The sequence below is a fragment of the Ovis canadensis genome, chromosome 9 (assembly GCF_042477335.2).
Source record: "Ovis canadensis isolate MfBH-ARS-UI-01 breed Bighorn chromosome 9, ARS-UI_OviCan_v2, whole genome shotgun sequence".
In the NCBI taxonomy this organism is placed as follows: domain Eukaryota; kingdom Metazoa; phylum Chordata; class Mammalia; order Artiodactyla; family Bovidae; genus Ovis; species Ovis canadensis.
In genome coordinates, this window is record NC_091253.1 from 93,260,051 (window position 1) to 93,331,716 (window position 71,666).

The 71,666-nt window shown below is 43.9% G+C and overlaps 1 protein-coding gene and 2 long non-coding RNA genes across 11 annotated transcripts; 2 read left to right on the forward strand and 1 right to left on the reverse strand.

The window, feature by feature from the left end:
- Nucleotides 1–21,570: 21,570 nt before the first annotated feature.
- PDP1 (pyruvate dehydrogenase phosphatase catalytic subunit 1) lies at nt 21,571–30,116 on the reverse strand. 9 transcript variants are annotated; one of them, XM_069601177.1, is made up of 4 exons: nt 29,937–30,116; nt 29,431–29,614; nt 29,128–29,162; nt 21,571–25,666 (listed from the first exon to the last, which is right to left on the reverse strand). In XM_069601177.1, the coding sequence occupies exons 2-4, from the start codon at nt 29,511–29,513 to the stop codon at nt 24,006–24,008; spliced, it is 1,779 nt and encodes a 592-aa protein (XP_069457278.1). In that variant the 5' UTR covers nt 29,514–29,614; nt 29,937–30,116; the 3' UTR covers nt 21,571–24,005. The 9 variants fall into 9 exon arrangements, with proteins under 9 accessions (XP_069457278.1, XP_069457284.1, XP_069457279.1 ...); XM_069601183.1 differs by lacking the exon at nt 29,431–29,614 and adding an exon at nt 25,810–25,951 and having other exon boundaries at nt 29,937–30,098; XM_069601178.1 differs by having other exon boundaries at nt 29,431–29,581; nt 29,937–30,052.
- A 1,686-nt stretch (nt 30,117–31,802) lies between these two features.
- Nucleotides 31,803–34,129, forward strand: LOC138446313 (uncharacterized). Its single transcript, XR_011259268.1, has 2 exons — nt 31,803–31,870; nt 32,890–34,129. It is a non-coding gene; the product is annotated as an uncharacterized lncRNA (long non-coding RNA).
- Nucleotides 34,130–47,926: 13,797 nt separating this feature from the next.
- LOC138446314 (uncharacterized) lies at nt 47,927–54,727 on the forward strand. The gene is made up of 4 exons (XR_011259269.1): nt 47,927–51,435; nt 51,911–52,601; nt 52,907–53,000; nt 53,174–54,727. It is a non-coding gene; the product is annotated as an uncharacterized lncRNA (long non-coding RNA).
- Nucleotides 54,728–71,666: the final 16,939 nt, after the last annotated feature.

The window sequence follows — 71,666 nt, forward strand, 5'->3', positions numbered from 1 at the left end:
ATATGACTTTTGCGTTGAAGAATAGAAAACAACTCTGTACTGAGAAAGACCGACTAACACACTGAATAATTCAGTCATTGTTTATTACATATGGCTTTGTGCAAGAGGCAGTAGATCTGAGTCTGATGTTTGGAGGACCAGCAGAAGCCTGTGAGGGCAGGGCACATGCAGCGAGGGCAACAGTAGCCGATGCAAGTGGACGAAAGAGGATGGAGCAGTGAGAGAGGGAAGCCGCGCTGGGTTGTTCGTTCTCAGACCTGACTAGGGGCGAAGGAGAATGTCATCACGATAGCTGGAGAAGGATTCAGGACCAAGGGGTCAGAGCTCTCTGAGTATGCTTTTAGGCTGCTGAAAGGAAGCCAAGACAGAAAGGAAGCAAAGATACAGGTGAAAGGAGGTATAATCATTGGGTCTATATTTTTGTGACAAAGATTACTAGCTGTCTGGCTCTCTAATCTCTGCCTACCAAGTAAGAGAACCCTGATTGTATTCAGGGTACTGATGTACTTAGCTTAAGGCCACATTCTCCAGCCTCTCTTGCAGCTGGATGTAGCCTAGTGACTAAATTCTGGCCCAAGAGATACGAGTAGAGATTTTCAGTCGAACATTTAGGGAGACTGCTGACTTAGCTGGGAGAAAGCCCTTCTGTCCTTCCTGCTACTGAAACCTATAAATGTTAAAAATGTAATTCCCAAACATTATCTAAGCACATGCCACGGTGTAATTGATTCATTAATGAGAGGAGCCAGCAAAATGACATAGCTGGTTCAGTAAGGGAAAAAAAGAAATCCTCGAATAAGAATGCTAAGATAAAAAAGCAGCAAATGTTCTTCAAGGTAATAAAACTATACATCCTGAGAAAACTTCATTTACATCTTATTACTTTTTTTTTTAAACATATTAACACCTAACTGTAGAGTCTGAATGCTAATCAAGAGTAACTAAAGGGTCATTCTCCAAGTGAGATTTCCCTTGGGGGAAAGTGACAGTGCTCTCATAAGACACTCGTAGGACATACAGGCTTCCCTGGTCGCTCAGATGGTAAAGACTCTGTCTGCAATGCGGGAGACCTGGGTCAGATCCCTGGGTTGGGAAGATCCCCTGGAGGAGGGCATGACAACCCACTCCAGTATTCTCGCCTGGAGAATCCCCATGGACAGAGGAGCCTGGAGGGCTACAATCCATTTGGTCACAAACAGTAGGACATGACTGAGTGATTCAGTACAGCACAGTCAGCTTTATTTCTAAGTTTTGGATAACTTTCCTGAACACGGGCTACCTGGAATGTGGATGCAGGGGCTGGAGCTGCAGCAGCCCTGAGGAGGGAAGCTGCGAACTATTCATAGAAAGGCAGGGCAGAAAGGAAGCCTGGGTCCTTGACGAACCATCAAAATGCTCTGCACTGCTTCCTCTTGGGCTTCTTTTATGAGAGACATGGGACAGAAACTTCTCTATTAAGCCACTGTTATTTTAGATTTCTCTGATCTGCACTCAAGTTTAATCTTCTAATGGAGCAGGAGGCAGACAGAATGAGAAATCATTCTTAAAGCATGCTGGAAATCCAGTGGACCGATGCAGTCAGTGAAGGTGCCTAAAGGCAGGGATCCCGGCAGGGAAGACTCAGTGAAACCACCAGTGGAGATACGGAGGACACAGGACTTTCCAGAACGCATACAGAGAATGAAATGCCGTGTCATACTAGTGGGTAGCGGTGGCTTTACTACAATCTGGAAAAGGAAACTGAAGAACCACGGACTAGAGAGGAACTGATCAAGTTATTCATGAAATAGGATGAGGACAGCAAATGGGAAGGCAGAATATCACTAGTTTGTTCAAGGTTCCAAAAAAGCTTACTTAAGTAGTTTTCTCAACATAATCCCTCTTTGGAATTTCATGATATACATTACCATGCACTCTGTGTAGCCTTATACATTATACATGCCTTATACCTGTATATTGCTGTCTGCTTGATATACTCACACCTATATATTACTTTCCAGGACTATATTCTCAAAGCCACATTTGATCTGCTGTTGTGGGTAATGTAAGAAATCTACTAGGGTAATTTTGACTATATGTGACTTTTGTCTATGTGCAGACTTAAGAATCTAATCTTCATCTTAAGATGTGATTCCACCTAGAAAAGCTGAAGGCAAATCTGATTAACAAGACTGGTGGAGAGGTGAGACTTAAACAAAGAGAGGAGTGGGGTGTAGAAACAGATCAAGTCATTGGCTACGGAGTAGGAAATTTGGCAAGTTCTCACTTGATCACCTCAATGTCCTCGGTATGAGACACGCCATCTGTTGAGAGCCAATGGGGACAGAAAGAGGAGGACTTTCAGGAGACTGGGGAAGTGATGGAGTTTTGAAATAGCTGTTCTGGGGAATGGGCTTGGGAATCAACCAAGGACTTGCAAGAAGATTAGCAAAGGGAAACACTAGAGCCTCAGACGTGATTGGCTCCTGATGGGCGTGCTCTTCCTCTCTCTGTTTCCAGTCCCTGCTGGGGGAATTGGGGAATAGGGAGGAAAAAGATCAAGCAGTTATGTATTAAGCCTGTTCAGAGTAAATAGAGTCAAATTTGTAAATACGATAACATCTGGCAAGTTGTGCAATTTGATTGCATTTGGCTAAGAGCTGAGTTGCTTGTTTGATTAAACTTACTTTATTTTTTGATATTCTTTTTAAATGGAAATATAGTTAAGTTACAATATTATATTAGTTTCAAGTGTACAGTGGCATGATTCAATACTTTTACAGATTATACTCCATTTAAAATCACTATAAAATAATGACTATTTCCCTGTGCTGTATACTAGTGTCATTCTTAAAAATCTAAGGTTGCGTGGTGGTTGCCCCCCTCATATGTCCATTTAGTTCACTAGCTTGTCCCCTGTAAAGCCAATTGGAGTGAATTCCCACCAATTTAACTAAGCAGAAGCTCTAATTGCAGCTGTCCCTCTAGTGTCGTTACTAGCGTGTATCAATACGGTCAGGATGGCTTCTGGCTCATGGCACATGGCCACTGATTTGGCAAATCTGTTGTCTTCTATTCTCATCAGAAAAGAGTGGTAGAAGCAGTCTGCACTCATGGGAGGCTAAACGATAGTACACACTTACAGGTTCTCTCTAGCTTTTCAGTTAACTCATGTCATCTGTCGTAAGATAGTCCCAAGGGCTCCAGGCTATCTGGAAATTCTGTAAAATGTTTCATTGCTCTACCATACTGATGACATTATGTTCATTGAATCGAGGACCAAGAAGTGGCAAATATGTTGGAGGCCTTAGTAAATGTTTTAGACTTATTTTAGAATTAAATTCTGTTTCTGATCAACAGTAGGCATTTAATAACTGTTGAATGATTGACCATATACAAGCAACTGAGCAGCCTGTAGCTGTCTGCATGCTGCGGAAGCCATTGTTTAGAAGAAAGCTTTGTCATGAAAAGATCCCCACAAATAGCAAGGAATTCACCTATACCCCACCTGTGAAGATCAGAAGAGCTTACATAACTGTTGCTGCTGTTTCTGCTTTTGAAGGCAAAACTTTCTTCTTCTTAAAAAAAAAAAAAATCCTTTGAGGTTACCATCCTTGGAAGCTATAGTAATCCAAATGGTAAGGCACTGGCAAAAAATCATACATATAGACCAATGAAACAGAAATAAAAACATGCATATATGGTCAGCTGGTCTTCGGGAAGGGTGCCAAGAACAGCCTTGAAGGACAGTCTTTCAACAATGAATTGGTGCGTGGAAAATTAGATATCTACATGTAGAAGAATGAAGTTGGTCTCATACCCACCCCACTCCATTTTTGCCTTCTCTCTCTAGCCTACTTCTTCTCTGATCTCCGGTCAGAAGAGCAACCTGTCTATGACCTCACGTGCCTCACAGCTATCATATATCACAGCCCACAGCTTTGCTGGTGCTAGTTCAGCCAAGAAGGGTTCTAACTCCAGAATGAGCTGGACCATAAAATTCCCAGGAGGTAAGTAAGCATGAACAATGGGTTCATTTTGGCTTCCAAAGTTCTTGTTTCTTTTTCTCTGGCTCCCAACCTGACTTGAACTATGCTTTCCCTCTCTGCTAAAATCCCAGATTCAAATACCAAAGACCCAATTCTGGAATGGTGGCAGGAACAGCCTCTCAGACCTGTGCTCTTCAGTGAAACAGTCATAACTGGTGACAGTTACTTTTAAAAACTTAACCATTTCAAGTCTGTACAGATTGTCCTGAGGGCATATAGCCAATGAAGAAACGCATATTCAAGAAAACCTACTAAGTCTCAGTAAGAACTGTGAGAATCTATGGCATTTGAGCTATGAACTGCTCCCCGCCTCTCCCTGCCCCCAGAGAAAAGTAGGATGTATTCTTCTGCCGTAATTTTTAGGTTATGAAGAAGCTGGCACATAACTGGTCTTGGGTCACAGAGAAAGTACTTGAAACAGTCAAAGAGAATGACTCTATTTTCTGCATTTTCACATGCTCACACAAAAGGGCAAAAAGGGAGCCTCATGATCCTGCTTGGAGAATTCTTACACGGTCACAGCCCAAGCGGTCTAGTCTCAGAATGGACACTTATTTGAAGAAGCACAGCTCAAACAGGCATTTCAGCGTTACTCATCTCTCTAAAAATTTTAAAAAATCTAAGTCATAATTCGTGATTAATCGTCAAACCCTTTTTAACTCTCTGGTGTCTCAGCTGGTAAGGAATCCGCCTGCAATGCTGGAGACCTGGGTTCAATCCCTGGGTTGTAAAGATCCCCTGGAGAAGGGAAAGGCTACCCACTCCAGTATTTGGGCCTGGAGCGAAATCCAGGGACTATATAGTCCATGGGATCACAAAGAGTCGGACTTGACTGAGCGACTTTCACTTTCACCCACTTTCAGCTCTTCTCTAGAACTTAGTAAATCCTCAGGGCCTCACACTCTCCTCCATAACCCCCCTCTGCCCTCCTCTCCAGTGGGTCTGCTAGAGTCTTTCCACCTCTTTTGTCCCTTCCCCCGCCCCAATCTAGGGGCTTCCCTGGTGGCGCAGTGGTAAAGAATCTCCCTGAAATGTAGGAGATCCAGGTTGGATCTCTGGGTCAGGAAGATCCCCTGGAGAAGGAAATGGCAACCCACTCCAGCATTCTGGCCTGAGAATCCCACGGACAGAGAAGCCTGGCAGGCTACAGTCCATGAGGTCACAAAGAGTTGGATACAACTGAGCGATTAACACACACACCTCCCCCATCTATGCAGCTGGCAGAGGAGGCAAAGGAGGAGAATAACAGGACAGCCAACACCCAAGTGATTTTGCCCAGCTGCAGTTCAGTCACATTGAGCTTCTGCGGTTTTGGACTTTATTGTAGTGTTTTTGTGTATGTTGTTTAAATTTGTGTTTGTAAAAGAATTACCATGTGTTAGTGGATTTTTTTTTTTTTTTTTTTTTTTGGCAAGTTATCTTCTTTCTGTGGACAATGGCTTCTGTGTGCCTCACTGGTGCCCTTCGTCTGCGTGTGAGTTTGACTATCTTAGCGTTATGGGTTAATTTCCCTTTCTGGGAAAAAAGCCGGCCTCTCACCTCTCACAACTCGTCAACCCAGGTGGCTGGCAGAGCAGATAGACCGGCAGCCAAGCCCACGAGCGGGCAAGGGAACAGCTGCTTCTCGACTTTGTTGCAGCTGCCCCAGGGCTTGAGCCTGTTTAGAGTCTGAGCAAGGAGGCTTCCTTTGTATGCAAGCCTGTCTGGCACGCAGTGAGAGCTCAAGAAAGCTGCTCTGGTTCTGTTTGTAGCTCAGTGTGGCAAAACTGCTGGTCTCTTCTGTGTCGCACCAGTAACTCTCTTAAAAGGGCAGTGAGGGTAATTCAGGTTAACGTGGCTACCATCACAAAAGTTGGAGACAAAGTTCATGTTTGGTCACTGCGGGAGATCTTTCAAACTGTTTTCAACTCTGTCCTATATCCAGTGTCTTCTCCGATCAGGGTCACCATCGCCCATGCCCTGAAGAATTGTCTTGTTGAGGTCTGTCTTGGCTCAACTATATTTCTTTAGTTACCTAGGAAGTGGACTTTCTGCAGAGGGACATGGATTTCCTTCCTCGCAGGCCAATCTGACCTTTCCCTCCCTTAGCCACCAAGAAATTGAGCCCATGTTCATGAGCAAAGGCTGCTAAGGCTAGGAGGCTCCTGCCAGATGCTGCCCCCTGCCTTCACTTTGACTTGATCCTTGTCTAAAAGCCCAGGGGAGATGAAAGGCGCTGCCCACATCTCTCTACAAAAGATGCTGTATTACTTCATCCGCGTTTGTGAATGCCCAACACAGCCAACCACTCCGATGATGTCAGAGTGTCCCAGAGTAGATAGCCGCAGGAGAACCATTCAGCACAGCATGCGATTCTAAAATATAGTGCTCTCAAAAGTAAATATAGACACTAAAGGGAATGATATGAAGTTTAAATAGTGGCATAAAAAATAAGTTACGTAAGATTCTAACCTTCACGTTCAGTCCTTTTCTCTCAGGACACCTTTCCCTGATTCTTGTTGCAGCTGCCCCAGGGCTTGAGCCTGTTTAGAGTCTGAATGAGGAGGCTTCCTTTTGTATGCTGGCCTTGAGTCATTTTTGCTATTATAGTTCCAGATCTTTCGACATGCATACATACGTTTACAATAAAATCAGATTGTACTGATTTTGTGCATGTTGATTTGAAACCTGTTTGTCCACTTAACGTGCTTGGGCTTAGTCACTCAGTCGTGTCTGACTCTTTGCGACCTCAAGGACTGTAGCCCAGCAGGCTCCTCTGTCCATGGGGATTCTCTAGGCAAGAATACTGGAGTGGATTGCCATTTCCTTCTCCAGGGGATCTTCCTGACCCAGGGATCAAACCAGGGGCTCCTTCATTGCAGGCAGATTCTTTACCAACTGAGCTACCTTTTTAGATATTTCATGTTCATGGATTGGAAGAATTAATACTGCTAAAATGTCCATTCTACCCAATTTACAAATAAATGCAATCCCTATCAAAATTCCAGTGATGCTTTTCACAGAAATAGGAAAAAAAAATCCTAAAATTCATATGGAACCAGAAAAGACCTTAAGTAGCCACAACAATTTTTTAAGCAAGAACAAAGGTGTAGGCATCACACATCCTGATTTCAATATATACTACAAAAATTGAAAGTGAACATGAAAGTCACTCAGTCCTGTCTGACTCTTTGTGACCCCATGGACTATATAGTCCATGTCCATGGACTTCTCAAGGCCAGAATACTGGAGTGGGTAGCCTTTCCCTCCTCCAGGGAATCTTCCCAACCTAGGGATCAAACCCAGGTCTCCCGCATTGCAGGCGGATTCTTTATCCGCTGAGCCACAAGGGAAGCCCATTACAAAAAATAGCACAAAGCAAAATAAAGTGAAGAACAATGTAATGAGGTTTGCCTGTAAATAGAAACCTCATTTAAATGGCGCCAGGAGGGGCACTCTCATGCTCTACCACTGGAATTCAACTGCAGACCCAGCTGGAAGAGCTGTACCTTTGCAGCTCCACAGGAAGAAAGTTACAGCATGACTACCCAGTAGGAGGAAGGAACAATTTCTCCTTGCCTGGCAACAGCCCAACCATTGAGAGCGTCACAACTCAGCCAATGAAAATCCACTACACTCTAAATTCTGTTTTCTCCAGTGGACTCCAATGTTTATAATAGACTCTCCCACTTCTCCTCTCTCTATATATATATATATACATAAAAGTTACTCTCTTGTATTCTCCGAATTCGCCTATGCTGTGCCACAGATTGCATGTCCTGAACCACAATGTTCTTGCTGTTCCCAAATAAATCTATTGTGCTAGTAGAAGAATTCGCTGCACTTTGAGGGTTTGGAATTTGGAAGCAGCATTTCTAGCCCAGGATCTCACTGAGGCTGTAAACGTTTTATCAGTTGGAGTTGCTGACTTTGGAGTCTTGACTGGACCTGTGATGTCTGTTTCCAACTTCACTGATGTGACTGTGGCCAGGAGGCATCCGTCCCTGAGGATGCGGCTCTCTCTAAAAGGCTGCTCACAACATAGCTCCTCCCAGAACAGGTAATCCAAGAGACAGTGGGTATGACCAAGACAAAATTTGCACTGTCTTTTATAATCTGATCTGAGGAGGGACATGCCATCACATCTGCTATGTTCCATTGGTCACACAAACAAATCTTACAGAGCATACAAATTATACAGACGATTCAGTTCAGTTCAGTTCAGTCACTCAGTCATGTCCGACTCTTTGTGACCCCATGAAATGCAGGACACCAGGCCTCCCTGTCCATCATCAACTCGCTGAGTCCATCTGAGAGGGTAACAGGCAGGAAAGCCAGGGGTCTCCAAACAGAGGAAACAGCCTGCAAGTGTCAGACATTTTTCTCTCTCTTAAGCGGCAGGAGGAACAAACTAGCGATATTTTTTCCTTCTCTATACAAATTTAAAGGAGGTTTCTCTTAAAATACTGTGTTGCCATAAAGACACCTGGTTTCACCTGAAGTTAACCAATGCCTTTTTACCCCAAACTCTGTCTTCAAGTTGGTTCCACCTCTTAGCTGAGAACCTACTTGACAAACCAGTATGTTCTACTCAGAAATTGTTCCCCTAATCTATGTGAAAGTGCTGCACTCAATATGCCAGCAAAATGGAAAACTCAGCAGTGGCCACAGGACTGGAAAAGGTCAGTTTTCATTCCTATTCCAAAGAAAGGCAATGCAAAAGAATGCTCAAACTACCGCACAACTGTACTCATCTCACATGCTAGTAAAGGAATGCTCAAAATTCTCCAAGCCAGGCTTCAGCAATATGTGAACCATGAACTCCCTGATGTTCAAGCTGGTTTTAGAAAAGGCAGAGGAACCAGAGATCAAATTGCCAACATCTGTTGGATCATGGAAAAAGCAAGAGAGTACCAGAAAAACATCTATTTCTGCTTTATTGACTATGCCAAAGCCTTGGATTGTGTGGATCACAATCAACTGTGGAAAATTCTGAAAGAGATGGGAATTCCAGACCACCTAACCGGCCTCTTGAGAAATCTGTATGCAGGTCAGGAAGCAACAGTTAGAACTGGATACAGAACAACAGACTGGTTCCAAACAGGAAAAGGAGTACGTCAAGGCTGTATATTGTCAGCCTGCTGATTTAACTTCTATGAAGAGGACATCATGAGAAACGCTGGGCTGGAAGAAGCACAAGTTGGAATCAAGATTACCAGGAGAAATATCAATAACCTCAGATATGCATATGACACCACCCTTATGGCACAAAGTGAAGAGGAACTAAAAAGCCTCTCGATGAAAGTGAAAGAGGAGAGCGAAAAAGTTGGCTTAAAGCTCAACATTCAGAAAACGAAGATCATGGCATCTGGTCCCATCACTTCATGGGAAATAGATGGGGAAACAGTGTCAAACTTTATATTTTTGGGGGCTCCAAAATCACTGCAGATGGTGACTGCAGCCGTGAAATGAAAAGACGCTTACTCCTTGGAACAAAAGTTATGACCAACCTAGATAGCATATTCAAAAGCAGAGACATTACTTGCCGACTAAGGTCCATCTAGTCGAGGCTATGGTTTTTCCTGTGGTCATGTATGGATGTGAGAGTTGGAAGGTGAAGAAGGCTGAGTGCCGAAGAATTGATGCTTTTGAACTGTGGTGTTGGAGAAGACCCTTGAGAGTCCCTTGGACTGCAAGGAGATCCAACCAGTCAATTCTGAAGGAGATCAGCCCTGGGATTTCTTTGGAAGGAATGATGCTAAAGCTGAAGCTCCAGTACTTTGGCCACCTCATGCGAAGAGTTGACTTATTGGAAAAGACTCTGATGCTGGGAGGGATTTGGGGCAGGAGGAGAAGGGGACGAAAGAGGCTGAGATGGCTGGATGGCATTACGGACTCGATGGACGTGAGTCTGAGTGAACTCCAGGAGATGGTGATGGACAGGGAGGCCTGGTGAGCTGAGATTCACAGGGTCGCAAACAGTCAGACACGACTGAGCGACTGAACTGAACTGAACTGAATCTATGTTAATGAAACTATTTGTATGGTGATCAGCCCTTCTTCAAGATTCAAGCTAATCATTTTATGGCCTAGGATGAACCATTTGGTGGCAAGATTATCCCAAAATGCATCTTATGGGTGAGAGGCCTGGTGCCATGCTGAGTTTTAACACATTCCTTTCTTTCATTAACAGACTGCTAGATAATCACCATGGTATGATCAGTAATCTAGAGCCAGACATCCTGGAATGTGAAGTCAAGTGGGCCTTAGAAAGCATCACTATGAATAAAGCTAGTGGAGGTGATGGAATTCCAGTTGAGCTATTTCAAATCCTGAAAAAAGATGCTGTGAAAGGGCTGCACTCAATATGCCAGCAAATTTGGAAAACTCAGCAGTGGCCACAGGACTGGAAAAGGTCAGTGTTCATTCCAATCCCAAAGAAAGGCAATGCCAAAGAATGCTCAAACTACCGCACAATTGCACTCATCTCACATGCTAGTAAGGTAATGCTCAAAATTCTCCAAGTCAGGCTTCAGCAATACATGAACCGTGAACTCCCTCACGTTCAAGCTGGGTTTAGAAAAGGCAGAAGAACCAGAGATCAAATTGCCAACATCTTCTGGATCATGGAAAAGGCAAGAGAGTTCCAGAAAAACATCTATTTCTGCTTTCTTGACTATGCCAAAGCCTTTGACTGTGTGGATCACAATCAACTGTGGAAAATTCTGAAAGAGATGGGAATATCAGACCACCTGACCTGCCTCTTGAGAAATCTGTATGCAGGTCAGGAAGCAACAGTTAGAACTGGACATGGAACAACAGACTGGTTCCAAATAGGAAAAGGAGTACGTCAAGGCTGTATATTGTCAGCCTGCTGATTTAACTTCTATGCAGAGTACATCATGAGAAACGCTGGACTGGAAGAAACACAAGCTGGAATCAAGACTGCCGGGAGAAATATCAATCACCTCAGATATGCAGATGACACCACCCTTATGGCAGAAAGTGAAGAGGAGCCAAAAAGCCTCTTGATGAAAGTGAAAGAGGAGAGTGAGAAAGTTGGCTTAAAGCAACCTTCAGAAAACGAAGATCATGGCATCTGGTCCCATCACTTCATGGGAAATAGATGGGGAAACGGTGGAAACAGTGGCTGACTTTATTTTTTGGGGCCCCAAAATCACTGAAGATGGTGACTGCAGCCATGAAATGAAAAGACGCTTACTCTTTGGAAGAAAAGTTATGACCAACCTAGATAGTATATTCAAAAGCAGGGACATTACTCTGCCAACTAAGGACCGTCTAGTCAAGGCTATGGTTTTTCCAGTGGTCATGTATGGATGTGAGAGTTGGACTATGAAGAAAGCTGAGTGCAGAAGAATCGATGCTTTTGAACTGTGGTGTTGGAGAAGACTCTTGAGAGTCCCTTGGACTGCAAGGAGATCCAACCAGTCCATTCTGAAGGAGATCAGCCCTGGGATTTCTTCGGAAGGAATGATGCTAAAGCTGAAGCTCCAGTACTTTGACCACCTCATGCGAAGAGTTGACTCATTGGAAAAGACCTTGATGCTGGGAGGGATTGGGGGCAGGAGGAGAAGGGGACGACAGAGGATGAGATGGCTGGATGGCATCACTGACGCGATGGATGTGAGTCTGAGTGAACTCCAGGAGTTGGTGATGGACAGGGAGGCTGGGGTGCTGGGATTCATGGGGTTGCAAAGAGTCGGACATGACTGAGGGACTGAACTGTCTGAGTGACTATATACCATCCAGCTGAAGACTAGCAGGGGAGTACTCTTTCTGCCCCCTTCTAATGCCTCTGTCAGAAGCTTCCTCTATCTCCTTTATACCTTAATAAAACTTTATTACACAAAAGCTCTGAGCGATCAAGCCTCTTCTCTGGCCCCTCGTCTCTGGATTGAATTCTTCTCCGGGGGCCAAGAATCCCGGCGTCTTTGCGTGATTCAGCAACCTTTCACATCCAAACCCATGTCCATCGAGTCAATGATGTCATCCAACCATCTCATCCTCTGTCATCCCCTTCTCCTCCTGCCCTCAATCTTTCCCAGCTACAGGGTCTTTTCAAATGAGTCAGCTCTTCGCATCAGGTGGCCAAAATATTGGAATTTCAGCTTCAACATCAGTCCTTCCAATGAACATTCAGGACTGATCTCCTTTAGGATGGACTAGTTGGATCTCCTTGCAGTCCAAGGGACCCTCAAGAGTCTTTTCCAACAGCACAGTTCAAAAGCATGAATTCTTCGGTGCTCAGCTTTCTTTATAGTCCAACTCTCACATCCATACATGACCACTGGAAAAACCATAGCCTTGACTACACGGACCTTTGTTGGCAAAGTAATGTCTCTGCTTTTTAACATGCTGTCTAGGTTGGTCATAACTTTCCTTCAAAGTATAAATGCCAGGAAATAAGGGTCATCCATACATGACTACTGGAAAAACCATGGCTTTGACTAGACAGAACTTTGTCAACAAAGTAATGCTTGTTTTTGAATATGCTGTCTAGGTTTGTCATAGCTTTTCTTCCAAGGAGCAAGTGTCCTGTAATTTCATGGCTATAGTTACCGTACGCAGTGATTTTTTTTTCTTTCTGCCCAAGAAAATAAAGTCTGTTACTGCTTTCACCTTTTCCCCTTCTATTTGCCATGAAGTGATAGGACCAGATGCCATGATCCTAGTTTCTTGAGTGTTGAGTTTAAGCCAGCTTTTCCATTCTTCCCTTCACCTTCATCAAGAGGCTCTTTAGTTTTTCTTTACTTTCTGTCATTAGAATGGTATCATCTGCATATCTGGGGTTGTTGATATTTTTCCCTGCAATCTTAATTCCAGCTTGTGATTGATCTAGCCCACATTTCAGATGATGTGCTCTGCATACAAGTTAAATAAACAGGGTGACAATATACAGTCTTCACGTACTCCTTTCCCAGTTTTGAACCAGTCTATTGTTCCATGTCTGGTTCTAAATGTTGCTTCCTGGCCTGCATACAGATTTCTCTGGTATTCCCATCTCTTTAAGAATTTTCCACAATTGTTATGATTCACAGAGTCAAAGGCTCTAGCATCATTGAGGAAGCAGAAGTAGATGCTTTTCTGGAACCCTTTCTTGTTCTATGATCCAATGGATGCCGGCAATTTGATTTCTGGTTCCTCTACCTTTTCTAATTCAGCTTGTACATCTAGAAGCTTTTGGTTCATGCACTACTGATGCCTAGCCTGAAGGATTTTGAATATAACCTTCAGTTCAGTTCAGTTGCTCAGTCATGTCTGACTCTTTGCGACCCCATGAATTGCAGCACGCCAGGCCTCCCTGTCCATCACCAACTCCTAGAGTTTACTCAAACTCATGTCCATCGAGTTGGTGATGCCATCCAGCCATCTCATCCTCGGTCGTCCCCTTCTCCTCCTGTCCCCAATCCCTCCCAGCATCAGGGTCTTTTCCAGTGAGTCAACTCTTCGCATGAAGTGGCCAAAGTATTGGAGTTTCAGCTTTAGTATCAGTCCTTCCAATGAACACCCAGGACTGATCTCCTTTAGAATTGACTGGTTGGATCTCCTTGCAGTCCAAGGGACCCTCAAGAGTCTTCTCCAACACCACAGTTCAAAAACATCAATTCTTCGGCGCTCAGCTTTATTCACAGTCCAATTCTCACATCCACACGACTACTCGGAGAACCACAGCCTTGACTACACGGACCTTTGTTGGCAAAGTAATGTCTCTGCTTTTGAATATGCTATCTAGGTTGGTCATAACGTTCCTTCCAAGGAGTAAGCGTCTTTCAATGTCATGGCTGCAGTCACCATCTGCAGTGATTTTGGAGCCCCCCAAAAAAAGTCAGCCACTGTTTCCACTGTTTCCCTATCTATTTCCCATGAAGTGATGGGACAAGATCCCATGTTCTTCATTTTCTGAATGTTGAGCTTTAAGCCAACTTTCTCACTCTCCTCCTTCACTTTCATCAAGAGGCTTTTTAGCTCCTCTTCACTTTCTGCCACAAAGGTGGTGTCATCTGCATATCTGAGGTTATTGATATTTCTCTGGGCAATCTTGATTCTAGCTTGTGCTTCTTCCAGCCTAGCATTTCTCAAGATGTACTCTGCATAGAAGTTAAATAAGCAGGGTGACAATATACAGCCTTGATGTACTCCTTTTCCTATTTGGAACCATTCTGTTGTTCCATGTCCAGTTCTAACTGTTGCTTCCTGACCTGCATATAGGTTTCTCAAGAGGCAGGTCAGGTGGACTGGTACTCCCAACTCTTTCAGAATTTTTCAGTTTATTGTGATCCACACAGTCAAAGGCTTTGGCATAGTCAACAGAGCAAAAATAAATGTTTTTCTGGAACTCTCTTGCTTTTTCCATGATCCGAAAGATGTTGGCAATTTGATCTCTGGTTCCTGTGCCTTTTCTAAAACCAGCTTGAAAATCTGGACGTTCACAGCTCACATATTGCTGAAGCCTGACTTGGAGAATTTTGAGCATTACTTTACTAGCATGTGAGATGAGTGCAATTGTGCGGTAGTTTGAGCATTCTTTGGCATTGCCTTTCTTTGAGATTGGAATGAAAACTGACCTCTTCGAGTCCCTGGCCACTGCTGAGTTTTCCAAATTTGCTGGCATATTGAATGCAGCACTTTCATAGCATCATCTTTCAGGATTTGAAATAGCTCAACTGGAATTCCATCACCTCCACTAGCTTTGTTCATAGTAATGCTTCATAAGGCCCACTTGACTTCACACTCCAGGGTGTCTGGCTCTAGGTGAGCGGCCACACCATCATGGTTATCCAGGTCATTAAGACCTCTTTTGTATAGTTCTTTGTGTTTTCTTGCCACCTCGTCTTTATATGTTCTGCTTCTGTTAGGTCAAAACTCTTTCTGTCCTTCACTGTGCTCATTTTCACATGAAATGTTCTCTTGGTATCTCTAATTTTCTTGAAGAGATCTCTAGTCTTTCCCATTCTATTCTTTTCCTCTATTACTTTTCATTGCTTAGTTAAGAAGGCTTTCTTATCTGTCCTTGCTATTCTCTGGAACTCTGCATTCAGTTGGGTGTATCTTTCCCTTTCTCTCTTGCCTTTTACTTCTCTTCTTTCCTCAGCTATTTGTAAAGCCTCCTCAAACATTTTGCCTTCTTGCATTTCTTTCTCTTGGGGATGGTTTTGGTCACTGCCTCCTTACAGTGTTATGAACACCCGTCCATAGTTCTTCAGGCCCTCTGTCTACCAGACCTAACCCTTTGAGTCTACTCGTCACTTTCACTGTGACGAATAATCATAAGGGATTTGATTTAGGTCATACCGAAACGGCCTAGGGATTTTCCCTACTTTCTTCAGTTTAAGCCTGAATTTTGAAATAAGGAGCTCATGATCTGAGCCACAGTCAGCTCCTGGTCTTGTTTTTGCTGACTATAGAGCTTCTCCATCTTTGGCTGCAAAGAATATAATCAATCCGATGTCGGCATTGACGATTTGATGATGCCCATGTATAGAGTTATCTCTTGTTTTGATGAAAAGTGTTTGCTATGACCAGCATGTTCTCTTGGTAAAACTGTTAGCCTTTGCCCTGCTTCATTTTGTACTCCAAGGCCAAACTTGCCTGTTACTCCAGGTATCTCTTGACTGCCTAATTTTGCATTCCAATCCCCTAGGATAAAAAGAACATCTTTTGGAATTAGATCTGAAAGGTCTGTGGGTCCTCATAGAACTTGTCAGCTTCAGCTTCTTCAGTATCAATGATTGGGACATAGACTTGGATTACTCTAATGTTGAGTGGTTTGCCTTGGAAAGAAACTGAGATCATTCTGTTGTTTTTGAGATTGCACCCAGGTACTGCATTTTGGACTTTTTCGTTCGCTATGAGGGCTACTCCATTTCTTCTAAGGGGTTCTTGCACTCAATAATAAATATAATGGTCATCTGAATTAAATTTGCCCATTCCCATCTTTTAGCTCATTACTTCCTAAAATGTCGATGGTCACTCTTGCCATCTCTTGCTTGACCATGGGCAACATTCCACATTCCTACACAATATTGTTCTTTACAGCATCAGACTACTTTCATCACCAGACACATCCACACCTAAGCATCATTTCCACTTTGGCCCAGCCACTTTTTCTTTCTGGAAGCTATTTAAATTACCCTCCACTTTTCCCCTGTAGCATTCTGGACACATTCCAACCTGTGTAGGGTGGGGCTTATCTTCCCCAAACAATGAACAAGCCCAATAAACACTTTCTAGGTTGGACGGAACTAACTGAACTGGCAGTTCAATCCAAGCTATAATGTTCCAAGACTTTGATGGGTGACTGGTTAGGTCACAAAAGTTCAGTTGTCAAGTTACCCCATACCTAGGTAGAGCTCAGTGGTCATGCAGTACGCTTACCAAGGAATCCAGAGAAACAAAATATTGACTGTTTGAATTAAACATATCAGTTTATTAAATGTGAGCACAGACATGAATGACTGATGGCAATATGTAAATCACACAGATGTCTCTTACCTAACCACCAGCCCTTCCTTAACTAGAATTAGTCAAGTTTCCCACCTGAGTGGCTAGAAGCCAGATTTCAACCTGGCTATGGCTCTGGCTCACCTCGGTTGTACTTCTTTCTCCCAGTCCTGCCCCAACTAACTCTAACACCCCTGCTTTGCTCAGCTAGTCTTTACCTTCTCTGGTAGTTCTCTCTCTAAGTGTATGCTAGCTGCGAGGATGCTGCAGTTACTGTGTACAGCTGACCTTTGAACAACAAGGGTTTGAACTTCCCAAGTCCACTTATATGTGGATTTTTTTCAGTAGTAAATAATACAGGGCTACTTGATTTATGGTTGGTTGAATCTGTAGTCATGGAATCAGATACAGAGGAACAGTAGATCTGGGTGAACTGAGTATATACAGGGCTGACTATAATTTATACAGAATTTTCTACCATGCTGGGAGGTTGGGGCCCCTTGTCTCCTTGTTCAAGGCTCAAATGTATATACACCTAAGGCTTTCTCTGTGGCTTGTATCCTTCTACCTCACCTCCCATCATGGAGATTTCAACAAGTGAACTGGGGAGCTGAGGAACTGAATACTTGGACACCAACATACATGGCTGATTCTGTCCCCACTTGGCACACTCTGTGGGTGGCTCCATTCCTCTACGTGTTAGACTAACTGCTCGGCTACATGGGTGTTTGCTGCTGCTTCTGAGCACTTTGTCTCTGCTTTCCAAGGGCTCACTTGGCTATCAGCCATTTGACAGCCCTCAAGTCTTCTCAGTTTCAAAGGGATCACCTTGGTTATTTGGAGAGACCAGGCAGTGTGAGGTGGGGATTAAACGTACAGAACTTTGGAATATCCACATATGGCTTTGTTTGCTGGGTGATGAGGGATGAGCTCTAACACCTCTTTGTGTTAGGTAAAGTAGGGGAACTAATACTTCAGTTTAACGACCACATTGGTCAGGTCCCAGCAGGAAACTGGTTTCACATTCGTTCTTCAAATGAATGGATTACTCACAGAAGTGTGAGCAAGGATGAGGGAACAAACAAGGGTTGTTGAGGTACCCGGAGAGCAGCAGTAGGAAGCCATTAGCATCCCTAAAGCTGAAAAGCGAAAAGGAAGAAGAGCCCACCTCGAACCAGAATTGTGGAAGAGGTGCTGTAGAGTGGACAGGTGCAGCTAAGGCTGGAGGTGCAGCCTGAAGTATGGAGAGGACGAGGAAGACATTTCCCAGCGTCTCTCTCATCTCACCTGCGGGTGCTACCTATGGGGTGAATGGAATGGCAATCAGGAGACAAGAGAGCCTGGCAAGTGCAGCTAGAGGGCGGGGCTTCCAGGCACAGAGCAGGGCACAGAGGGTCTAGTGAAGAGGCTGAAGAACCAGACGAGACAAGCAGCACAGGATTAAATGAGAAAATACACAGTATGCTTTCCACAGGACCTGGCACATAGCAACTGCCCCGCAAACAGTGATTGTGGTCATTGTTAGTATCACTAAGGCTACAAGGTCACTGGACTTTCCGGTTATACCTAAGGCCATCTTTGCCCCTCTAAGCAAGTCGTGAGGCTTGGTTTAGTAACGCACTCTCGCTGGGTCTCCTGACACCAGAGCTTTAATGATCCAGTTTTTGTTTTCATCAGGTGAAATGTAGGCTGTTTAACCTGTCCCCAGATTTAGAGCAAGAAAGAATAATTTCTGAGCAAAGTTCTTTTGAGAAATCTGTCCATCTGGGCACCACAGATCCCTTTACATATGGCCTAAGACTTTCCTTTGTCCCTCTTACCTAATGAGCCAAGACGAAATGGTCATGCTAATGGAAACTGCTTTGCACTCCAACTGCTGCAGCCCAAGCATAAAATCCATGATTTCGTAAGGGCTTAAAAATATCTTTTAAACTCCTTTGCCTCACCACTATTCGGCTGCCTTCTGTCTTTCCCGTTCTGTTCTTGTCCCTGTTGCTGGCCCAGTGTGTCAGAGGACCTGATGCTCCCTGCCCCCTTTACTGCCTCTGATCACACCCCTCTCTTTCCTCACCTTTCCTTTTTCCCCCTTAGATCTTGTTTCACATTTCCCACTCTTCTCAGTTTTCATGTTTGAAGGCTGGCCTCTCAGTCAACACTGCCAGCCAATCAAATGGGTCTTGTCGTTCAAGGAGATGGACTGATTAAATCACCGCAGGTGAGATAAAAATCTTTGGTTCTTTGACTCTTCTTGGCTGCTTGGTGCGGCTCTGCACTCCAGATTTGAGGTTTCTAAAGGGCTGAATCTGATGACTAACCTCCTTGCACCCGTGCAGGCTAAGGCCCTTCAGTCATGTCCGCCTCTTTGCAACATGGCCAGGCTCCTCTGTCCATGGGATTTTCCAGGCTAGAATACTGGAGTGGGTTGTCTTTTCCTTCTCCAGGAACCTCCGTGCACTGTAGTAAAGTCTGACTGTTCAGTTTGGTTGAGTCTGTGCTGAAGACAGTGAGCCAGTGACCTGGGTACAGCTTAGAAGAGCAGAGAGGTGTGACTCTAAGGACAGTCTTAAATCCCCCTCAGGGTACGAAGGTGAACCAACATGAAATACTGAGTTATTTTGGAACCAGGTGTCAGGCATTTCCATACGGCTGCTAAAGTGCTCAGCAGGTCCTCAAAGAACACTTCTCCCAACCTCTGTAAAATGAGCTGGGGGAGGGGACAAGGGTTATATGGGGACCATTCAGCAAAATTTTACTGGGGGAAATAAGCTGACTTTGGGGGTTCAATTGACTCACTTGAAAATTGACTTTTTGGGGTCTCTTCCAATGAACACAGGAAGCCTTCTCCTGTAGAGGGCTAAACCCATGATGGGCCTATTTGTACCCTGGTACTTTAATTTTTTCTTTTGAATATTCTTTGCAACAGGGAACTAGTTCAAGTTTTAGAAATCATTGGTTTTTACCTATAAAACAAAACTGAAATTACTGGAATAAATTACTTCTCTGCATCTAGATTGAGACGTTAACTTCTGACAAAAGAAGATAACTTGTTAAAGTTCACTTAGGCTTCTTTTAAAATTGATTGTACATCTCTAAAATAAAATGAAGTGGATGCAGAACATTTTTTATTCAATACTGCATTGGCTCAGAGAGACAAAATCCACAGGCCCTGACCTTAATTGAAAACACTGATGGATAAACAAGATAAAGTTAAAAAACTATTAGAACAATTTTAAACCAGACATGTATATATTTTAGGAATCTAAATATTGGCTACATTACTGAGCCTAAATTGCATGGTCCTTAAAGTATATGCATTGAATAAAAATTATTAGTGGAACATGAAATGCATGAATTTCATCATTCTTGATATATTTACTTTGAAGACTTAAAATTTGAAAGCTATTTAGAAGACAATGCTGTATACTGTTAGGATTCAATCCAAGGTATAAATTTTGTCGTTAAGAACCAGGCTGGCTGGATTTAACAGGATTAAGCTTGGCTTTCAAAATTATTTCTGAAAGGAACAAAAAGTGACCTTCATACTGTAACAAGTCTATTTAGATGCCATTTACCCAGCATGTCCAAGTCTCAGCTACAGTAAATAGTAGTTGTTTTCTTATTTATGAAAAAGGTCGGAATTAAAGTATGTTAATGAACAGACTAAGGACAGCAGTTGTCTAGACCCTTTTGCTCAGAGAAGGAAGGCAATAGCAACCCACTCCAGTACTCTTGCCTGGAGAATCCCATGAATGGAGGAGCCTGGTGGGCTGCAGTCCATGGGGTCGAGAAGAGTCGGACATGACTGAGCGACTTCACTTTCACTTTTATGCACTGGAGAAGGAAATGGCAACCCACTCCAGCATTCTTGCCTGGAGAATCCCAGGGACGGTGGAGCCTGGTGGGCTGCCGTCTAGGGGGTCGCACAGAGTCGGACACGACTGAAGCGACTTAGCAGCAGCAGGAGCAGACCCTCTTGCTACACCCAAAGACAACGCTAACGATAACCCATATTCAGGCATGTGTTTGACTAGTGAGCAGGAAATCTTGGTCTAGGAAGAATTAAAAAAAAAAAAGCTGAGATATTCAAGCGAGTTATATTATTCCAGTCCCAATTTAACAGTCAACATTTAATCCACTTCCTTTCTCATCCCCAATCCTACCTATGGCTGATGGGAGTAATAAACCAAGACCATCAAAAACTGGAGGGGACATATATATACCTATGGCTGATCCATTTGATGTATGGCAGAAACCAACACTATATTGTAATTATCCTTCAATTAAAGAAAAAAAAAGCAAACAAACAGGAAAAACCAAGGTATAATGTCTGTTTTTTACAGGATAGTCATTAGCTCAATCAGTTAATGAACTGTTAACTCAATAAAGTTATCAATGGGAGAGGTACAGAAAAGTCATTAGTGAAAGAATGTTCTCATCTCTCCAAATTTTTTACCAAGTTTCATTTTCACTGCTTTTTTAAAGGGCATTTTTCTTTAAAGTCCTACCATTAAGGTATGGAACATAAAACTCGATTGTAATCAATCATGTTTTTAATGTTAAATCTATACTTCAATCAAATAATCCCTCTGGGAATTGATAACCTAAGTTAGCTTTTAAGGGGGAGAAGGGGCTGATGATGCCCATCAGCAGTGGATAAACTGTTCTATTCATATTATGGAATGCTACTTGGTAGTAAGCAGACTATGAATACACTCAACATAAGTGAATCTCAAAAAAAAAATGAACAGAAGTCACATATGAAAGAGTACATATATTACATGATTTCATTTATATGAATTTCTAGAACAAGTAACACTAATCTATTGTGACAGAAGTCAGAACAATAGTTCTATGGGGAAGGATTAACCCGAAAGGGGCATGAGGGAATTTTCTGCTGGAACAATGGAAAAGTCCTGTATCTTTACTGGGGTTGTAGTTACCAAATCTCAAATTACACATTTAAAATCTGTGCATTTTATTGAATGTAAAGTATACCCCAGTTTTTTTAAAGTACTATATCTAGAAGATCGTAAAGTTAAGTATAACCTATCACCATAGAAAGCATCTAATGAATCTATTAATTAAGAAACAACACAGGTCGTTCATTCAGAAAGCAGATACGAAGCTTTAATTCACTGTGGGCATTTCTATTCATTATATAATATATAAACTTTTCATTTCTTCACACAGATAAATCTTTTATAAGACTTTTTTCCCCTCCAAGTACTGTGTACCATAGCACAATTGCATTTAACTAGCTAAGGACATATTATAAATACCATGAGCCACTGACTATATACAGAAAAATGACGTTAGAAAGTATAAATTAAAAATGTTTAAGAAAGGCTAAATACAATGAAAAGTTTACATGTATTCTTTAATTCTAGATATCACATCACAGTGACAACCAATTACAATAAAATCAAAACTTCCTTTAGGTGATAATACATTCAAATTTCTAACATCCAATTATTTTCATTTCCACACCATTAATACTACAGGCTTAACACAACAGGCTTTTAGACTGCAGACCAAGTTTCTTGTGTAATAATAAAAACAAAGTTTCTTGTGTAATAATAATTACTATCTTGATCATGATCAAAAGAAACCAAATTTATATATACTGTACTATATAGAGATGAGACTTTATTAAGTATAATATGGAACTCTTTAGTAAGGTGTTCAAGAGAAATTCAAATAGTAGCCTGAAAATGAGTTTTAACTGCTACTGTATTCTACATACATTCCATTAAAAAATGAAGTCTCTGTCAAAACATTTACAAGTAAGTGTATAGTATAATAGCTTTTCCCCCTCCAAAATACCACCTGGGAGAAAATTTCCAAGGTGACTCAAGGAGGGAAAAAAGGGGGTAGGGGGGAAGATCTCAGAAAACAAACATTATATGGTCTGGTAAGTGGCAATCTTCCAGTCTATTTTCAATTGGAATAAATTCTGCAGCCAATTCTACCTTGCTTCGGTGTCCAGTCCAGAGTCCTTGAATATCTAGTTCAGTATTCTACAGAAATCTGCAAGGACTCCTAAACACCCCTCAACTAATTACACAAGGGAAAACTGATCATGTTCTATATTAAAACTTATGTGAAAATTGAACATAGTCATAGCCATTCTTTTAACAGTGATGCTAGAATAAGTGATGAAATATATGCATAGCTGTACACGAATCACCATTAAACACAGGAACACAATGCCATTTGATGCATATCAAATAAGCTCCCCCAAAGCCAATCTGAATATATTTATTTTCATTTACTTTGATACAGCGTTGGAAGGGTCTGCATATAATTACAGAGACTGCTGCAGACAATATTTGATGCTATTAAGTGTTCCATTAAGCAGCAGGCATGCACAAGTTACTTTAAAAAATTTCTCATGTACGTATCTTAACATTTCTATTTATAAGCTACAATATTTTTAAAGCATTTAGTAATCTTTAAACCAATTATTTAAATTGACCTACACCTAAGTGGGGAAAAACAACAACAAAAAACTTCATTGCAACACCTGAAGGTAATATTTAAACTTTACTCCCCCAAATTATGCAAAAATTTTTTTATATGTCATCTTTAAAATTCCAAACATGACAAAAATTCTTACCACTACTAAATTAGAAGTATGATTTCTCAGCAGCAGTCTACCCATCACACACTTAGAGCATGCCACACTTCAGGGGTTTACATGATAAGAGTGACATGCTGGTGGCTACAGATGACCATAATTGAACATATCAGTCTCTTCTCTTCATTCTGGATCTTTTATTTCAAACTAAATAAAGCTTTTCATTAATATTAACTAAAATTTTTTTTTCCCTTTAATACCAATAAGAGGAGATAAAACACCTTTATTGTCTTCAAGTGCCTGGCAAAATAGAAAATATTTCAACTACATTAGGTAATCGGGTGAAGGGCTAGTGTTTGTTTTCTCATTTAAGAAGCATTCCAAGTCAAATAATCACACACACTGACAAATTCAGATTGCCTGGTTCTCGGTCCTTTATGGCTTAAAGTAGTGGGTTTGAAAACTACCTCTGGTTAAAGTTCATGAATAATGTACAGGCTACACATCTAGGAAATCATGCAATAAATATGTTCTCACATACACTGGAATCTTGGTGATGAAAGGGCTCTGCAGGTGTGAACAGTAATGTTTCTTCATTTTACCAAAAGAATAAGCCCAGCAAGTTCCTTGCTTTGGGCCTATTCAAAACCCTGTTTGCCAGGTCATCCTGATCTTCTCAGACTGATAAAAGCAGCCAATGTCTTAAGCCATCTGCAGTTAAGGAACTGATGGGCCTCAACTGCAGGTGCTTTGAGGTCTGAACTAAGCAGAACGAGACTCTCAGGATCCTGCCACTCTGATACAAAGTCACTTTGGACTACCTGGCAGACTCGAGTATCAAATAGGGAAATGCTGAGAATGACCCACTGGCAATATTTACTATAACATTATCTTTAAAAAAAAAAAAAAAACCTATCTGCCTTTTAAATCTATTTGAGAATTGCCTTGGTAATATCCACTCACTGTTCCTGGTTTTGATATGCCCCTACAACATGAGAATTGAACTGAACTACAATGATTGTAATGTCATCTCTGTACATCCGAGCAAGCTCTTCAGGAAGACTAAGCATTTTGGAGAGGCGCTCATGATCAACAGCCCCAAACTCATTGTTGCCCACGGCGTGGCGAATAAGGTGGGTTGCTGCATTCTGGTCCTCAAACACTGATGACATCTTAGCTCTCCGTTCTGTTAAAAGGCCATGCATCTGCCCCAGAGTCACCTTATAGCCACCAACGGCTATTGGCTGCTGGTGGTGCATGCCTGTTAGGTACTCACCCACAATCCTAACCACATCCTGCCTGTGCATTGTTTCCCACAGCCCATCAGTCGCCAGTACCAGAAATTTATCCTGTGGCCTTAATCGGTGGTAAGTTACTTCTGGTTCAGCAGTGAGATAAGGAGGTGTATAATAATTAGGAGGGATGAACTTGGTGTATTCATTGTCATTCAACTGGTCTGGGCCAGATTCTATCACTCTCTTCTGAAGGTCAATGCTCCATTTGAACTTGACATCTCCGAAAGCCCGAAAAGGCATCAGCAAGCCAAGCAGCCGATCCTGTTTCACCACACTCTTGGCCTCGTTCTTTGGGTGCTCCAGTTTCAGCCGTTCCACTTCTCTCTCATTCTGAGCGTTGTGGTCATTAGACAGTGTGACCGCCGACCAAGAGCCGTCCTCTTCCTGCACCCCCAGCATGGCTCTGCTGTCGCCAGTGTTGGCCACGTGAAGGTCAACGCCATCCACGTGGGCCACGCAAGCTGTGGCCCCAGAAAATGCCACTCGAAGCACCAGGTAGTTGAGGAAAGAATTGGGATCACCAACTTGAGCCTCCAAGGAGATGTCATTATCAAGCCTCTTGAAAGCATTAATCAAAGCCTCCTTAACATCAATATCAGTCGACTCCCCAGTGTTGAGGTCAATAAGCTCTTGCCAGTAAGTCCTCAAGCTGTTGAAATATAACTTGGATGCCTCCTTACTGAAGTAATCATTGGGGTGCTTGTGCCACTGGAGAATGGGTAGCAGGGCTCGACCACTCTCCACGGCATTTTCGATCTCCAGCAAAGTCTCGTGGGGTAACAAAGAGACAGCAATATAATAAAAGAGTCTTTCACTAACTGCCTGGGAGCAAGCACAGCCTGCGTGGCCATCGAAAACCCCCAAAAGCATCCCTCTGGTCTGCAAGCAGGTTGCTGCACTCCTCCGGTCCTCAATGGGTGCGTTTGCTGGCAGCTGATTGCTGTCAAATCCAAGGACAGAACTGACGTTTTTGCCATCAAATTCTGGCACTTTGAAACTGTACTCATTAGCTTTCAGGATGCTATTGACTTGGGGAGGTGTGAGGTAAAACTTCTGCGGTGTGGAAGCATATCTCCTTCCTTGGGTGTACTGCCACCAGCTCTCCTTTGGCCTGTAAAAGGTAGCATACGCCGGATGGGGTGTGTATCTCGGGCGACTCTGCGGAATATAAGGAGGTGAGCAGCAGAGATGTTTGTGGTGGCAGTAACATGCAGTGCCATAGATTCTGCTCAGTTCACAGTTACGAATCAGAGGGAAAAACAGTTGAGTTGGTGCTGGCATGGCATCAGAGAACAGTGGCAGGCTGGAACTTCTGACCGGGATTCCTAGACAGCAATTTCACAGGTACGCACAAAGAAAAAAGTTACATTCAGATTACTTAATCTATTTTTTCTTTCATAACAGATATTTAGCAGGTGAATTTACAAGTGCCCCGTGCCTCCTAAGGTACTATATTTTACACACATACCATGTACTATCTCTACAGGATATACTCTGCTAAGCGCACTTGATTACTTAATGGAGCCAGGAGCAAACTGTCTTCTAGCTTTACTTTTCTCTTTGTATTTCTTTATGCAGCACAAACTGGGCAGAATGTACAACAGATCTGGCTGGGAAGAGCGGAGGAGATGAAGGTTATATAACATTATGCAGTGGCAGTCTACCTGGCCAATCACCCTTCTTTTTAATCCTTAAAAAAGTCCATGAGTCTCCCATATTGCACAGGGACTTCTCCCATTTATGAAGATCCAGTTTCTAGAGCCATGGTCAATGGTTAGCATTTGACACACTTGGATATCACCATAAACGTGTTGGGATGCAGCCTGTGTATATTCATGATTTATTTGTACAATATATACATACGTTACTATAATTAACACGTACAAGAAAAATCTTACATAATGGATAAAAATAGAAGTTCCAAAATGCCCTCCTTGCATCCAGGAGATGGTCTTGCAAACAATGCTTCTCCAGACCACTGTGCCGATTTGGCAAGTTTAGGGACACAGGTCTGCCACCAAGTCACCAAATAATCCTAGAAAAGCGGGCAGGTTTCATTTATTCATTAATTTTACTGTATTTTTTGTGACTTTAAAAAAAAAAAAACAAGTTTTTCAGTAGTTCTAAAACTTTGTTAGTAACATAAATGGTCTCAGTTCTGGAACTTAATTTACTTGTTACTATTTTCCTCTGCCTATCAACTGTAAAAGAAAGCTACAGAAATATGATCTTTAACTATTATGGACCCCAAGTAGAATTCACCTGTAGAAAAATATTCTCTTACATTTAAAAAAATGGTTATCTATTTGTCCTTGGAAATTAATAAACAGTGAAACAGTAGTCTAATGGACTAAGGTTTGGCTTAAAAAGGTAGAGCATTATACTGATGAATAAATGAAAATCATATCACTTATATCTGGAAGTGGAACACTGAAAATATTCTGATGAGCATTTATCTAGAAAATGTAATAAACATGTATCAGTAAGCCAGGTAATCTATACAAAAAAAGAATCCCTCTTGTAACACATATTTCCCCTGAATTCTTGAGGTATTGCCTCAAAGTATTCAACTGGCCTATAAACAAATAGGCTTTAGAAGTATCTTAAATAGGGAAACAAATGCAATAAACAAAAAGGAATAAACAATAGAAAATCACCTGAGCCTTAATATCAACTATTTCTTCCTAAGGTTGAACACATTAAGAAAAATTTTTACAAATATCATAGAGTATTAGCTATATATTACATTATTTTCACATACCCTTTTTGAAAAACAGTTAGAAAAATGGTAAGTGGAACATAGGGAGCAAACACTGAGTCTGCTTCGGTAATAAGCACTGTGTAAGCCAGTCATATAGAACCCCTTTTGCATGTGATACAATGTATCATTATTTTAACTGCATTATTTAAGAAGAAATTTGTTTACAAAACTGAAAATAAGATTAAGCAAGAGAAGGTAATGAACAGAATTTTGGGAATAAGAGGAATAACTAAATAACGTCTGAAAGGCAGTCATGAAAGACAGAAATTCCAGAAGAACAGGAATCTATCAAGAATAACCACTTAAATAACAGGACTTCAAACTGAATACCTGAAAGTCATCCAAAGGTTAAGTGTACATGACTGAGCCAGGAGATGTGCTAAACCGCTGGGCCACATGACACTGGCTTTCAGATATGAACCATATCTCTTGCTAGGTTTGTATGCAGAAAGCACATGGACTCATTTCATGCTTTGTATGTAGATTATTTCTATTATTAAAAATGGAAACATACCAATTTTCATGAAAATAAATTTTCTCTGTAAGTTTATATATATGTCTGCATTTAAGCTTACTTTAATATGTAAGAATTTTAGAGGGAAAAAAATACCTGTGTTTCTGTATGGAATGCAGATTGAATCAAAGTACTGTTTGTGTTTGGAGGCAGGGTTTGAGAGACTGATGTGTAACAGAATTGGGCTATATGACATCTGATCAAGAAATAACAAGACCGGGAAACCCACACTTTCCTTAAATTCCTTTGTTTTGACAATCCTCCTTCTTTTCTAATTGACTGCAAAATGAACTATTTTGGCAAAAGAACTGATTCATGCAGCAGATGCTTTGAATACGTAAATTCAAACACCAGGCACTCAAGTAACATACATTTTTCCTTCAGGCATAAATTCTCAAGATTCAAAACAAAAAAGCAGAGATTCAATTTTATTAACTCGATCTTTCAATTACTCAGGGGTTTAGCATATGGACTGAGATTCCCAACATGCCTCTAAAAGTCAAATTCCTAGGGAAGTTACCTACTCTGTGATTAAGGAGCATTCACTCACCACCAGTACAAGTGACATACTCTATCAGACCAGTTACTCCTGGAAGTTAATGTACTTTCGAATGCTTTCATAAACCATAAGTGAACATTCAAAAGACTCTTTTGAGTATCCTTCTGAATATCCTGTGATTCAACAAAAAAGTCCACGAAATCAAAACTCTTGTTGACAACTTGCTAAATTAACAAAGTTAAAGGGTTCTGATGCAGCAGTAAGAACAGCAACAAGGTACAGTTGTGGTAAACTGAAGCACCGTCAAATTTTCAAGTTATTTCTGGCCACAATTTCACTTAAAAATTCAGATCCCAGATCCTTAGCCACCTTAGGTACAGCATCTTAGTCTTAGGCAGATTTTGCCAGTGACTAATAAGGAAAGATGAGCTGTAAGGACAAACAGGAAAGAGACCCATCCATTCTTACTGATGTACTCTGCAGGGCTTGTGCCAGGAAATGATTCCACTTTATCAATAAACTCTCAGAACAAACTAATTAAGAGAATGCAATTACTGCCCCGACTCCAGAGCTCTTTAGCTTTGCAAAGCTTTTGGTGTAAATGGAAAAAAAAAAATGCTATACTAATCATTAAATGTGTCAGAACCCCAGTTTATGTAATCCGATTGCATTAAACACCCCGCATAAAGACTGCGATTTTTCAGCATTTTGGGGCAACGTTTAGCCATTTCACAGCTCCTGTTATCTCTACATGAATGAAGAAACCTGCTGCCTTTGGAAGACTCCGAAGCCCCAAGTTAGCACTTGTTTGATCAATTTCCTTTGTACCCTACCTGAAAATGGCACTCACTTAAGGCATCAACTGCTATCCTGGTGCAGGATCCCTTTGTCCCCCCTTTTCTACCTACCTCACCTCTTCATTCCACACAAACCCACCTAAGACCATCCACACGCAAAATCAATCATCCTCCTCCCTGGGTACCCAACGCTAGGTAGTTAAGGGAATACCTACCAATTCGTCTGGGCCCGGGACACACACACATTCTCCTGTCATCACAACACGGAGCCGACAACATCCACAACCCGCGCGGAGAGCAGCAGCGACAGCGGCACCGGCCCATTGAAAAGCAAGGCAGAGATGCTCGTTAGAGGAGGCGTCGGCAGGGGAGGCGCGAGCGGAGGAGGGGCGAGGTCTCGCTGCAGCCGGGTGAATGGGGCTAGGAGGTGGGGTGGGGTGAGGTGGGGTGGGGGAAAGAGGGTAGAGGCGCAAGACAGGGGGTGGGGAGGAGGGCGGAAACCCAACCAACAAACCCACCCCTCGGGAGCCGCGGAGCTACAGCTGGAGGCGGCGGGGGCCCAGACGCCGGCGGAGGCGCGCCCCGGGACCGGCCCGTCCATCCAGCCCCGGCGCGGAGCCCACGGGGGCGCAGCATCCTCCGCCCGCCCACGTCGCGCCGGCCGCAGACCTGAAAAACCGAGGGTCGGCCCGCGGGGTCACCCTGGGCCCGGGGTGCGCGTGTGAGGGGGGAATCCTCAGGCAGAGGGCCTCCGCGCCACCTGAGCCGCACCTGCCCCGGACCCACCCTCGCGCCGGCCCTCACGGCGCCCCGGGCGCGGCCAGCGGGCGAGGCGGGCCCGCCCCCCCGGCCCTGGAGCCCCGCGGGCAGCCCCACGGGGCCGTCACGCCCGCCGCGGCCCCGACGCCCCTCGAGCGCGCACCTGGCGCCTCCAGGTTCGTCTCCTCACGCGTGCCGGCCGCCCCCCTCACAACTTCGGGATTCCGGACGGGGCGGTTCGGCGCTGGGGTGAGGGAATACGAACCGGGCACGGCAGTGGGAGGAGCCGCTTCTCAAGAGGAGACGGCGGCAGCGGCAGCGGCAGCGGCAGCGACGGCTGCACCACCCGGCTGTCCTTCCTCAAGAGCCGCCGCGACTCCCAGGAGCGCGGCCCCGGGCCCCAGGCCGGCCCACTCCGCCCCGCCCCCTCCCGTCCCCCCACGCCGCGCCGGGCCCCCGCCCTGCCCCGCCCGCGCGCTCGGGTCCGAGCGCTTCCCGCCTTCCCATTGGCTGCGCAGTGGCGAGGGGGCGGGGCGCAGCAGAGCGGGCCGCGGCTCGGCGCGTGGGGGCGGAAGAGCCACGCCTCCCCGCCCGCTTTGTGACATCACGAGGGTCAGACACGCCCGTCCACTCCGCGCGAGCTGCCTATTGGCTCCGCGGGCCCGCCTCACGTGACTGCGCCCGCGCCCGCGCCCGCTATAGCCGGAGGGAGGCGGGTCTGTGCGCGGCCGCGGGCTTGACGGAAGGGCCGGGAGGGAGGAAGCGCCGGGTTCGGCACGAGCGTCCCCGAGCGGGCGGGGCCCGTGAACGGCAGCTTTCCGCAGGCAGGCTTCCACGACGCCCCGGCCCCTCGGCGAGCCTCCTTCCCTCCTTACGGGTGGGTGGGGCTTCGTAGGTTTAGGCTGCGAGGGGAGGCTTCCTGACCAACGGGAAACTAAATTCCCAGAGACGGCCCTACCTGGAATAACAAGGCCTGAGAGAACCCCGGGGTATCTGAGGCCTGGTTCATGGGATTCTTTTCGGAGCGTTGACTTTGGAGCATGTTTTCTGTCATTTTCTGGACATGTCCCAGGGCCCAGGAAGAGAAAGGCGGTCTGAACAGCAGCCAGAGGAAGTTGTGATGAAGGAAGGATTGACTCTGTCGAGTAGGTGTGTGTGCTCACGTTTTCTGAAATAAAGTGAAGTCGCTCAGTCGTGTCCGACTCTTTGCGACCCCATGGACTGTAGCCTGCCAGGGTCCTCCATCCGTGGATTTTTCCAGGCAAGAGTACTGGAGTGGGCTGCCATTTCCTTCAGATCTTCCCGACCCAGGGATTGAACTCCCGTCTCCCGCATTGTAGGCACCCCATGTTTTCTGAAGGGCTTTGAAATCAGTCTTTATTTGCCCTGAATAAGAAAAGGGTAGAAAGGAAAAGGGTAGAACGCACAATGCGAAAATGGGAAGAGCCCTGGACTTTCTGTGTCAGGACCTTCATCCAAGTCACTTCTGCTTCGTGAGCCTCAGTTTCCACTTCTGTTACGCTGGATTGGGGTGGCGTTGGCAGTCTTGGTTAAAGGGTAGACATGGCAGGGGCTGCTTCACTTGCTTCTGTCCGCACGTAATCTCTTTATGGGAACTGAGTCACTGATAGTGGCTTCTGAAAACTTCCTTGGAGATGGTATCAGGCAGATCATTGCACTTATCCTGCTGCTGCTGCTAAGTCGCTTCAGTCGTGTCCAACTCTGGGCGACCCCATAGACGGCAGCCCACCCGGCTCCCCCGTCCCTGGGATTCTCCAGGCAAGAACACGAGTGGGTTGCCATTTCCTTCTCCATCCTGCCTACTGTTAAAAACAGTTAACTGACTTATTAACCATATCTGCTTACGAGCCGATAAAATTCCCAAAGTGATGTGCGCAAGTTATGAAAAGCTGTCATATTAACAGTATTGTGGAGTTTTGTTTTTGTTAATTTGCACTATCTGATTTTATGTAATAAAGGAGAAATTTTATAGACACGAAACAGTGCCAGGAACTGGTTCTTTATAGCTCCTAGATCTTTCCAACTGCCTCCTCTATTCTCGAAATAGCATTTTGGCCCAGCCCCAGGCTTCCCACGGAACTCTTGTGGCTATTTTTATGTGGCCCTCATCCATTTTATATGGGCCTATCTGCCTCACATCAACCAACCCCTCTTTTTTACTTCTCAAATGAGCTTTCCGTAAGTTGGTATTTTTTTCATGGTCTTTTATTCTGTTGAGTATCTGATTTATGTATCTATTTTCTGTAGTCTCATAGAGGCAGTATAGGGTGGTATGGCAAAGTGAGTAAGAACACAGCTGGAACTAGACTACCCGAGTTCCAGTCCCAGCTCTGCATCTTGCTACATGGTCTTGGGCAACTTCTTCCTGCTTCAGTTCTTTCATATGTAAGATAGGAATAAAAATAGTAATATTTAAAAATTTTTACCCTCACAGGTTTGTATTAAGTGAGTTGATATATCATGCTGAGTAAGTACAAGCAAGTAGTAAGGGCTATGTAGGTATCAGCTATTATTAATATTATAGACAAGTCCAGCTCAGTGTGTTTGTTTTATTAAGGACTCCTAGGGAGTAGGAGATGAATACACTCAAGTAGAATATATTCTACAGCTAGGTACTAAGCAGTCATTAACAAAGTGGAGAGTCTTACAACCTTAAGATATCAGGTTAAGGTGATTTATTTACATGAAGAATGTTACTACCTCTTAGCCCCTACTTTACAGACATGGAGACAGGTAGTTGAATATAAGTGGATTTTTATTTTGAGAGTTTCTGCCTGAAGACTCAGAAGTGAAGTTTATACTAGGCTAGTTTGCTGTCTGTAAAACTTTTTCTATTGTGAAAATAGAGTCATGAGACTGCAGGATATATATATATATATATATATATATATATATATATATATATATATATCTCCATAGCAATGACCTCTTTAGATCACCTTGGTAGCATATACCTTATTCCACACCAATATTGCTGTTAGTCAGAGCCCTGTAGAAATTACCTTTTCAAATTGTTTTTGGATCTGCACAGGAAACTCCAACTTATTTTACTATAACTAGCACCTTGGTTTTTATACCAAAATAGTATTGATTCCCTCATGCTAATGTTCTTAGTTTTAAACAACCTATTTCTGAAAATAACACCTACTCTCAAAAAATTGACATTTGCCACCACTAAATATAGTCAATCACTGCAGATGGTGACTGAAGCCGTGAAATGAAAAGACGCTTACTCCTTGGAAGAAAAGTTATGAGCAACCTAGATAGTATATTCAAAAGCAGAGACATTAGTTTGCCGACTAAGGTCCGTCTAGTCAAGGCTATGGTTTTTCCAGTAGTCATGTACGAATGTGAGAGTTGGACTGTGAAGAAGGCTGAGCGCTGAAGAATTGATGCTTTCCTACTGTGGTGTTGGAGAAGACTCCTGAGAGTCCCTTGGACTGCAAGGAGATCCAACCAGTCCATTGTAAAGGAGATCAGTCCTGGGTGTTCTTTGGAAGGAATGATGCTAAAGCTGAAACTCCAGTATTTTGGCCACCTCATGTGAAGAGTTGACTCATTGGAAAAGACTTTGATGCTGGGAGGGATTGGGGGCAGGGGGAGAAGGGGACAACAGAGGATGAGATGGCTGGATGGCATCAGTGACTCGATGAACGTGAGTTTGAGTGAACTCTGGGAGTTGGTGATGGACAGGGAGGCCTGGCGTGCTGCGATTCATGGGATTGAAAACAGTCGGACACGACTGAGCGACCGAAATGAACTGAACGGAACTGAAATATAGTCAAAAGAATTTGTCTTGAGAATTGAAGGCATTGCCAAGGTATTTCTGGAATCAAAGGATCCCCCAAAGTAATGGCTATGAAATAAATTCATTTAGAGGTGTAAGTTTTATTCTCTAGCTGCAGTTATATGATTCTGTGAGATGTATGTTGTAAATAAAGTTATGGTCCTTCTGCACAGGAACTAAGTGCTTGTACCACTGGGGGAGGTCCTTAAGTATCTCAGCCTTGTCTCCTCTCTGGTCTGGCTGTCTTCCTGTCTCTAGATGGAGCTCCTTTTGGTCATCCAGTGAATAGGCTTGCTTCAGAAGTGCGATTTTTATCACATGGCCATCTGGCCAAAGCCAGAGCAGGTCTGTGGGTTTGCTGCTCTGACCTCACAGACTGTTTTAGCCACCAGAACGCCTGTTGACACTTTTTTTTTAACATTGGAAGGTGTGGAAAAATAGCACCAAACAACCCAGAATTTTTGTAAGGGGAGGTAAGGAGAGAGGAGGAGGGGGCTTCCCAAATACTCCAGTACAAAGACAGTACTGTGGAAAAATACTTATTTTTGTTAATACAATGCTTTTTGTAACACCAAAAATGAAAGTCAGTACCTGAATTAGACCCTTAACACATAGTCATTTTCTTGCCCTAGAATAAACCTGGAAATGAGCAACTGCTTAGCCAGATTGGCCTGGTATTCTTATGGGTGGATGATATAAACCCTTGGGTTATTGGAGGTTAGCTGTGACAACATGGAGATGGTCCAGTAGAATCTCAGTGGTGCCAGACAGAAAGCTTAAAATAGACTTGCAAGTGGGTCTGAGATGCTGTTCGCCTGATGGCTAGTGAGTTAACAGTGGGCTTTGCCAAAATCAACGATTAGAGGAAAGAGGCTGCTAGACAATCTTTAGCTCCTTCTTCCCTCAAGGTCTTAGATAAGAAATCAGCAAATATTTACTAACTATTAAGCGTTAGGTACTTGTTTTATTATCATCCTAGCATTGAGAATTGCTTTGAAATTAAATTATTTGGAGTTATGCACTGAAATCAACAAATCATCTGTAAGAAAGAAGCAGATCAGGTACTGTGGCTCATTTCTTGTGAGTCAGAGGTTATAGGTGTGTTCAGACTTATTTAATATTTTAAAAGTAGTCCATCCTCATTAGAATTCATGAAGCAGTAGTAGTTTGAGGGAAATATATGTATCAGTGTTCTCTTGCCAAATTAGAAACAAAAATCTCCTGCATTGACCTAACATGACAACGAGTATGGAAAGTAGGTATCTGCAGTTGCTTTCCTTCAGAAATCCCTGCTAATGGGGTTATCTTTGAATATTAAGGATGATGTGCATGGGGGAAGGGGTTTTATTGACTAGCCATAAGACAGCTAGGCAGTGAAAAATTACACTTTTTCATTCAGTGTGTCTCTATAGATGATTCTCCAGAATACAGAAGGTAAAAGTTTTCAGAAAGGTTTCAGGGGAGATGAGACCTTGGGGTGGATCTAGAGCACTTTACAGTAGGTGCCAGGTCATGAGTGCCCCTGAAGCAGGCCATGCCAATCTGCAGACTTCAGCAAAATCCCCCACACTATGAACTCAAAAATGGTAGCTGCGGATCTACACACTTCTTAAAAACTATAATTCTCTGCTTACCTGGACACCATAACTATAAGAGTATAAGCTTCCCAAGGACAGGCAGGGATCATGTCTCTTTTATACACCCATATATACCCACAGCTTGGCATAATAGTGAGAACTGATGGGTAGTGAATGCTTACTTTATACCGTCTTCTGTTCTAAGTGCATTGTCTAGTTGTATCCTCATAACACTCATAAAAGTTAGGTTTTACCATTATATCCATTTCACAGAAGAGGAATCTCACTGAGGATGATTTGCACTGTTTACATAAGTGAGAAGTAGTAGAGTATCCATCTTGCATTCTGAGGCACTATGTTTTAGTGACCATTGCACAGAATAGATGCTCAGTAATGAACTCGTGTCAAAGTACAGAAAGTTTCACATTTTCATTGTGGACCCGACGGTAAATTATATCCTTATAATTGTAGAATTTCCACCCATGTTTCCGTATCTGTAACCAGCAATACGTTTCGCACAGATAAGTGTGTCTCCACTGAATAGCCATTCTTGTCAGAGCACTGTAGGGTTTGGTTATGGTTTTTCAGGAAAAACAGTTGTAGCTAGCTAAGCAGCCACAACTGGTCCCTTGCTGACACCTCAAGATACTAGCAGGAGCATCAGACTCTGATTGACAAAGTGAAAGACAAAGCAACCACATTTTTCTCATTCTTGTGGTCAAGGGAATTTCCCAGCCACACAGGCACAGAGAAGGTCCTTGGGGTTCAAGGGAGGGAGAGGGAGCCAGTCCATAATATGTCCTACCAACCTCCCAGGAACTTTCACACTGGAATCTATCTTGACTGAGAGATGAGTGCACATCCACCAGAGAGGGCCCTCAGTTCAGTTCAGTTCAGTCGCTCAGTCATATCCGACTCTGTGTGACCCCATGAATCGCAGCACGCCAGGCCTCCCTGTCCATCACCAACTCCCAGAGTTCACCCAGACTCACATCCATCGAGTCAGTGATGCCATCCAGCCATCTCATCCTCTGTCGTCCCCTTCTCCTCCTGCCCCCAATCCCTCCCAGCATCAGAGTCTTTTTCCAATGAGTCAACTCTTCGCATGAGGTGGCCAAAGTACTGGAGTTTCACCTTTAGCATCAGTCCTTCCAAAGAAATCCCAGGACTGATCTCCTTCAGAATGGACTGGTTGGATCTCCTTGCAGTCCAAGGGGCTCTCAAGAGTCTTCTCCAACACCGCAGTTCAAAAGCATCAATTCTTCGGCACTCAGCTTTCTTCAGTCCAACTCTCACATCCATACATGACTGTGTCAGGGCAAATATGGAGACAAGCAAGATGACTGGTCAGAGACAATCTGGAACACTGTCCATACATAAACCATGTAAACAATCCTCATTCTACACTTCACTGAAGCTCCACCTGTGTATTCTTCCACACTACTCTGCTTCTAATAAATGCTTTCTCTGCTTCACAATCTGTCTCTCTGCTGAATTCTTTCTTTAAAGAAGACAAGGGCCAAGTTCCTGCTTCAAGTCACTGCACCCATTATGCCATGAGATCAGCTATTATAAAAGCATATTTTCCTTGGAAACTAGATATAAATATTTGCAGGTGAATACCTAATGAATACCTATAGAAGGCTGAATGCCAAAGAGTTGAAGCTTTTGAATTGTGGTGCTGGAAAAGACTCTTGAGAGTCCCTTGGACTGCAAGGAGATTAAACCAGTCAATCCTAAAGGAAATCAGTCCTGAATATTCATTGGAAGAACTGAAGCTAAAGCTGAAGCTCCAATACTTTGGCCACCTGATGTGAAGAGCCGATTCATTGGAAAAGACCCTGATGCTGGGAAAGATTGAGGGCAGGAGGAGAAGAGGGCAGCAGAGAACAAGATGGTTGATCACCGACTCAGTGGACATGAACTTGGGCAAACGTAGGAAATAGTGAGGGACAGGGAAGCCTGGCATCCTGCAGTCCATGGGGTCACAAAGAGTTGGGCATGACTTAGTAACTAAATAATATCACCACCTAATGTATTCAGTTCACATCCTAGTAATAAACTATAGTTGATATATGAAGTAAACAGTTCAATCTATTTAAAGCTATAAGTTCAGTTTAAAATAAAGCACTTTTTAATCAATATCCACATGAGAGATGAAAGTTCAGGGAGAGAAAAGACAAGAAGAATGTTAGTAAGAGTTATCGAATTATGTGTCCAGTTTCTGCTAGGAAATGGACTCCAGAAGTCTAATCAGAATATGCTAAAGTACAGTATCTGGGTTGTGATTTTATCCCTTCTTAGGCATTGAGATTTTATAAAATGAACATAAGTTGGAGCCAGAGACGTAGAAGTCACTCAGTCGTGTCCGACCTTTTGCGACCCCATGGACTATAGCCCACCAGGCTCCTCCCTCCATGGGATTCTCCAAGCAAGAGTACTGGAGAGAGTTGCCATTTCCTTTCCCAGGGGATCTTCCTGACGCAGGGATCGAACCGGGTCTTCCGCATTCCAGGCAGACACTTTAACCTCTGAGCCGCCCGGGAAGCCCTGAGTTCAAATCCTAGCTCTGCTGCTTACTAGCTGGGTAATCTTTCCAAATTTATCCAATAGCTTCAACACTTTAAAAATCTAAACAGTGTTTTAAGGCTTCAGTTCAGTTCAGTCACTCAGTCGTGTCCCACTCTTTGCGACCCCATGATAATCGCAGCACACCAGGCCTCCATCCACCACCAACTCCCAGAGTCTACTTAAACTCATGTCCATCGAGTTGGTGATGCCAACCAGACATCTCATCCTTGGTCGTCCCCTTCTCCTCCTTCCCCCAATCCCTCCCAGCATCAGGGTCTTTTCCAATGAGTCAACTCTTCCCATAACATGGCCAAAGTATTAGAGTTTCAACCTCAGCATCAGTCCTTCCAATGAACACCCAGGACTGATCTCCTTTAGGATGGACTGGTTGGATCTCCTTGCAGTCCAAGGGACTCTCAAGAGTCTTCTCCAACACCACAGTTCAAAGAACCAATTCTTCAGTGCTCAGCTTTCTTCACAGTCCAACTCTCTTATCCATACATGACCACTGGAAAAACCATAACCTTGACTAGATGGACCTTTGTTGGCAAAGTAATGTCTCTGCTTTTTAATATGCTATCTAGGTTGGTCATAACTTTCTTTCCAAGGAGTAAGCATCTTTAAATTTCATGGCTACAATCACCATCTGCGATGATTTTGGAGCCCAAGAAAATAAAGTCTGATGCTGTTTCCAGTGTTCCCCATCTATTTCCCATGAAGTGATGGGACCAGATGCCATGATCTTTGTTTTCTTTTTCATGCAAAGATGGGCTCAATAAAGGACAGAAATGGTATGGACCTAACAGAAGCAGAAGATATTAAGAAGAGGTGGCAAGAATACACAGAAGAACTGTACAAAAACGATCTTCACGACCCAGATAATCATGATGATGTGATCACTAATCTAGAGCCAGACATCCTGGAATGTGAAGTCAAGTGGGCCTTAGAAAGCATCACTACAAACAAAGCTAGTAGAGGTGATGGAATTCCAGTTGAGCTATTTCAAATCCTGAAAGATGATGCTGTGAAAGTGCTGCACTCAATATGCCAGCAAATGTGGAAAACTCAGCAGTGGCCACAGGACTGGAAAATGTCAGTTTTCATTCCAATTCCAAAGAAAGGCAATGCCAAAGAATGCTCAAACTACTGCACAATCACACTCATCTCACATGCTAGTAAAGTAATGCTCAAAATTCTCCAAGCCAGGCTTCAGCAATACGTGAACCGTGAACTCCCTCACGTTCAAGCTGGGTTTAGAAAAGGCAGAGGAACCAGAGATCAAATTGCCAACATCTCTTGGATCATGGAAAAAACGAGAGAGTTCCAGAATAACATCTATTTCTGCTTTATTGACTATGCCAAAGCCTTTGACTGTGTGGATCACAATCAACTGTGGAAAATTCTGAAAGAGATGGGAATTCCAGACCACCTAACCTGCCTCTTGAGAAATCTGTATGCAGGTCAGGAAGCAACAGTTAGAACTGGACATGGAACAACAGACTGGTTCCAAACAGGAAAAGGAGTACGTCAAGGCTGTATATTGTCAGCCTGCTGATTTAACTTCTATGCAGAGTACATCATGAGAAACGCTGGACTGGAAGAAATACAAGTTGGAATCAAGATTGCCGGGAGAAATATCAATAACCTCAGATATGCAGATGACACCACCCTTATGGCAGAAAGCAAAGAGGAACTAAAAAGCCTCTTGATGAAAGTGAAAGAGGAGAGTGACAAAGTTGGCTTAAAGCTCAACATTCAGAAAATGAAGATCATGGCATCTGGTCCCATCACTTCATGGGAAATAGATGGGGAAACAGTGGAAACAGTGTCAGACTTTATTTTTGGGGGCTCCAAAATCACTGCAGATGGTGACTGCAGCCATGACATGAAAAGACGCTTACTCCTTGGAAGAAAAGTTATGAGCAACCTAGATAGTATATTCAAAAGCAGAGACATTACTTCGCTGACTAAGGTCCATCTAGTCAAGGCTATGGTTTTTCCAGTGGTCATGTATGGATGTGAGAGTTGGACTGTGAAGAAGGCTGAGCGCCGAAGAATTGATGCTTTTGAACTGTGGTGTTGGAGAAGACTCTTGAGAGTCCCTTGGACTGCAAGGAGATCCAACCAGTCCATTCTAAAGGAGATCAGTCCTGGGTGTTCTTTGGAAGGAATGATGCTAAAGCTGAAACTCCAGTATTTTGGCCACCTCATGCAAAGAGTTGACTCATTGGAAAAGCCTCTGATGCTGGGAGAGACTGGGGGCAGGAGGAGAAGGAGACGACAGAGGATGAGATGGCTGGATGTCATCACGGACTCGATGGACGTGAGTCTGAGTGAACTCCGGGAGATGGTGATGAACAGGGAGGCCTGGCGTGCTGCAATTCATTGGGTCGCAAAGAGTTGGACATGACTGAGTGACTGAACTGAACTGAACTGAGCTTTAAGCTAACTTTCTCACTCTCCTCTTTCACTTTCATCAAGAGGCTTTTTAGTTCCTCTTTGCTTTCTGCCATAAGGGCGGTGTCATCTGCATATCTGAGGTTATTGATATTTCTCCCGGCAATCTTGATTCCAACTTGTGTTTCTTCCAGTCCAGCGTTTCTCATGATGTACTCTGCATAGAAGTTAAATAAGCAGGGTGACAATACACAGCCTTGACGTACTCCTTTTCCTGTTTGGAACCAGTCTGTTGTTCCATGTCCAGTTCTCACTGTGGCTTCCTGACCTGCATATAGGTTTCTGAAGAGGCAGGTCAGGTGGTCTGGTATTCCCATCTCTTTCAGAATTTTCCACAGTTTATTGTGATCCACACAGTCAAAGTCATAATGATAATCTAAAAGAAAATGTGAAATGAAGGCTGGCAAATAGCACAAAGTGGTAGCACCGAAATGCGTCCCCTATTCCTGCCATGACAAGTTACCACAAGTTCAGTGGCTTAAAACAGCACACAGATCTTGCAGTTCTGGAGGTCAGAAGTCTAACGTGGGTCTCTGTTGGCTAAAATCAAGGTGCGTCAGCAGAGCCACATTCCCTTCTGGAGGCTTTGGGGAGGATCTGTTTTCCTGTCTCACCCAGTGTTCAGAAGCTCCTACAGTTCCTTGACTCACAGCTCCTTTCTTCACCTTCAAAGGGAGAGAACAGCATCTTCAGGTCACTCTCACTATGATTCTTCTGCCTTCTTGTAATTACATCGGGCCCATCGGGTCATAATCCAGAATAATCTCTTTATCTTAAAGTCAGTTCATTAGCAACTGTACATCCATCTGCAAGCTTCATCCCCCCTTGTCATGGAGCACAGAGCATACAGTTCCGAGGGACTGTGGTGTGGACATTTTTTAGACAGGGCTGTGGCTCTGCATTTCACAGTGCTCTTTGCCCTTAACACTTGTTCATTCGTTCATATACTTACTAAAGGAAAATACGAATGATATAGTAAAAGTATCTTTCAGTTCAGTTTAGTTCAGTTCAGTTCAGTTGCTCAGTCGTGTCCGACTCTGCAACCCCATGAATCGCAGCACGCCAGGCCTCCCTATCCATCACCAACGCCCAGAGTTCACTCAGACTCACGTCCATCAAGTCAGTGATGCCATCCAGCCATCTCATCCTCTGTCGTCCCCTTCTCCTCCTGCCCCCAATCTCTCCCAGCATCAGAGTCTTTTTCAATGCGTCAACTCTTCGCATGAGGTGGCCAGAATACTGGAGTTTCAGCTTTAGCATCATTCCATCCAAAGAACACCCAGGACCGATCTCCTTCAGAATGGACTGGTTGGATCTCCTTGCAATCCAAGGGACTCTCAAGAGTCTTCTCCAACACCACAGTTCAAAAGCATCAATTCTTCGGCACTCAGCTTTCTTCACAGTCCAACTCTCACATCCATACATGACTACTGGAAAAACCATAGCCTTGACTAGACAGACCTTTGTTGGCAAAGTAATGTCTCTGCTTTTGAATATGCTATCTAGGTTGGTCATAACTTTTCTTCCAAGGAGTAAGCGTCTTTTAATTTCATGGCTTCAGTCACCATCTGCTGTGATTTTGCCAAGAATTCTTCTGTTTGAGTTAAGTGTTTCAGTTCAGTTCAGGCCACACCAGGCCTCCCTGTCCATCACCAACTCCCAGAGTTTACCCAACTCATGTCCATTGAGTCTGTGATGCCATCAGACCATCTCATCCTCTGTTGTCCCCTTCTCCCACCTTCAATCTTTCCCAGCATCAGGGTCTTTTCAAATGAGTCAGTTCTTTCCATCAGGTGGCCAAAGTATTGGAGTTTCAGCTTCAACATCAGTCCTTCCAATGAACACCCAGGACTGATCTCCTTTAGGATGGACTGGTTGGATCTCCTTGCAGTCCAAGGGATTCCCAAGAGTCTTCTCCAACACCACAGTTCAAAAGCATCAATTCTCCATTACTCAGCTTTCTTTATAGTCCAACTGTCACATCCACACATGACTACTGGAAAAACCATAGCCTTGACTAGATGGACCTTTGTTGGCAGAGTAATGTCTCTGCTTTTTAATATGCTGTCTAGGTTGGTCATAACTTTCCTTCCAAGGAGTAAGCATCTTTTTATTTCATGGCTACAGTTACTATCTGCAATGATTTTGGATCACTCCAAAAATAAAGTCAGCCACTTTCCACTGTTTCCCCATCTATTTGCCATGAAGTGATGGGGCTGGATGCCGTGATCTTAGTTTTCTGAACGTTGAGTTATGAAGCACTTCAGTTCAATTCAGTTCAGTCAGTTAGTCATGTCCAACTCTTTGCAACCCCGTGAACTGCAGTACACCAGGCCTCCCTGTCCATCACCAACTCCCGGAGTTTACCCAAACTCATGTCCATCGAGTCAGTGATGCCATCCAGCCAACTCATCCTCTGTCGTCCCCTTCTCCTTCTGGCCCCAATCTCTCCCAGCAGATTTATACATTAAAAAATTAGCTGAGGTGTTTGCGGTGGGAGAGCAGTGGGCCAAGAGCGTAAGTTGCTCACCCCAGAGGCTGCCTGCTGTCCCGCTGCCGTCCGAATGCAGCCATATCAGAGGAGAAGCCCCAGGAGGGAGTGAAGATGGAGAAGGATCACATCAACCTGAAGGTGGCTGGGTGGATGGCTCCAGGGTCCAGTTCAAGATCAAGAGACACGCACTGCTCTGCAAGCTGGTGAAGGCTTCCTGCAGCGCCCAGGCTTGTCCATGAGACGGATTCGGTTCAGGTTTGATGGGCAACCCATTAATGAAAGAGACGCCCCAGCACAGCTGGAGATGGATGATGAGGACACCAACAGTAGACAGGCGGCCTCCAGCATGGCCAGCTGCCTCTTGGGGTGGGGGGCTGCCTCTAGAGCCCCCATCCCCTTCTGGCGCTGGGCTGTGTTTGCTATCGAACAGTGCAGGTGTGGCCAAGCCCATCGGCAGGCAGGCTCAGACACCGAGGACCTTCCCTAGGTGCCCAGCGCCACTGCGGCAACGCTCCCCAGCCTCCCTCAGCCCATCCCCTCCTACCTTTGTTTGGGTAAAACGCCCACGTGGTGACGGACTTGGGTTTTGTTTTTACCTTTTTTTTTCTCCCTCCTATGACATTTTCTCCCAACTTGTAACCTGAATGCCTGCTCTCTGTCTAGACGGGGATTTTAACCCCAGGCGTTGACCACCCCTCATTTCAATCACAGAGAGGACTATCACCACTCTGGGGTGCTTCTATGGGGCTAGTTTTGGGGTCACGGTCGGTATGAAAAATACACTTTCACTTACTGATTCTTGCGGGCACAGGTTTTTTTTTTTTTTTTAAATGCTAAATATTAGAAATGTAAGCTTTGCCAGAATATAGGATAGTTGAAGGGAAAAGACTGGAATGTTTCTTAAAAGGTAGAAAGTTCTTCAGTAACACAGCCCTGGGCAGGTTCTGGGGCCCCGGACCCATTGCCATCAACAGCCGGTGACACTGCTCAGACCCAATGAAAATGGGCTTTTCCCCTTTTCTTAACAGAGAAGAGAGTAAGTCCCACACATCTGCCAGGGTCACAGTGCCAGGGCCTCAGATTTCCTCCAGTGTTTGCTTGTGATGAGTAACAATAGTCTGTATGTAAACTAGGAAGATAGAAAATACTGCTGATTTTGCCGTTATGTCTTTATGTAAAAGAGCTGCTTCAAAGCGTGGCTACAAGTGAGAGATGCCTCCTGGTTCTCCCCGAGGACCGTGCTCTACACCCCAAGTTGGTATGGAGCTTGCATGTTATGTGTGATTTCAGTCTGTGCAGCATTTTGGGGTCTGTCTTAGTCAACCTCCAATGGTTGTCCCGTTGCCCTTCCGTGTGGACTCGCTCCTGACAGCCCCCTGGCTGCCTGTTCGGGTCGCCCGGGCAGGATGGCCACCATCCTCTCCTGCTTGCCTGAGACCTAGCTGGAGAAGTCTGCACTTCCTTTGTCTCTTGCTGTTAGGGCACGCACAGGGTGTCTGCGGCTCTGTTGTGTTTATTCCCCAATTGGTACATTATTTGTTGTCTTGTACTACTGTCAATGGTCAATATTGTTTGGTATTCTGTCAAAAAAATTAGCTGATAATACAAGGTAGCATGAACAAGCCCCAATATGACTCATTTAAGAGGAGAGGTCACTTAGATGAATGAGGGAGAAAAAAAGAAAATTTTGATTATCCACGAGAAGTAATAAGGTCACCTCCTTCCTGCCACAAAAGGGCAATGCGATCTTAGGTTGCATTAAGATGAGAACAAAGGAGGGGCTCACCTTGGTAAATCCTTGGCAAATCCCCTGGAGGTTTTGAAGGGTATAAAAAATCTTCAGTGGAGCCAGAGGAGAGAGCCAACAGGGTGAAGAGCCTAGACTCAGAAAGTATAAGAAGTTTGGGGATATTTACGGTGTGGTCTTCAAATACCTAATTGACAGACATATGAAAAGAAATCTAGATTTATCTTTGAAATCTTTGGAGTTTAAAAATGCTAAATCACTTCAGTTGTGTCCTACTCTTTACAACCCCATGGACTGTAGCCCGCCAGGCTCCTCCGTCCATGGGATTCTCCAGGCAAGAATACTGGAGTGGGTTGCCATTTCCTTCTTCAAGGAATCTTTCCAACCCAGGGATTGAACCCATGTCTCTTATGTCTCCTGCATTGGCAGGTGGGTTCTTTACCACTAGCGCTGTGTAGAAGGTAGATTTAAACACAGTGTGGTCATTTTACATGGTTACAGTTTCCTGAAATGGAATGAGCTACCTGAGTTTCCTGTCCCTAGAGGTATTAAAATAGAATCGACAAGTGTCAAAGAATGTGCTCCCAAAACACTCCTTCAGGCCTTGAACGTTGTATTTACACTGTAATCATTTGCATTCCAGTCTCCTTGTGCAACTCGTGACTTCTTTCCGGTCTGAATCTATCATTTTAACTTGGCTCAGAAGGTACAAAATGAATGTTGGTCTGGCAAATAGATGCATGAATGAGATTAAGGGTTCGACAGAGTGATCTTTAGTCCTTCCAACTCAGACTCTCAGTTCTCAGCTAGGATTTGAACTAGGTTTAAAGAATGGAATCAGTTGCAGAAAGAGGGTGGCGGTGTTGCATCCTAGGTTTCACAGTACAGAAAAAGCTCAGAGACAAGAGGGAGCGAGAGAGTGGAAGAAATATGTTGGGTGAAGTACAGGAATTAGAGTTGGGGCAGAAGGTTGGGTCTTGATTCTTGAAGGTTCTTTAATTTTAAGGATGTCAGGCTTTCTCATTCTGCAGTCTGAACCCAGGCCGATGCTTGACTAAATCTTTATGAAAGAAGACAGAAAGAGTGCTCTTACAGTTATGCATTTTGGCTCTGGGGACTTGCTATGGACTGAAATGTCCCCCATGATTCTTATCTTGAAGCCTTAACTCCTAGTGAGATGGATTAGGAGGTAGGGATTTGGGGAGGTGACTGGGTTTAGATGAGGTCATGAGGATGGGGCCCTCATAATGGGATTAGCTCCCTTCTAAGAAGAGACACCAGGGAGCTTTCTCTCCCTCTCTGTCTCTCTGCCATATGAGGACATATGGAGAAGGGAGCCATCTACAAGCCAGGAAGAACACCCTCACCAGGGAGCAGAATCAGCCAGCACTTTGCTCTTGGATTTCCCAGCCTCCAAAACTGTGAGAAATACTGAAATAAGCATCTCCTGTTTAAGCTGACCAGGCTATTGTATCAATATCTTTGTTATGACAGCCAGAACTGACTAATACAGGGCTCTTGCCTACATCTGGGAGTAATGAGTCAGAACTCAGCACTAGGAAGCAGCAGCAAAAATATAAAGGAAATCAGATGGGAAGAGACATTACTGAAAACATTAAGACTTGGTAGTGAGATAACAAGAAAGGGTTTAAAGGGGAGGCCCACAGCTTGTGAACATGAGGGCAGACAGTTATGTACACTGAGCTTCTTAGTGCAATGGAAGGAAGATGAGAAACTATTTGGAATATCCAGGATTTCCTGCAACTGTTTCCATTAAGTTCATGGCTGAAAATGGACTATTTTTAATGTTGATGAGAATGGTAAGTCAAGAGTTTTAGTCTGTGGAGAGCAGACCCCATGGACTGTAGCCCGCCAGGCTCCTGCGTGCATGGGATTCTCCAGACAAGAATACTGGAGTGGGTTGCCATTTCCTTCTTCAAGGAATCTTTCCAACAGGAATCTTTCTCTCCTCTCCTCTTGGAGAGGAGCTGTAGTACTGAAAAATTTCTACTCTGAATGGTAGTATTAACAGTAGGCACTGTTGGACAAGCCCTAGGATGGGCCAGCCTGATACACTGTGTGTATCATCCCACTTCATTAAATTATCCCTCATTTGAAGGCCTCAGCTTGTACCCCAGGCAGTATCTGCTTTAGGGAGTGCCCAAGGAAAATTCTCGTTCACAGTAGCTCTAAGGATAATTATGTGTCTCTAAATAGTTGAATTTCTTTTTTAAATTTTTGGACCCTGAATGGAATTAACACATGACCCTGTGTGTGTGTGTTTGTGTGTGTGGTGTGGTTGGCAGAGGCAGGAGGAAGTTGAAGGAGTTATGCTAAGTTTCAGATCCAGAATTGTGGCCCAATTTTAGTTGTGTGTAATATATAATTTTTTAGCCTCTTTCCTGTTTCTTATTTTTTCCCTCCCCTTGTTTTTCTATCCTCCTCCTCTTAATTTATGCTGCCTTGTATTTTATGTATCTCTGAAGGCAGTCCTAAATTCCAAAACAAAGGACAATAATTACAAATATATTTCTATTTACGTCAGTCCCCACTTTACAGATAAGGAAGCAGAAGCTCAATTAATTTATTTAACTTGCTCGAGATCACAGTGGGTGTACTACTTAACTATTGCCAGGTAACAAATCCCCTTCAAAACTAGCAGCTTAAACCAATAAACACATAATTTCTCAGTTGATTCCTGAGGGTCAGGAGTCTGGGAGCAGCTCAGTTGGGTAGTTCTAGCTCGGGGGCTGGTGGGGTTGCAATTGAGCCATCTGCTGGGGCTGTAACTGTTTGAAAGCTGCAAAGTCTTTTATAACTTAACCTCAGAAGTGATGATCACTCCCATCTTCCACCAGTCACACAAACCAACCCAGGTAAAGGGAAAGGAGTCCACAAGGGTGTGAGTCCCAGGGATAGGATCGCTGGAGGCCATCTTGGAAGCCGCTACTCGCAGGGAGGAAATAGCATAGCTGAGCCTGCGGGATGTTGCTTCTACAAAAGCACTGGCTCTGGATATGCTCAAGTTTGGCCCCCAGAACTACTTTGATCCCCCCCCCCTTTCCAGCTTGAAGAACAGGTGAATGAGCACAGCAAGTGAGGAGGCTATGGGTTTCAGATTTCTTCTGATCCTGCTTACAAGTTGCCAATGCTGCCACATTTCCATCCGTAAAGCTTTGTATTGCCTCATAACTATTTAATTGCTGCTAAAAGTAAATCTGATTTTAATCCAGAAGACAACACCAAATGATCTAACTGTCGGGTCCCACTAAGAAGTGGAGAGTAATAGCTAACATGACAGTATATAGGTTGACAGCCTCTGACTTTGGTAGTGCAAGAAACAATTGATAGTAATTGTAGTTCCTCCCACTTTTTATATTCTTTGCTTCATGGGAGATATGGGTATATAAAGGATGGAAGTTTTTAGTGATTCTGCTCCCCCCCATAAGGTTATTCCACCCCTCATTTGTTAGTGTAATGAGAAAATCTATAAAGATATTTTTATGGAACATATTTTTTACGGCATTGTTGATCCGTGGCCACATTTTGTCAGGGTAATAAATAAGGACGTGTTGTTTTCCTGGATTCAGGAAACTGCCGGCTCAGTGTTTGGTATTCAGACCTCAGACCCATGACTCACCAATAAACCACCTGGACAAACGAACAGAGAGGATCTCAACTGCTGTGGACTATTGCCCTACCTCTTGATTCTTAACTCTATTCTGTATCTGGAAATTCCATATTCATTTGAGGTATGTATAAATTGATGTCACTCTCCATGTTTAAACATAGCCCCAAACTGATTTCTTTCCTGAGATTGTTTTTCAGAACAGTGGTGTTGAACTTCAATTAAAATTTGCAAGCCATCGCTGTGCGCCCGTGGTATTTGAATGTTGCTATAACTTCCTGTACATCTCTGTGACCTCCCTCCAGAACTTTGTGGTATGCCAGTTTGCAAATGAGATGATCGGTTTGGCCTAGGGAGAGAATTTTCTCTTTAGTTTTGACTGATTTAGGTACAAATTGATTTGTTAAATTCTCTTAGAGTGTTCTAGGCTTTGTGCTATATTCTCTAAGTGGCTAAAAAGCTAAGACACAGTCTTTGCGCCTTTAAAAACTTGTGGTCTAGCTGCTAGGTAAATATTAACAGGAACAATTATGAAACCATGTGAGATAGCAGAAGTATTCACAAAATGCTTGAGGAGAAAGAAGGGGATTAGTTCTGCCCAGTGGTGGAGGAAGAAGATTTTACCAGGAAAGACCTCTCTTAGATTGGTGGCCCCCAAATGTTGGTCTCAAGACCAGTGCTAGTCTCTAAGAGAATTTTCACTGACTTGTGGCAGAATGAGAAAGAAAACAAAATTCCACAAGCTAATTTTAAGATTTAAAAAATCTTAATTTAGCATGAAATTATGTATTGACATTCTTTTTCCTGTGATGTCCTTCACTTCATGAAGACATGATGATAATATATATTATTATTTGTTTTCTTTCATTGTAAAATAAAACTTGGCAACCTAGCATCATCCAAATTTTCTTGTATGCATTCATTTATTGGTCCTTGAAACCTAAACGGCTAGAAGCCCTTGTGAGGATGGTTATATTTGTGCTGGGGTTGGAAGAAAGAGATACACATGTAAAGGCATTCTTGCTGTTTGCCTGTCAGTGGTTTAACAATACCTACATTAAGGGGAAACTAATTTGTGAGAGAAAAAAATGTATGCTTGCATTTAAACACTGGCTTTGAGTGTTTTTCTAGTATGTGTCTGGGGGAATGTGGAGGGGGGTGGGTGTAAGAGAAAAAAAAAGTACCCACAGTGGTGCAGAATTTGAACTGTACTTTTGGAGAGCTGCTGTTGCCAACATGAATACTGGTTTTAGAAGGATTTGCACCCCCACCCCCTCAACCTTCACCCCTCTGTATAAAATCTTCAGAAGTTTAGATAAGATTTAGCTTGATGATTGTAAACCTCTACTTCTTTCCAGGTATTGGATTAAAAAGTAACCTTTGTATATATGGGCCCCTTTTCTCCCCTGAGTTTTCACCAGGGGACAGAAGAGTGAGCCATTGTGTCTGTGTGTCTGAGCAGGTCAGTGGTAACGGAATATTTAACCTGCCACCTTGTCAGTCTACCTTGTTCATCTCACCTACAGTGGCAAAGCTTTTCATCTATTTGCAAATGGATGCCTCTCAGGAGTTGAGCTATATCCATAATTTTAGGGAATGTATCATCTTTGAAGAGGGATTCAAGGAGAATGACAAAGATGATAAAAGGGCTGAATAATATCAAAAGGTATCAGATTTAAGAAGAATACTATAGGGATTTCCCTATCTGAACTCTGGGGCAGTGATCTTACAGGATTCCTTCCAGCATAGATGCTTTAAAAAATGATCAAAGATTTCCCTGAAAATTTGCAAGACAACGCTTGTAAATAGCAGGCTCTTCTACTGTGCATTTGGAAGCAGCCCTGTGTGTGGTCAAGTAAGAGGCTCTGAAGTCAGAGGATTCAAATTCTTGCTCACTCATTACTGCAGTCAAGTCACCACCTTGCTAAGCTTTAATTTTCTCCTCTTCAATGGAAATAATAGTCTTACTCCAAAGGCTGATGTAAATAGAAGTAATAAGCATGCAATAAGCACAAGCTATTACTATTCTTCTTCTATTTAAATTTTTATTATTGTCACTTGCTCCTGAGAGGAGAGCCTCTCTCCTGGCCCTTCTCTCCTTGGCTCTGCGCTGTCTCCCGTCTCTGTGTCTGGAGTGTCCTGATTCAAGTGATCACGTGCACTGGTTGATTCTTTCAGCTTCCTTGAAACTAAAGCATCTGCACGTGAACAACAACAATGAAATGATGTTTATAGGGCAGATCATTTATTTTGCTTAACTCTCAAATGTTAAAGGAGATAAATAAAAATTTTATGTCACAATATTTTTAGACAAAATCATGTGGAGGAAAAAAATGTTATTTAAGTGAATTATGTATTCTATTAATAATCCACAGGCTTCACTCTCCCCATGACCTTTAGCAACCCAGTAATGGATATATTGGAAGGAGATAAACACACAAGAGAGGATGAGATGATGGAATATTCTGTGGCCTTTCTGGTTCCTATTTTGTTTAAAAAAGAGAAAAACATGGGCTTCAAGAGGTAGAATTGTGACCCAGTGTGTCCACCCTGAAATGGCCAGCTAGGCTGTTGGAAGTTGAGATAGAGAAGCTAAGAAGGGCCCTTTCCACACCTTAGCACCAAATTTTGTAATTAAAAGAAAACAAAGGGGGAGAGGACACATGTATACTTATAGCTAATTCATGATGTTGTACTGCAGAAATCAACACAACATTGTAAAGCAATTATCCTCCGATTAAAAATAAATTAAGGGAAAAAAGAGAATAAAAGGTCCATGAGGTTTCATTGGTTCCTTAGAAGTGTTGAATTGACCTAACCTTGATGAGTGCTATTTGAGTCATTCATTCATTCAACCAGTAATTGTTGGACACCCAGATACTGTTCGTTCTGCAAGTATGCGTCCGACTCTTTGCGACCCTATGGATTGTAGCCCACCAGACTCCTGTGTCCAAGGGATTCTCCAGGCAAGAATACTGGAGTGGGTTACCATGCCCTCCTCCAGGGGATCTTCCTGACCCAGGGATCGAACCTGTGTCTCCTGTGGCTCCTGCACTGCAGGCAGATTCTTGACCGCAGAGCCATGGGGGAGGCCCACCGTTGTGAATACTGGAGGGCAAACAGGACCAAACAAACCCCTGTTCTCATGGCACCTGCAATCCAGGGGGGAAATCACTGCAGAAAAAACTCCACAGGAAATTCACAGCAGAACCAACCTATAGTGGCTTACGAAGTCCCTGAGGGTGGCCTTGGTGGCTGATGTTTCGTAATCACCTTGCTTAATATTCATGCAGAGACATAGGTGTGTTTTTCTGTTACACTACTTACCACAGCAGTAACTTTCAATTAAAGCCATGAGGAGTTTTGACCTCTCAAAAATGGTTGACATGGCTTTGGAGATCTATTTTTGTCCTGCTTTCTCAAGTTCACGTCTTGTGTGATAGCCAACAAGGAAAATACCACGCTGCCACAAGTGTAGCCAGGTAAGATCTGTGTTATCCATGATACTTGGACTATTGCGATACTGATGGGCTGAGAAACAAATTTTTCATGTACCTAACACAATATTCAGGTTTGAGCATTGAGGTTACCTAACAAGTTGATATAGTTAACTTTGGGGGTAGGGGGGGGGTATGCCTTCTTAACTTTCAATGTCAATTTTAGGTAGTCAGAAATCTTGCCTGAGGCCAGTATCTGGATAATAGTGTAAGTGTTGGTGAAACTGTGAGAATGACCATCAGATTTCCGTAGGCAGGCGGTTTGTAAAGAAGGAGGATTAGTTTTAACCTTAACCCCCCCTTCAACTCTTAACGAAAAGCATGTGGTAAATCAAGCAGGGCATGTTAGGTATTGCATTTCAGTTGTGGAGTGACATCTAATACCAAGTCAGCATTTGTTGTTAACTCTGGATGTACCGTATTAAGTAGTTAAGGACAAGTCTCTCAAATATCCCCACAGACAATTCACTAATGACTACAGGAAAAGAATGGTACCTTTCCAGTGGGGAGACCAGACGGGCCCCACCATCACCAGTGAACCCAGCATCTTCAGCCACAGGAGTTATTGACTGCCTCGAGGTTCTCCCTGAGATGCCGTGGAAAGTGCCTGGCCTCACCTGGGAATATTCGTACCAGCAAATGGTTAAACTGAATACGATCATGAGGAAACAAGCAGACAAATCCAGATGGTAGGACATTCTGTTAGGCAATTGGCTTGGACTCTTCAAAAATGTCAACATTATGAAAGCCAGACCAAAAAAGGAAAAAACCTCCGTGGGTAAATGCTCTAAATTGAAACAGACCAACGAGACCTGGCAGCTGGGGGATATGGTGCTGAAGGACACTGAAGGAAGGAGAGAGAGTGGAGGGAAAGGGAGGGGAGGAAGAAAAAAATATCTATAAGAGACATTTGGGGGCAAATTGGAGAAACTTTAATATAATCTGTGTTTGATTATCCTTTTGATGCTAAATTCTTTGCCTCTGAGCATTCTGAAGGAGAATGTCTTTGGTCAGGAGAATTCAGAATTCAGGAGATTCGTGCTGAAATATTTTAGGTATGAAATGTCCTGAGGTCTGCAACTTTCAAGGGCTCAAGACAAGGGCTCCCAAAACATGGAGAGAGAGAAACAAACATGGCAAAATGTTAATCGGTGAGTCCAGGTGTAGGAAACATGTGTTCCTTGTGTTACTCTTTCAACTTTTCTGTTTCAAGTTTTTCAAAGCAAAAAAAGGGAGAGACAAGGGAAGTCTATTTGAGGGAAATCCGGAACAAAAACAGGATGTAAGAAAACACACGTGCGTACAACTTAGCTGTGATGCCTCAGAGGAATAAAGGCCAGATCAGTGGACTGACTCTGGAGTGGGACTTATGAGGGTTGTGCTCTGGTGTGTCCTCAGGCATCACCCGCCCTGGGATCATGGGCAGTTTGCCTAACTCTCTGTATCCGTTTCCTAGGGCTGCTGAAACAAGCGTCACAAACCACGTGGCTTGAAACAACAGAGATGTCTCACTCATCTCACCATTTTGGAGGCTGAAGTCTGAAATCAAGGTATCGGCATGGTCAGGCTCCTCCTGAAACCCGGAGGGGAGCATCTTTCCTTGCCTCTTGCTGGATTCGGATGGGTTGCCAGCAGTCCTTGGCTCTCTGGGCTCACAGCTGCAGCCCTTCGCATTCTGCCTCTGTCTGTTACATGGTGTTCTCCTCTTCTGTGTCTGTCCCAGGATCCCTCCTCCTCTGGGAAGGACAGCAGTTGTATTGGATTGGGGCCACCCTAATGATCTCATCTGAAGCCTGATTACATCTGCAGAGACCCTGTTTCCAAATAAGGGTGCGTCCACAAGTGCTGGGGGATTAAGGCTTTGACACATTTTTCAGGGGATGCAGTGCAACCCATAACCCCTTCATTCTTGTTTCTCTAACTCCCAACATGTGTGGGGGACGCAGTGGACCCGATCAACCAGAACGCACACTGAGGTCCCTTCTGAAGCTCAGAGTCTGAGGCTCTGGGTGTCCACTGTTCTAAGTTCAGACATGAGTCAGCTTTGGGCAACTAAAGAGCCCAAGAGAGACGTGATGAGAAGGAGGTTCCAGATCATTATTAAACAGATAAGAAGCGTGTCCCTTGGAAACATGATTCGTGTATGTTCTTGGCATAGCAGGGGCTGTTTTATTTTGCTTGTCATAGTCATCCTTTTTGTCCTCATTTTTATTTGTTGAATGATTGTTTGTTAAAAGTTTTCTAAGCTGAATTCCCATCCTGTTACCCATAAAATTGCATAAAGTGAGATGCTAGAGTTAAAAAAAAAAATAACTGTCACATCACAACTGATATTAGAGATTGGCAAGGCTGCCAGCTGGAGCAGACTAACAAGGAAAATCAAGATTCCTCTCTCTGTCTTTGTCCTTCAGGCTAAAAAAAGGCAGGATAAGAAGAGAGAATGTTCTGTAATGAGTAAGGGTGGCCGTGCCTCGTGATGGGTCAGCCCTGCGTGTCTGGAGGAGGACTCTCTTTGAGGCCCAGGAGGTGGGCTGGGGGCAGGGGGTGGAGGACGGCAAGTGGAGGAGGGTAGGGGGAGCGTAAATCGAGATGAGAACCACCAACGGTCTCCTGATGTCTCTGTGCTTCAAAGAGAAAACTGTGTCACAGCCGCAGGAGGGGAAGGCACTGATCGCAGAGTTGAAAGAGGACATTTTCCCAGAGCTGTAGGCCCACAGTCCTCAGCGTGACTGATGCACAAAGCTGCGTCTGCCTCCCTCCTGCGTCTCCCCGCACGTGACTTAAGGTGGATGCCAGATGTGTAAACCGGGGCAGGGCTGTGTCCCATCTATTAGAAATCTCTGACTTGTGGGCGTGAAACAAAAACGTCAGCCAAAAGGAATCTTCTCCAAAATCCAATTGCGCTATTTTCTTCCCTGGCTTTCAGAAATCATCTGGATAAACCATGGGTGATTTAATTATACTGTCATTATGAAAGCAGGTTCTGTCACTTGCTGTCAGTGCCAGGTAAAAACACTTGGAACTCACACTGCGTCCTTATTACTCTGGTCTTCCTTTGCCGCTCTTCAGCAATGGGCGTTATGGATTTGTCAGCATTTCCGGTGTTAGCTCTTATTTTCAAGGCTTCTGCCTTAGTTGCTGAAATTGCATTGTCCTGGATGGGAGCCTGGAGGTAATTTCCTTTAGTGTTTCAGTGGCTGCAGTCTTTTATGGCTGTGTGTGACTGTGCAAGTGATTTCAATATCTTTTTATTAAAAGATTAATTCATGCGTCTCAACTCATTTTTTCTGATGCAGATAGCTTTTATCCAAGATTGAGGCATGAATCATGTGAAGTAAACACTTACAAAGTCCACAACTCAGAAAAGGCCCTGCCTTGGCAGCAGCAAAGCAAGGCATGGGAAGGAAGTAATGAGATCACTGTGGTGATTATCAGTCATAGTTCTTTATGGTCACACATTGTGTATCTCTGAGATTTATAATATAAAACAGAGGGAAGAGCAGATGTGGTCTGAAATTGTAAATTTAAATTATGTGCCTTTTACTTGTTATTGACATTGAGATCTTCTCAACGAATCTTAGAATTTCAGTACCTGAAAAAGACCTTAGATCTTCTTTAATCCATCAGCTGTGGATACTTATTCCATCAGTTGTATATTCCCTCTTCTGCCCTTCCATTAATAGGTCAGTTAACTAATGATGTGTAACAATCCCAAAACGTGTGTTTTGGCTAAGAAAAAAATCCCTGAGTAGTTCACAATTCTGGGTGTTGGCAACTTGAACTGAGCTCAGCGAGGTGCTGCTTCTGCTGGTCCTGCCTCGGCTCACTCACGTGGCTTCAGTTCATCTGGCAGTTCAGCCAAGAGCTGATTGAACGTGTATGGCTTCATTGCATATCTAGCGGTTGACTGTGGCTCAGAGGCAACTGCGACAAGTGTCTGCAGCATCCAGTAGGCCACCCCAGGCTTTCCACGGGCCACTGGGTTCCAAGAGGAGCAAATGAGAGCAGATTCCAATCCACAGCTCTTGTCAAGCCTCTGTTTGTGGCACCCTTGCTAATGTGTCATCCAGTTGAGTTCAGCTGCTCAGTCGTGTCTGACTCTTTGTGACCCCATGGACTGTAGCACGCCAGGCCTCCCCGTCCATCACCAATGCCCAGAGTTTCCCCAAACTCAGGTCCACTGAGTCGGTGATGCCATCCAACCATCTCATCCTCTGTCATCCCCTTCTCCTCCTGCCTTCAATCTTTCTCAACATCAGGGTCTTTTCTAGTGAGTCGGCTCTTCACATCAGGTGGCCAAAGTATTGGAGTTTCAGCTTCAACATCAGTCCTTCCAATGAATATTCAGGACTGATTTCCTTTAGGATGGACTGGTTGGATCTCCTTGCAGTCCAAGGGACTCTCAAGAGTCTTCTCCAACACCACAGTTCAAAAGCATCAATTCTTCTGCACTCAGCTTTCTTTATAGTCCAACTCTCACATCCATACATGACCACTGGATACATAGCTTTGACTAGATGGACGTTGTTGGCAATGTCTCAGCTTTTTAATATGCTGTCTAGGTTGGTCATAAATTTTCTTATTAGCCAAAGCCAACCATTTGGCCAGGCTCAAGTGAAAAGAGGTGAAGAGATAAGGCTCCACCTCTCAATGGAAGGAACAACAAAAGGGAAGTAGCCTCCATTTGCTTTTATTTGGAAACTGTGGTGCCATCCTGATAGCATCAGCTGAAATCTCCCTAGTATTCAGTCTTGCCTGAGAAAGGAAGAGAGAGTTATGGGCCACTGTGCATTGCCCAGCCCACTCCTAAAGGAAGTGACAATTCATCTTGAGGAAAGAGACAGGAGAGTTCAAGATTGTTCAAGGTCATTAAGTCAGTGATGGGGGAGGTTCCACCTCAGTACAGCCCTTATTTGTCCCTCAGGTGGCCCAACCCTGTCCCCATGACCTGTCCCCGAGACCTGGAGAAGAGGCTGGAGTAATAAGAACAGAGTTTCAGGGAAGTTTCTAGGGAAGACATGGGGATTTAGAGGATGAAGGGAGTTTCCACATTTTGGTCTCTTCTGGGGATGGGGGCCATGTTGGACTGAACCCAGTCTGCTCCTGGACCAGAGCTGACGTGGGAGAGGAAATTGGCCTGGGATGGCAACCAGGCCAATGCCACAGGCTTTGATGGAACATGCAGGAGGGACTCACAGCCTCAGCAGGTCAAAGTATTGGAGTTTCAGCTTCAACATCAGTCCCTCCAATGAATATTCAGGACTGATTTCCTTTAGGATGGACTGGTTGGATCTCCTTGCAGTCCAAGGGACTCTCAAGAGTCTTCTCTAACACCACAGTTCAAAAGCATTGATTCTTCTGCACCCAGCTTTCTTTATAGTCCAACTCTCACATCCATACATGATTACTGGATACATAGCTTTGACTAGAGATTTACTCGCAAGAGCACACGAGACACCCTTTCCTGGATGAACTGGAGGACACTGAGGGAACTCCACACTTATGCTCAGGTATAAGTCACCGCTCCTGTTTTTAAGCCAGTGTGTGAGTTTGTATGTGTTACTCAGTGATGATGTATAAGCCATGCTGATATATGAGCGACAAGGGCTAGAGAGGGAGATGTGGGAGCCCTCAGTCAGAGAGAGACTTCAGGAAGGGGCTAAGACCAGAGGCAGATCTGCAAATAGGCGAGGACTTAGAAGAGGATTAAGCTGGAGACCGTTCCAAAGTAATCCGCCCATGAGGGCAGTTAATACTTCACTGAGAAACCTGCTCTTTTGCTAAAAACTGCTTTGTCTTAGGTCACTTCCGTGGAGTCACGAGAGAAGTTGTAGAATCAGAGGAATTGGGGAGGATAATGCTCCCAGATGCCCCTAGAATCTCAGTATTTAGAATCACTAGGGAAATCAAGTGTCTTTCACAATGGCATTGATGAACTGCTGCCAGAGAATAAATGAGTGGGGTGTGTGTGTGTGTGTGTGTGTGTGTGTGTGTGTGTGTGTGTTTGGAATCTCGGTCTTTATTGGCTGCAGGGTTTAACACACTCAGGCCGAGAGCCAGGGCTCGGATTTTGTTGAAAGCAGTAATGTCAATGTTTTGCACGTGTGGGGACAAGAGAAAGCAGAAAGAACATAGAAGTCTTAGATAAAATGATGAATAACATATAACCCCCTTATTCATATATATTTATTTATACACACTCTATTTTGTTGCAAAAGAAAGTTAGGGTGACTTAAATGAATACATTTATATATTGTACGACATACATATAACTTGAAAGCATAAATTTTAAATAAGGATGAAATAATTTTTGCACAAGTTTTTTTTTTCTGCATTGTTATATTAATAGCTTTGCACTTGTGGGGAGAAGTGAATGGCACTTCCCTCCTCCGACCTACATAAAAAAAAAGCAAGTGTCTGAATTGTGCACAAGTTGGGTCCCTTCTGAGTCACCACCTACTATGCATCAGGTTTGGAATGAATTCTACAACCTCACCCAGTTTGGGTTAAGGAATAGGCTTTATTGGGGAGGGGCTTCCCTTGTAGCTCTGTCGGTAAAGAATCTGCCTGCAGTGTAGGAGACTGGAGTTTGATCCCTGGGTTGGGAAGATCCCCTGGAGAAGGAAATGGCAACCGACTCTGGTATCCTTGCCTGGAAAATCTCACGGACAGAGGAGGCTGGTGGGCTGCAGTCCAGAGGGCTGCAAAGAGTTGGGCACGATTAACCGACTAACACTTGCTTACTTTATTGGGGAAAGGGAAAACTTACAAGGCAGGTTACACAGAAAGAGGACCAGGTTCCCTGCCTCCCACAGTCCCACAGAGAGACAGGCAAGGGTGCTATGTAAGAAACGTAGTGTGGGTTTACGTTCCAATAGAGGAACAGTGTCTTTATTTTGCCTTTTCTATAAAGCAAGTGTAAAACAGCCGCTTTGTCAGTGGGGGAAAACTCAGGCAGTTTGATTCTGGATTGGGGGGCCAGCTGTTTACAGGGGTACTGGGAAAGCCAGCAGCCATGGTCCACAGGATGCTGCCGGGAAAGGATGCTACTGGTCTCATGGGAAACTGAGCTGGGATGTAGCATTTCTGCTGAAATACCTCTCTGAGGCCTGCTACCTCGTTGGCCAGGCAACCAGAGTGAGCTGCCATAGTCATTTTCAGACTATTTTGCTCATCACCCTATAATTAGTGACAAGTCTGAGGCCAGGAAGCCTGAAGCTTGCTATAGTGGCCTTACAAAAGTCCCTCCACCTGTCTGATCCTAATTAGAGGTTCTAGTCCTCATCCTACTCTGTAGGCTGTTAGAAGACCAAATGAGTGTAACCAGTGGCCAAACAACTAAAATGGGAGGCTGGCAATTTAGCCAGCAATATTTTTCAGCTGGAGAAGGAAATGGCGATCCACTCCAGTACTCTTGCCTGGAGAATTCGGGCACGACTGAGCAACTATCACATTTTTCAGCACTTTGCTTTCAGAATTAAAAGATAAATCAGACAAGGTTGGTAATTTATCCAAAATGTGCCTTCCAAAATATAGCCCAGTAACCAGTATCAATTCAGTCCATTTTTCAAAGCCTCCTAATTCTAGAACTCAATGTAATTAAAAAAGAAAAATGATGCTCAGAATAGTGAACTGGGGGCATTCAACACCCCCAGTCACCAAAAAGGAGGAATATGGACCAAAACACAGGAGAGAAAAATTATCCAAACGTTTAAATCAAAAACCAAAATAAGACTAATAATAATGGATGGCTGCAGCAGACCACTGGCCAGTCACCTACTAGACAGACCCTCCTCATTGCTAACAGAACCCCCGTTTGGCTTTTGCCTTCACAGGGCACCACCACCCCCACCATAGCCTATGAGTATGTTTTGCTGTCCTAAGTCAATCGTGGTGATTCCGCAGGGTTATGATGTGATTCTGGCCAAAGAGTTGAGAAAGATGGTCTTCAGGGGGCTCCAGGGGAGGGTCTCCTTGTCCTTGAAGAAAGGTGGCTGCTGGAGGGTGTGAAGGGTGAGTGGCCTTCAGAATTGCTGCCGAAGCCCTGGCCTCTGAGCCCATCTCGAATGAGGCCGCCTGCCCCATGGGGTTTCCTAGCTTGCTCCCTCTGTCCCCTGTCTGAACGACTCTCTCCCCCAATGTGCCCCATCGTGCCGGACCCCAGGACACAGTCCAGTTTGCAGTGTGTCAACTCCGAGGTGATGAAAAAAGCCACGGGCTCTGGAGCCCTACTACTTGGGGGGTGCCCCGGGTCCCTGGCTCCTTGTCTTGATACCTTCGTCTACTATTCTGTCATTATCCAAGTACTTGACTGCTTTCCCGTTTGTCTGGGTCCCCGCTCAGGCCCATGTCTGATTACCACAGTCTCTGCAACCCCTAACAAAGTTCCTGACACCAGAAGCTCCCAGTAAACGTTTCCTGAAGGAGTCAGGGATGGAACTAATGTATCCCAGTTGCCTTTACCACACGATGCGACCTTGGGAAAGTGGTGCAACCTGTCTGTGATGTTTCTTTACCTATAAACTGGGGTGATAACATCCCTTTGTAAAGGTTATTGAGATGATGTATTTTTTTTAACTGTAGTACTGGAGAAAGGACAGGGAAATGAAGGAAAATCTGTGTCACCTGAGTGGTGAGGAGCATGTCAAGTAATGATGAATCCATCAATGATAGCTGGAACTTTTTCAGTAGCTGTCACATATTGAGTATTGTATACCATTATCTCATTAACTACTTCCAAGTCTTTGAGGAGGAAATTACTGTACCCATAACACAGATAACAAAACTGAGACTCAGGAAGTAAAGCACTAGCCAGCTGGCAGAGCTGGGGATTCAGAGCACACCTGAGCAGCTAAGCGTTGGCGTGTTGGTGCCCATCGCAGGGACGAGCTAGGAGCTGCCTCCAGGGAGGTATCAAGCCAGAGGCCCGGTCCAGGCTGTCCTCAGTTAACACCTCTGCTTAATAACTTGGAAGAGAGCAGGCACAGCAGGTGCTTCAAAGACCAGAGGCGGAAACCAGAGCAGACATCCAAAGGCGCTGCTGGCGAGCGGGAGGGGAGGAACTGGGATTCGGTTTGGGGAAGTACAAACCCATCTAGCTGCGGGGAGCTAATCCACAGCAAAGGTGGAGAGGTCAGGAGAGAAAGGACAGCTGAGAGGCTGAAAAGCAACTGGGAGGACGGAGGGATGGAGATGCTGTTCTGTAATGTGATGAGGCCAGAGCCAGGCCAAGGCTATTCTGGGCAGCCTTCACTGGAGCTGCGGAGGCCAGGGAGGGCCTGCTCCCTGCCTTGTGTGTACAGAGGCCAGCTCCTACTGCAGGCTCACACACACACACACACACACACTTTAACACTGACCCCCAAGACCCCCATGAAACACGCACACACATTTTGATACCGACCCCCATCATACCCCATGAATCTTTTAAACTTTCTTCCTTCCGGGTTTTGCCCATGTTTTATTTCCTAAAGTCTCTAAGAGGAGTCACGGGGCTATTGCATTTGTAGCATATAGGGTACCGTTCTGAGTGGATGGGGAGGCAGCTAGAAAGTAAGTGAATGAAGAGGCACTCAAGCATGCCGATGAGCCAGTCTCAAGTTTCGGAAGCTCTGTCTCCAGTCGGAAGCTCTGATCCTTCTTCTAGTACTTCCAGAGGCAATGCTGCTCAGTGGTTAAAGGCAGGCGCCTCTGGCTTTTACTACCCATGTAAACGTAGCCTACACATCCGAGTCTATTTCCTCAGCTGTAAAGTGGGAACAGAATTCACAGCTCTTCAAGGTTAAGTGCAGGACCGCTCCTGCCTAGAGTTGGTCCTGGATAAGCGGACATCAACATTCCCTGAAAATTTGCCCCTTGGTTGACAGTGGCATGTTCCCAATCTTGCTGTAGGCTTTTTGTTCAGATGCCTTTAGATCAGGCTTTGCAAAGATGAACAGATTGAAACCAGGAGTGAAAAATAGCCAGCTTGAGGGCTTTCTCTAGAGCTGGAACAAAGGGATCCCGACTCCTGGCAAGCTGGTTAAGTGGGCTCAGGGATATACCAACTGTGGAGCCACGCGTACTCTTGTGCACCTCTGGGCCTCACACCACTGAGAGGGTCCTCACATGTGGGTGGGCACCTTGGGAGACAAAGCTTAGCCATGATTCTGCCTGTCCTTAATCTTGCCCCCTCTGGGGAATTAAGAGACCTACTTGCAAACAACGAAATATGCATACCAACCCATCAGACTGTGGGCCTGACTATGACAAGATGAGGGGGGAGTAGGGTGAGTTTCTCTGGGGGTTTCATCTTTCTCTCTCTTTATTCGTGGGACTTATACGATCCTTGCCAGAAGCTAAAGGATGATCTGGACACTCTCAGCTGGCCGATTCCCAGGGAGGGGAAAGGAACATCTCTGCCTTTCCGGCTGGAAGGGCCCTCTGGGGTCATTGAGTCCAGCTTCTCGAAGGCTCAAGACTTGTTTGCAATCCTTTTTCAGAGTAAGTGGTGGGCAAGCCCACCACCACCCCTAGACCTGTCAGCCACTGCTCTCCACTCCAAGTCCAGGGAGAACAGGGCAAACTCAGCAATGTGAGAAAGACAAGCCATAAGGGAATCATTTCATTTTCAAACCCAAGCAGAGAGGCGAATTGTGTGCCATTATCTTCTATCTGCAGAAGTGACTAAGCAGAATTATGAACAGGTCAAGATTAATCTTCTTCCTGGTACATGAACCTGAATTTCTTCTTGTAGCATTTGATTTATTCAATTAATAAAATGCTGTTTTTCCTTTATAATAAGCAGATAAATTTATCCATTAAATGTCCTAAATGACTGCTTTTGAACTGAGTGTGACTCTCTGTGGGTGACTTTTGTGCATTTTGGAATGCAAGTTGTTTGACAGCCCTTTTAAAAGCGTGTACTGATCAGGATTATATGATATACGTACAAGAAGGAGGGCCTAGTCTCCCCACCTCTTGCCCTTTGCACTCCTCCAGCACACCTGCTTGGGAAGCCAATCCGGTAGACCCTTCTTTGATCTACCAAAGTAGACCTTCAGTTCAGCTCAGTGCAGTTGCTCAGTCGTGTCCGACTCTTTGCAACCCCATGAATCGCAGCACGCCAGGCCTCCCTGTCCATCACCATCTCCCGGAGTTCACTCAGACTCACGTCCATCGAGTCACTGATGCCATCGAGCCATCTCATCCTCGGTCGTCCCCTTCTCCTCCTGCCCCCAATCCCTCCCAGCATCAGACTCTTTTCCAAAGAGTCAACTCTTCGCATGAGGTGGCCAAAGTACTGGAGCTTCAGCTTTAGCATCATTCCTTCCAAAGAAATCCCAGGGCTGATCTCCTTCAGAATGGACTGGTTGGATCTCCTTGCAGTCCAAGGGACTCTCAAGAGTCTTCTCCAACACCACAGTTCAAAAGCATCAATTCTTCAGCGCTCAGCCTTCTTCACAGTCCAACTCTCACATCCATACATGACCACAGGAAAAACCATAGCCTTGACTAGATGGACCTTAGTCGGCAAAGTAATGTCTCTGCTTTTGAATATGCTATCTAGGTTGCTCATAACTTTTCTTCCAAGGAGTAAGCGTCTTTTGATTTCATGGCTGCAATCACCATCTGCAGTGATTTAGGAGCCCCCAAAAATAAAGTCTTAGCTTTGCTTAATTTTGTCTGACGGAGATGCCAGTTTCCAAGAAGACCAGTGGGGAAGACAGAATCACTGCATTTCAGATGCAATTGGAAGGGGGTGTCTAGGTGCCTTCCGCATCCAGTAAGCCACAGTTCTCTCTGGCATAGCACATGCCCACTGAGCCACAGTTCTCTCTGGCATAGCACATGCCCAGTGAGCCATGCAACTCCAAGGAAGTCATACAACCTCTCTGGATATTACCTCCTTATTTTAGCTATGGGAATAATCATTGCATCTCTCAGTTAAATCGCTCGGTCATGTCCGACTCTACAACCCCATGGACTGCAGCACGCCAGGCTTCCCTGTTCATCACCAACTGCCAGAGCTTGCTCAAACTCATGACCATCGATATCTACCTTATATGGTTGTTGTTGGGGTGGAAGGCCATAATGTATAACAAAGGGCTTTCTAGAGGCAGCTGCAAGAGGCGGTTATTGTGCTGTTATGACTATCTGCCCTCACCCGGGGTCATTGTGGAGAACTTTATTTCCCCCGGGGAAAATTTCTTTGCTTCCAAGTTAAAATGGTTAAATTTCATCAAGGACTGTGGCATAAAGGCATCGACCTTCCACTCTCAATGACAGTGAGCAGTATCTCTTGGAGACAAGTCTGAATGTTATCTGTGTACCCACTGGCACTAAAAGCTTTTCTAAACATTATGTCCTTGGATTTAAAAATCATTACCTTAAACATTCTTTCCTCTGCAGTTCTGCAGAGCTATTGTGCATGCACATAGAACTGGCCAGCATGGAGTTCAGACATGAGAGCTCCAAGGAATTTCAGACACAAAACTCACATGTGGTTGAAGAATATTTCAGGAAAGTTGCAGGAACTTCAAGGGATAGAGCTGAGAGGACTTTACTATTCTGACCAGTTTATTCATAGAGTCATAAATACTAAATTTGGAAAGTTTTCTGGGCCAAACTCTTCATTTTAAGATGAGAAAAGATGGCTTAAAATAGATTATTGGTTAAGCAGTTACTTTGGGAAAACTTAGGTTTTTCTGATTTCCTTCCAGGCCAATGTTCTTTCCATTATATTGCTAATAATATCAACAACAACCACAACAGCTACTGTTTATTGAATAATGAGTGTGCTAAGCTATTTACATATGTTTACTCATTTAACTCAGGCAATAAACTAATGAGGCGGATATTGTTCCTGTTTTACAGATGAGGAAAATGAAGGTCAGAAATATTAATTACTTCCCCAAGGTCAGGATACTGATGTTTATATCAGTCCACAGTATAGAAAGCAAGAAGGGGTATATGTGTCAAGGATTGGTGCTGTTTGTTTACATACAATAGCATGTCTCCATTTTTAAAAAAATTTAGAGATGAAAATTATTCTACCCCAAATATCAAGGGCCCTAGAAAATACATTCTGAACTCAGGACAAAACTTTCCCTGAAGTGTGTCTGACTTTATATTGACAGGAAATAACTGGAAATGAGGGTGTGGCACTTCCCCATTCTTCTGCTTGTCAGGGTTTTAGAGTTCAGACCTGAGATGAGTCATAACGGAAATGTGTAGGCTTTTGGCCACAATGGAAATACTCATTTTCCCAATTGCTCAGCAGCAAAACATTGAGGCCAACTCTTTTTGTGTGCTGGGAATGTTAAAAACATTTTTCAGTCTTAGTGTTGCTTTTAAAATCATTAAACCAATTTCTGTTGCCCCTGCTGCAATTTCTAAAGATCCTATACTCACAAGAAATTTGCCTACTCCTTAATCTTGATTTCTTATTTTTCCAACTTTCATTAAAAGCATAACTTCCTCACTCTGGCACAAGTTATAGAGCTTGAATTTTAAAACTTCCAACATGCATTTTCTCAAAATATCAAAGGATGCTTTTCAGAAATTCTGCTTTCCCTAAAATGTTAACTTTACACTAAGCAATGCTATGTTTGAATGTCCCCAAAACACCAGAATGAGTTCTTGAAATTTCTCTAGTACAAAATAATAGCATAAGAAGAGAGAAGGAGAGAAAAAAGCAGTGTCTGAAATTAGCCAAGGTTCTTCATGCCCAAATGGAAACTAGATGAAACTTGATAAAAAATAAAAGAAAAAAAAAATTATGAAAACAGTCCCAAAGTTGATTATTGGCCATTTTTGGAACACAGTGTAAAATGTTAACAGGAAAGGGGTTCGCGATGTTCATTTAATAGGACATTTAAAGAGGAGGATGAGCTGTGAAAACTGGGGTCTACACTGTCACGCTTACTTTCTTTGCCTCTTCTATCCTTTTATCCAGATGTTCATGCCCAGATGTTTCAGCACTTGGGGACTCAGGTCCTTACTGCATGCTGGACCCTCAGGATCCAAAACTTAAACTGTCATCGTTCATGCCCTTGAGAAGCCTTGTCCATTGGTAGAAATAGACACTACATGAACCAGTACAGTGTGATGGAAAGCCTGTCACAATGAAGGGAGGCACAGAATGGAATGGGGCTCAGCTGCGTACCTCTGGGGAATCGGGGATGGATTTCCTGAGGAGGTGGCACTCGGATGCTAACCAGTGGTTAACTAGCCAGGGAGAGAAAGGGGCAGGGACCCTCCAGACAATGGGAACAGTGGGTGTAAGAGGCACAAATGCTCAGAGACCATCAGTTCAGTTCAGTTCAGTTCAGTTCAGTCGCTCAGTCGTGTCCGACTCTGTGCGACCCCATGAATCCCAGCATGCCAGGCCTCCCTGTCCATCATCATCTCCCGGAGTTCACTCAGACTCACGTCCATTGAGGCCGTGATGCCATCCAGCCATCTCATCCTCGGTCGTCCCCTTCTCCTCCTGCCCCCAATCCCTCCCAGCATCAGAGGCTTTTCCAATGAGTCAACTCTTCGCATGAGGTGGCCAAAGTACTGGAGCTTCAGATTTAGCATCATTCTTTCCAAAGAAATCCCAGGGCTGATCTCCTTCAGAATGGACTGGTTGGATCTCCTTGCAGTCCAAGGGACTCTCAAGAGTCTTCTCCAACACCACAGTTCAAAAGCATCAATTCTTCGGCACTCAGCCTTCTTCACAGTCCAACTCTCACATCCATACATGACCACTGGAAAAACCATAGCCTTGACTAGATGGACCTTAGTCAGCAAAGTAATGTCTCTGCTTTTGAATATGCTATCTAGGTTGCTCATAACTTTTCTTCCAAGGAGTAAGCGTCTTTTCATTTCATGGCTGCAATCACCATCTGCAGTGATTTTGGAGCCCCCCAAAATAAAGTCTGACACTGTTTCTACTGTTTCCCCATCTATTTCCCATGAAGTGATGGGACCAGATGCCATGATCTTCGTTTTCTGAAGGTTGAGCTTTAAGACAACTTTTTCACTTTCCTCTTTCACTTTCATCAAGAGGCTTTTTAGTTCCTCTTCACTTTCTGCCATAAGGGTGGTGTCATCTGCATATCCGAGGTTATTGATATTTCTCCCGGCAATCTTGATTCCAGCTTGTGTTTCTTCCAGTCCAGCATTTCTCATGATGTACTCTGCATAGAAGTTAAATAAGCAGGGTGACAATATACAGCCTTGACACACTCCTTTTCCTATTTGAAACCAGTCTGTTGTTCCATGTCCAGTTCTAACTGTTGCTTCCTGACCTGCATGCACATTTCTCAAGAGGCAGGTCAGGTGGTCTGGTATTCCCATCTCTTTAAGAATTTTCCACAGTTGATTGTGATCCACACAGTCAAAGGCTTTGGCATAGTCAATAAAGCAGAAGTAGATGTTTTCCTGGAACTCTCTTGCTTTTTTGATGATCCACTGGGTGTTGGCAATTTGATCTCTGGTTCCTCTGCCTTTCCTAAAACCAGCTTGAACATCAGGGAGTTCACGGTTCATGGATTGCTGAAGTCTGGCTTGGAAAATTTTGAGCATTACTTTACTAGCATGTGAGATGAGTGCAACTGTGCGGTAGTTTGAGCATTCTTTGGCATTGCCTTTCTTTGGGATTGGAATGAAAACTGACCTTTTCCAGTCCTGTGGCCACTGCTGAGTTTTCCAAATTTGCTGGCATATTCAGTGCAGCCCTTTCACAGCATCATCTTTCAGGATTTGAAACAGCTCAACTGGAACTCCATCACCTCCACTAGCTTTGTTCGTAGTGATGCTTTCTAAGGCCCACTTGACTTCACATTCCAAGATGTCTGGCTCTAGATTAGTGATCCCATCATCATGATTATCTGGGCCGTGAAAATCTTTTTTGTACAGTTCTTCTGTGTATTCTTGCCACCTCTTCTTAATATCTTCTGCTTCTGTTAGGTCCAGACCATTTCTGTCCTTTATCGAGCCCATCTTTGCATGAAATGTTCCCTTGGTATCTCTAATTTTCTTGAAGAGATCTCTAGTCTTTCCCATTCTGTTCTTTCCCTCTATTTCTTTGCATTGATCACTGAAGAAGGCTTTCTTATCTCTCCTTGCTATTCTTTGGAACTCTGCATTCAGATGTTTATATCGTTCCTTTTCTCCTTTGCTTTTCACCTCTCTTCTTTTCACAGCTATTTGTAAGGCCTCCCCAGACAGCCATTTTGCTTTTTCGCATTTCTTTTCCATGGGGATGGTATTGATCCCTGTCTCCTGTACAATGTCACGAACCTCATTCCATAGTTCATCAGGCACTCTATCAGATCTAGACCCTTAAATCTGTTTCTCACTTCCACTGTATAATCATAAGGGATTTGATTTAGGTCATACCTGAATGGTCGAGTGGTTTTCCCTACTTTCTTCAATTTAAGTCTGAATTTGGCAATAAGGAGTTCATGATCTGAGCCACAGTCAGCTCCTGGTCTTGTTTTTGTTGACTGTATAGAGCTTCTCCATCTTTGGCTGCAAAGAATATAATCAATCTGATTTCGGTGTTGACCATCTGGTGATGTCCATGTGTAGAGTCTTCTCTTGTGTTGTTGGAAGAGGGTGTTTGCTATGACCAGTGCATTTTCTCGGCAAAACTCTATTAGTCTTTGCCCTGCCTCATTCCACATTCCAAGGCCAAATTTGCCTGTTACTCCAGGTGTTTCTTGACTTCCTACTTTTGCATTCCAGTCCCCTATAATGAAAAGGACATCTTTTTTGGGTGTTAGTTCTAAAAGGTCTTGTAGGTCTTCATAAAACCATTCAACTTCAGTTTCTTCAGTGTTACTGGTTGGGGCATAGACTTGGATATGAGACCATAACTGGTTTAAATGGTCATGTTGGTACTGGAGAGAGAGAGGAAAGAAGGCTGAGCAAGTAGGCTGGGGGTAGAGTCTGAAGGACTTTTTACACTAGAGTAGGCATTGGGAAAAGGAGTACGTCAAGGCTACATATTGTCACCCTGCTTATTTAACTTCTATGCAGAGTACATCATGAGAAACGCTGGGCTGGAGCAAGCACAAGCTGGAATCAAGATTGCCGGGAGAAATATCAATAACCTCAGATATGCAGATGACACCAACCTTATGGAAGAAAGCAAAGAAGAACTAAAGAGCCTCTTGATGAAAGTGAAAGAGGAGAGTGGGAAAGTTGGCTTAAAGCTCAACATTCAGAAAACAAAGATCATGGCCTCTGGTCCCATCACTTCATGGGAAATAGATGGGGAAACAGTGGAAATAGTGGCTGACTTTATTTTGGGGGGCTGCAAAATCACTGCAGATGGTGACTGCAACCATGAAATTAAAAGATGCTTGCTCCTTGACAGGAAAGCTATGACCAACCTAGACAGCATATTAAAAAGCAGAGACATTGCTTTCCCAACAAAGATCCGTCTAGTCAAAGCTATGGTTTTTCCAGTGGTCATGTATGGATGTGAGAGTTGGACCTTAAAGAAAGCTGAATGCTGAAGAATCGATGATTTTGAACTGTGGTGTTGGAGAAGACTCTTGAGAGTCCCTTGGACTCCAAGGAGATCCAACCAGTCCATCCTAAAGGAGATCAGTCCTGGGTGTTCATTGGAAGGACTGATGCTGAAGCTGAAACTCCAATATTTTGGCCACCTGATGCGAAGAGCTGGCTCATTTGAAAAGACCCTGATGCTGGGAAAGATTTAAGGCGGGAGGAGAAGGGGACGACAGAGGATGAGATGGCTGGATGGCATCACTGACTCAATGGACATGAGTTTGGGTAAACTCTGGGCGTTGGTGATGGACAGGGAGGCCTGGTGTGCAGCAGTCCATGGGGTCGCAAAGAGTCGGACACGACTGAGTGACTGAACTGAGGCATTGGAAACCCTAAGTAGGTAGGAGCTAGAGAATATCAAGAGAGGGCCAGGCCTGCTGTGGTAAATGTTGGAAAGACAACTTGGCTAGAAATACCAAGTCACTGGGAAAGAGAGAAGCCAGTGAGAAGGACAGGGTGACAGGCCTACCCCAGTGTTAGTCAGATTACTCCAGAGAAATAGGCCCAATGGGGCAGGTACATGTGTGTGTGTGTGTGTGTGTGTGTGCACATGTGTGTAATGAGACTTGTTGTAAGGAACTGGGTCCCACAATTATGTTGAGTCTCAAGGCCTGAGAACTAGGACAGCCAATGATGTAAGCCCCAGTTTACAGGCAAGAGAAGACCAATGTCCCAGCTCATAGACAGGCAGAGAGAGAAGTCTCTCTTCCTCAGCCTTTTCTTCTCTTCAGACCTTCACTAGTTTGGATGAGGCCACCACCACAGAGAAGGCCATCTGCATTCCTTAGCCCACCAGTTCCAAAGTTCATCTCATCCAGAAACACCTTCACAGACACCCCCAGAAATAATATTTAACCAAATATCTGGGCACCTCATGGCCTAGCCAAGTTGACACAGAAAATCACCCATCACACCCCAGCCACCAACAGTTTTCCTGAGTTTCCTTAGGGAGGCGTCAGTGATGATAGGATCTGGCTCCTGGGCCCTTTCCAGACATATCTCGTCATCCTCTCTAGTTTCCATGTGTTGCAGCCACACAGGACTGTTTGCTGGGCTTTTTCTTTACTTTGTGACTTTACTTAGTCCTCATGAAGCACTAGTTAATCCTTACAGATGCACAGGAGAAATGATGCTACTTCCATGAAGCTGTCTGGATCCTTCCATGAAGAATTAATTGTTCTCTTAGCTGTCCTTGTAACACTTTTACATCTCTATTATAATATTTACTATATTTCACAGTTTGATTTTTACACATTTGCTTCCGGAGCTAGACGGTAGGTGCTCCCAAAGCAGGGGATTTCACTTCTCTGACTAATTCCTCTCATGCAGTACGGACCCTCTCAGAGTCAGTACTGAACAATCGTGAAGGGATCCATACAATTTCAAAAAATCTATTAGGATAAACCACCCACTACTTTGTAAGTCAGACAATCATCTTTCATTTTTTTTAAATAAATATTTTAAGAAGAACTTGTGCATAATGATTTACATTCCTCAGCAGGAACACAGTTCATATGGATTCCCAAGAAGTATTAATTAGGAATAAGTTAGAGTGTACAAAACAGAACAATAAGAAAAAAAAAATCCCCAAATAATGAGGCTTAGGGAAGATAGAAGCTTACTTTTCACTCATGTAGAAGAGTCCAAAGGTAAACATAGTATACCCAGTACTATTTATGGAGCTAATCCATTAAAATAATGCATTTTATATGAAAAAATGTACTCTGGTCCTCTAGAATAAACTTCAGTTCAGTCCAGTCACTCAGTCGTGCCCGACTCTTTGCGACCCCATGAATTGCAGCACGCCAGGCCCCCCTGTCCATCACCAACTCCCGGAGTTCACTCAAGCTCATGTCCTTTGAGTCTGTGATGCCATCCAGCCATCTCATCCTCTGTCGTCCCCTTCTCCTCCTGCCCCCAATTCCTCCCAGCATCAGAGTCTTTTCCAGTGAGTCAACTCTTCACATCAGGTGGCAAAGTATTGGAGTTTCAGCTTTAACATCAGTCCTTCCAATGAACACCCAGGACTGATCTCCTTTAGGATGGACTGGTTGGATCTCCTTGCAGTCTGAGGGACCCTCAAGAGTCTTCTCCAACACCACAGTTCAAAAGCATCAGTTCTTCGGTGCTCAGCTTTCTTCAGTCCAACTCTCACATCCATACATGACTACTGGAAAAACCATAGCCTTGACTACACGGACCTTTGTTAGCAAAGTAATGTCTCTGCTTTTGAGTGTGCTGTCTAGGTTGGTCATAACTTTCCTTCCAAGGAGTAAGCGTCTTTTAATTTCATGGATGCAATCACCAACTGCAGTGATTTTGGAGCCCTCCCAAAATAAAGTCTGACACTGTTTTCACTGTTTCCCCATCTATTTCCCATGGTGTTTAGTAAATGATAACAATTGAGAAAGACCACCTGAGAAGCAGGGAGCTGGCGAAATGGGTGAAGGTGGTCAAAGATACAGATTTCCAGCTTTGAAATGGTTGAGTCTTGCAGATGTAGTATACGGCACGGTGACTATAGCAAATATTGTATTACTGTGTGTAATATTGTATTGCATATTTGAAAGTAGTAGGGCAGGGGGAGGACATCAAAAATTCCCATTATGAGGAAAAAAGTTTGTAACTATGTATGTTGATAGATGTTAACTGGAGTTATTGTACTGTTA

Excerpts from the sequence above, each read along its gene's own strand:
- PDP1 (XM_069601177.1), bottom strand. The coding sequence starts at position 29,513 with ATGGACGGGCCGGTCCCGGGGCGCGCCTCCGCCGGCGTCTGGGCCCCC. Across the intron at positions 29,163-29,430 it reads AGCTCCGCGGCTCCCGAGGG|GAGAATGTGTGTGTGTCCCG; the intron begins GTGGGTTTGTTG and ends TTGTGATGACAG. Across the intron at positions 25,667-29,127 it reads TCCCGGGCCCAGACGAATTG|GAATCCCGGTCAGAAGTTCC; the intron begins GTAGGTATTCCC and ends ATTGCTGTCTAG.